This window comes from Aegilops tauschii, chromosome 3 (genome assembly GCF_002575655.3).
Source record: "Aegilops tauschii subsp. strangulata cultivar AL8/78 chromosome 3, Aet v6.0, whole genome shotgun sequence".
Lineage (NCBI taxonomy): Eukaryota > Viridiplantae > Streptophyta > Magnoliopsida > Poales > Poaceae > Aegilops > Aegilops tauschii.
Window position 1 is genome coordinate 327976253 of NC_053037.3, and position 72089 is coordinate 328048341.

The following is a 72089-nucleotide window of genomic DNA, read 5'->3' on the forward strand; positions in this document are numbered from 1 at the left end:
CCATGTTGTATATGAAACTCATTTTGGTAAATGAGTTCAGTAGTAAAGTGGACAGGATAACAGCATGAAACAAACATATATCTATGTACCATGGTCACTTTATGGTCTATATCATTCTAGTTTTTGTTGCCAAATCAAGATAGAGACACAATTCAAATAATATTTGTTCAAGACAAAGCAGAATAGACAGAATATAAGTGTGGGTAACTATAGAGCAATAACAACACTTGTAATGTGCATGACATGAGAACATAACTGTTTATTCAATTGAAACTGAAATCAACATAGAGCAGGTTACAACAGCAAACCAGTTAAAGAAACAGGTTTAAAACATACCTGTTGCGCCATTGGAGTTTCAATTCCATCCTTCAAATTTGAAAATACTTGGTATGAGTAAATACAGTAATGCAAGAGCAAAGGAGTATGAACCATAGCTACAGAACCTGACCTGAGAACAAATCTTCTTCTCCTTTAAGCGTTGAGTTGGGATTCGGAGTGGTGGTCCTCGTGCTTTGGGCACTGCAGTTCCCTTACTAACTGCTCGTGTTTGGGTGCTCTGTGGTGGAGACGGTGCTGTGTCAACTGGAACTGGGTTACTATCTGCCGGGGTTGGGGTTAGAAGGGGTGTAGCTGGCTGTCTGTCCAACTGGGTAGGGGTACAATCTGCGAGAGTCTGGGTTATGTGTGGTGGATCTGGTCCTTGGGCAAGTACAACCGTGGTTCTATCTGCATCAACTGGTAGCACTATCTTTTCTGAAGGCCGTGTTGTTACTCCCTTAGATACTGCCATCACGCTCTCCAATTCAAATGGCTGATAAACAAGAAAAGTAATTGAAAGTATAGACATTGTATGATAGACAGGTGCAATGGATAGTGGGGAATAAAAGAGGGCATGAAATAATTCATATTTATGTTGTCTAACCAAACAGGATAGCATGACACAATTTCACATATATGATGGCTAACTAAACAGGATAACATGACACAATTTCACATTATGATGGCTAACTAAAAAAGATGGAAAGACATAGTTCAAAATATGAGACTATGTAAACAGGATGACATGACATAACTATATAATGTGTTTATGAAATAGGTTGGCATGCCATAATTCACATACATTCACTGATAGAATGCCATAATTCAAAATATGATGATTGTAAACACTAAACAGGATGAGATGATATAACTATATGATGTCTTTATTAAATGGGTTGCCATGCCATAATTCAGATACATGATGTGTATGTACTATGTAAACATGATGGCATGATATAATTCAAATATATGATTTATATAGTAAGCAAGTAAGCAGATGGCAATCCATATATGATGTAAAAACTAAGCAATGCAAGACAACATGCATGACATGGGTAATATAACCCTGCCAAGTTTGAGCATAGACCTCAGGGGGGAAATAGGACTGGTCATCAGTCTCTGAATCCTCCTCTGAGGAGCTCTCTGTAACCAGCAAGATGTCTGCTTCAGCAGGTAGCATTGTCTGCTCTGAATACCTTGTTTTCACTCCAGATACTTCCATCACCGCTTCAAATGGCTGATGCACAGGAAGGGTAGTTGAATATACAAACGTTGTCGACAAATGGAACACGTAATACAAAAAAATGATAGCATGATATAATTCACATACATGATGATTGGCTAAACAGCATGGCATTGCATAATTCACATATATAATGCCTTTGCAACAAGATAGCATTGTATAATTCACATATATAATGTCTTGCAACAAGATGACAATGCATAATTCATATATATGGTAATTAGACACTGAACAGGTGGCATTCACACAAAGCATGTCTAAACTAATCAAATGACATAGCAATGCAAGACACCATACGCACGATATGGGCAACATAACCCTGCCAAGTTAGAGCATACACCTCGGGGGGGATAGGACTGGTCATCTGTCTCTGAATCCTCCTCTGAGGAGCTATCCGTAACCAGTGAGATATGCGCTTTGTCAGATAGCATAGTCTGCTCTGAAGACCTTGTTTTCACTCCAGAATTTGCCATCACCGTGTCAAATGGCTGATGCACACGAAGAGCAGTTGAATGTACTAACATTGTTGACAAATGTAATATGTAACAAAAAAAGGATGGCCTGATATAATTTACATATAAGATGACTGGCTAAGCAGGATGGCATTGCAAAATTCACATATATAATGCCTGGCTAAACAAGATGGCGTTGCATAATTCACATAAACGATGAATAAACTAAACAGATGGCATTCGCACAAAGGATGTCTAAACTAAACAGATGACATATTTGATGTATAAAGTAAGCAATGCAAGACACCATATGCATGATATAACCAACATCAGCATGCCAAGTTAGAGCGAAGACCTCAGGGGGTAAATAGGAGTTCTCTTCTCCTTCTGAATCCCCCTCAGAACAGATATCTTCCTCTCGATTACAATCCGAAATGCGTGGAGGGGGGCTGCCTTTGCGCCTACCATGGAGTGACGTCTGCATGAAATTTTATTGCCACGCAAGGCTCGTCTCTTTTGCTCTACATGTTCAGTTCCATTGTTTACAATAATTGTCATGCATAGGAATAAAACATAGTGAGATTATGTAAGGAGTGCATGCAGAAATCCAGAGTGATGGTAGCAACCTGTGGATAGACCCAAAACCAATAATAGCAGGCAGATAATGGCTTCAGTTAAAAAATACAGATAATGGCTTCTTTACTGTTTGTTTCCCACCCAACATGAAACTCATAGTAGACACCGGAGATTAAGCAGATAGTAGATAGATACTATTGATAGCGGCCCCGATATGTACCCCACAACCATTTAAAAACTCAAGTTTGACCATTAGTTTGGAGCTGACTCAGAGTCTAATCGGTGAACAGGACGATAAAGTAGCTTGTAATATTAAGCGATGCATAACGTAAGCAGACACAAAAGAGTGCGACCTCTCTTGCGGACCCGTGTAGTCCTCGAGGTCGTCTGCTCGGTTGATGATGGTAATGCAGTTTTCATGGCTGCCAGCGGCGGGGAAGAAGATCTGAGGCGGCGAAAGACAGTCTGGAGGCCGGATCCCTGCTGTGCTGGACCCTACGGTGCAGCAGGAGCGGGACAAACCACGCAAGGTTTTCTTTGACAACTATCTGTAAGAGAAGTAATTCTGTAAGGGCTCGTTTGAATTGGAGGATTCCAACAATGCAGGGATAGGAAATAGACAGGAATAGGATAGGAATGCACGTGCAAAACAGAGAATTTAAAAACACAGGATTTCTGCCAATCTGGGTGTTTGATTCACAACAGTTGGAAGATCACAGGATGCAAAGAAGCATGGTGAGATAATGTCAAACCACAAGAAAATGTACGGTTATAATGCTATTATGCTACTATCTCTTAGTCTTGTGTTTCATGAATAGGAATTTGAAAAGGAGGACAAGTGAAAATTAAAATTCCTATGTTTTTTCTTTCAAGGAGACACTAAAGGAACAAATCCGTGTGCTCAGTGGACAATATATATAACATGTAGAGTAAAAAAGAGATGCAACAAGTGTACAACCTCTTTGGCGAAGCCATGTCGATCTCAGCGTGATTGGGTTGGCCGGTGAGGATGCTCCGGCTGACTTTGCTGCCGGAGGAGGGGAAGAAGATCTTAGGCGTCTGGAGATGGAGCCCGAGGTACTGCTCCGCTGTGATGGAGGGTTTCGTCATTGGAGTAGCTCCGGTGAGTTGTATGACGCCGAGGCTGAAGCAGGACAAGAGAGACAACGAACAACGTTAACCTGAGTGGAATTCTAATAGCATCTCCAATACATGACGTAAAATACATAACCACAAAGTGCTAGATGTAAAATACATCTGCCGCTCATCTCTGAACTTAACTGTCGAAACTGAACTTAACTGTCGAAACTGAATTTTGCTGTCAAAACTGAATTTTGCTGTCGAAACTGAACGCACTAGCAAGGTGAGGCTACACGTCGGTCGACTGACTTTTTCATCTCTGGTCAGTCGATTTTGCAGCCGTTGGATATGAAATCAAGGGCCTGCGGTTCATCTTCAACCTCCACCCCCTGAGCCACCAGCCACCATCGGCCAAACAGCAGCCCCTCGCCGCCCGCGGCCGGCGGTGCGCCGCCCCGCCCGCCCCGAAAACACTCCCCACTGCCAGTCCGCCGCCGCCCCGGCCATCCCTCTAGGCCCCCCCGTGCCGAGCTTTTTCTCCGGCGATCCCCACGCCACCGCCCCGCCAACGCCCCGCCACCGCCGGCGACCACCGCCCCCATCTTGAACCCTAAGATAGATAGTGGGGTACCTCTCCCGCGAGCCCCCCTCCCCGCTGCGACTGGTTCTTCCTTCACCCCGGCGAGCCCCCCCCCCCCTGAAAATTGACTGACCCAAAAGTCGATTCAGTCGACTGAAGTGTAGCTAAATTGGAGCAGCATCGCAAGCAAGAGCAAGAGCAAGAGCGAGAGCAGCAGCGCGAGCAATAGCAAGAGCAGACCAGGCAGGGGACCGAGAGCAAGAGCAGAGCAGCAGCGCGAGCGAGAGCTAAAGCAGCAGCAGCTCCTACTGATGTGGACGTCGCCGCCGAGGGAGCGACGCCATGGAGGAAGTGGCCGGCGACGCCGCCGTGGATGGAGCTGCGCCGTGTCGGCTCGTGACCGAGCGCCGGCAGCACCGTGAGATCGAATTAAGAAGAAAATGCGGCGATTAGTGTACAACCTCTTTGGTGGCGCCGATTAGGCCGCAGCTTCATCCGAGGAAACGGTGATGATGATGCTCTTCCGGTGGTGCAGGTGAAGACGGTGGTGTGGGAATGGAGGTGGCGCGAAAGACGAGGGGAACGTCGGGGCAGCTCCTTGGAGGTGGAGGACGGGGTGGCTGAATAGGCGGGACGATGAGATCAACGACGGATCCTCATCCGGTATGGTGGATGAGGGACGTCGAGGTGTTGCTGTGGACGACGTCATCGGGGGAGAGGCTTCGGCTGGGTGGCGGACGGAGCAGGGTATGGGGTTTCGTCGCGGGTTCTCGCGGCCTCGGTGTACGAATGGCTGGGCGGATGGGATGGCAATGGGGAACCATGGCTTAGAGACGCACTTGTCCGAAATGTGGGGTAAGTTACGAAAGTACCCCCACCGATTTGAGGCGGTTCTTTCGGTTCAGGGGTACCACAGGCATTTCGCGTGTCGGGATTTCACAGGAGGTGGGAGTTTTCGCGCGCGTTGTAATTTCGGAATAGCAAGGCGCGGGTTGAGATGGAGGGAGTTGTCGGAGCACAACGAGACAAAGATATATCTTAAATATTTCGGGCTAACAAGGCGTGGGTTGAAATTTCCGGACAAGCCTAACGTGTACTGTACCAAATCAATGCGCACTACAAATGTCATTCAAAACTTTGAATTCATGTTATGTTCAATTAAAATATTTCGCTACGTGTATAATGCATGCAACCTACTACTCAAATGAACGTTTTAGTGCATTCCAAACGTATATACTACCGCTTCAATATGAACTAAATTTGAATTCGTTTCTCTATTTGAATAAGATCTACAGTAATGATTGTTGTGAAGTCAAAGCATTTGAATTCGTTTCTCTGTTTTAATAAGATCTACAATCATCATTATTGTCAAGTTAAACCATCGTTTGTGTATTATCTTCACAGCACACCACATGGTTAGTCTCGAGTTACATATGAACTATGTGTACTATATGAACTCGAACTAGATTATTTGAATCCACTTTATTTTGATTTCAAATCACATTACATTTCTAGCTCTAGCTAGATCTTCATAATCTAAACCATGTCTCATATGTATAATGTGTTTATCACATTATGTATGGTGCCCCGCCCCCTACGCCTACAAGTATTTTGATGTGAGTTGCAAACATCACACATTACCACAAATTCAAATAAAATGTGAGAATGTTCGATATATAGTATTGTTAGATTGTTCGATATTTAGTTGTAAGCTGCAAACGCCACACATTATCACAAATTCAAATAAAATGTGAGATTGTTTGATGTATAGTATGGTTTAGATTGTTCGGCATTTAGCTGTGAGTTGCAAACGCCATGCATTATCACCGCTATATTCATGCATGCAATGTTTAAAACACTATGATCTCCTATTCAAATATATGAATCCGCTTTCATATCAAATTATGATCTTTGTTAGTCTCTTACGCCCACACAATCCTCTAACCTTTGTAGCTACCACTAACTTTCTCTCGTGCATGCACACGCCCTCCTCGCCCCCCCCCCCTCCCTCGGCATTCTATCCACCGGGCACATTCATTTTTTTTCTTTAGGTCGTTCTCCCAGAGTCTCCACAACTCCTTTCCGACACACACCGATCGATAAACCTCTCCAGCGATGCCTGCCTACAACATACACACACACCTTCAATCTCCTCCTTTATGTGTCCTTGCCTCGTGTCTCTCATACGGTCAGACACACGTGTAAACTCTCGCCCCTCTTTTCATCGATCTCACAACCGCACACTCCTCCCCCTATCTAGCTAGTAGTTGGGCCTCTCGCACCACCTCCTAGCTCCATTCTCTCTGTCTATCCCCGTGATCGTGTGGGTTGCTAGGTCTGCTCGCGGCCGCGTTCGCAACGTGCAGGTGTGCATAGGGCGATGGGCCCAGACCCCTGCGCGCATAGGGTTAGACCGGCGTGCTGACCTCTCTATTGTGCTTAGGTGGGGCTGCGACGTGTTGATCTTACGAGGCCGGGCATGACCCAGAAAAGTGTGTCCGGCCAAATGGGATCGAGCGTGTTGGGTTATGTGGTGCACCCCTGCAGGGAAGTTTATCTATTCGAATAGCCGTGTCCCTCGGTAAAAGGACGACCCGGAGTTGTACCTTGACCTTATGACAACTAGAACTGGATACTGAATAAAATACACCCTTCCAAGTGCCAGATACAACCCGGTGATCGCTCTCTAACAGGGCGACGAGGAGGGGATCGCCGGGTAGGATTATGCTATGCGATGCTACTTGGAGGACTTCAATCTACTCTCTTCTACATGCTGCAAGATGGAGATGTCCAGAAGCGTAGTCTTCGACAGGACTAGCTATCCCCCGTTTATTCTGGCATTCTGCAGTTCAGTCCACTGATATGGCCCTTTACACATATACCCATGCATATGTAGTGTAGCTCCTTGCTTGCGAGTACTTTGGATGAGTACTCACGGCTGCTTTTCTCCCTCTTTTCCCTTTTTCTATACCGGATTGTCGCAACCAGATGCTGGAGTCCAGGAGCTAGAGATCCTGAGGATGATTCTACATGGAGTTCGGCTTCGAGGAGTAGTTAGGAGGTCCCAGGCAGGAGGCCTTGCCTTTTCGATCGTTGCTACTTTTGTGCTAGCCTTCTTAAGGCAAACTTGTTTAACTTATGTCTGTACTCAGATATTGTTGCTTCCGCTGACTCGTCTGTGATCGAGCACTTGTATTCGAGCCCTCGAGGCCCCTGGCTTGTATTATGATGCTTGTATGACTTATTTATGTTTTAGAGTTGTTGTCACGACCAGTTTTTCAATAAAATAATTATTGAGAGACCAATCCCTTTTACGGACCAGCGAGGAAGAATTCCTTCTCACTGGTAGACAATATCTTGGTCACAGAAGAAAAATACCAGGAGTACTAAAGATAATACAAGGTTGAGCAGAGACTGCCCAACAATTTATTACATGCACGCCGCTAAAACAAAACGGCGGATAGGGTGGCGACTACTAACTCACGATAATAACGGTGGTGGAAATATCATCGCGAAGCGAGTGATATGATTCCAGAAGACTACAACTCATCGAGCGTCGGAGTGAGGCTCGAGAGGACTTATTGCGGGTGGCGGAAGCGTATACAATACAAGTGACCAATATCCGGGATTGCGCAGGACTGACTGGGACTCCTCTAGGCGTCGGACGCGCTATCAAACTCTTCATCCAAGAGATCGCCTTCGTCAACATCTGGCCAAATCAACAAGCCAGGTGAGTACTATGAAAGTACTCGCAAGACAGTTCGGACATAAGATATAACAAATGTAAACATGAAGCACATGAACAAGTTAACCAGTGCGATCAGACATAGAGATAATAAATACTGGGTGCCAAGCGAGGGTCTGAATGACGCCTCGAGCGGAAGCTGCAGAATAGTAATACTGGTACCAAACGAGTGTCTGAAAGACCCCTCGAGCGGAAAATGCAGAATAGTAGTACAGGTGCCAAACGAGTGTCTGAAAGACTCCTCGAGCGGAAAATGCGGAATGATAATGCCACAGTCGGGCGTCGGGACGACACCACATAAAGGGCTTATAACAGAAAATAAAGACAGTGCAGGCCACAGTCGGACGTCTGAGCGACATCACATAAAGGGCTTATATTTAAAGCGAGAAACGAGTACACGCCACAGTCGGACGTCGGCGCGACGTCTCATAAAGGGCTTATATTGTAGCTCAATAATACAATAGTTCGGGAACATAAATTATCACAAGCATGAGACAAATATAAAGTTAGTCCATCCATAGGAATAACAATAAATCTGAATTTACCACTTGAGCTTGTTCGCCGGGAACAGGTTTTCCAATGCAAATAGATATGGATAATAATGTTTCCATTACTTGATCATGGATACGATGATTTGGAAAGAATTGACTCTGCAGAGTTTGTACTTAACCACAGCCAACGGATTTCAGTAGTCACGGGGACTAGTTCCGTCTACGGTGTTTTGGAAGAAACACGTCTAACCAGTACACACCAAATTCAACCATCCGAAGCCAGGGATCACCCTCGGCAACGTTCAAGAAAAACCTTGAGACGGGGAGGTTACAACCTCGCGTAGCATGGGATCAAATTTCTATACGCGCGCTTTAAGGGGGTGCCCCCCCTCTCGGTCCCAACCGGAAACACCCATGCCCCCTGACCGGATGACTGGCTTTAATCCTGGGCCAAGGTACCATCATCCCGGCCTCTCTGTTTGGTGTGTACACGGAAAGAGGTTACCAACTTACTAAACCGCATCCTGGCAATGAGACATGTGGTAAAACGGAAGGGGAAAGAACGGTAACATGGCTCCAACCACGTTAACGTCGGAGGAAGTCGGATGACGCAAGGCTGGTATGCTACAACAGTACCACCTTACCGCCCTTCATGTCACCACATGATTAAGCCACCTCTCATCAGAGGTCATCGCAACTTTGGAACATGCGGGAAAAGAACGATAACGTAGCTCCAACCACGTTAACATCAAAGAAAGTCGGATGACGCAAGGCTGGCATGCTACAATAGTACCACCTTGCTGCCCTTCATGTCACCACATGATTAGGCCACCTCTCATCAGAGGTCATCGCAACTTTGGAACAACCGGGTCGTTGCCTTACAAGCAACGAGGTTTTTACCGACACTCATATGCCACGCACAAACTTTCACGCGAACATGCAAAACACCTATCATATCAAATGTTCAAAACATGCTTGCCTGGTTCGGAGAAGTCGGAGTCTAGCTCAGCGAAGTTCGCGGCTCCGTCACCTCTCCCGGAACCTACGGCAATCACGAAACGGGTACTAACGTGAAAACCAACACATGCACAGAAAATTTTCCAAATATTTTTCAAATAAATCCCATAAAAAACGAGACAAAATTTGAAGATTGTCAGAAAAAGAATCACTCAAAAATTCCTTTTTATTAAAAAGTTATAAAGGTTTCTGTCCAGGGACTTATCTGTAATGAAACAGAAAAGTTCCAGTGTTTTAACTGAGAAAACAGAAAACGGTTCGGCTGGGAATGCGCAAGCGCAAAGGAGAAAACGTATTTGCCCGAAGGCGCCAACAGAAAACGGTTTGAGGTGGAATAAAACAGAGGCTGACACGCGGGGTCCACATGTCAGGTTTGAAAAGCTCGCCGGCGCCCGAAGACTGCGGTGGACGCCGGCGTCGAACCACGGCGAGTTAGCAGAAACGGAGGGTACCAAGAGCTTCAGCGTCTTCTTCCGCGTCGGTGGGTGGTGGACTCGTCCAACGGGGAGCACCACGTTGACGGCGACACTATCTCCGGCGGACGGCGGCTCGGGTGAGGATGGGGAACTCCGGTGGAGGGCTGCAAACTACGAATTAAGGCGCGGGTCAGAACGAGTGATGCAAGGTGAAGCTACTGGCAAGAGAATGGAGGCGGAGGAGCACACACGGGGGCAAATTGGGCTGGATCCCGTGGCGGGTCGCGGCGGCCGGAGTCGAGGAAGGAGACCTCCTCGGGGCTCTACCAGTGGCTAGGCTTGCTCTATGGGAAGTGCAGGGATGGTGGGTGCTCGAGTTGAAGCTCGGGACCTCTATTTATAGGCAGATCGACGGGGTGGCCGTGAACAGAAAATCTCCGGCGAGCGATTACGGCGGAGCAGTGGATTGGAGGTGGTTTGAGCGGCCAGGCAGCATCAGTGGAGGTTACTGGATTCGTTTTACAGCAAAACGGGGTCGGTCTTGGCGTAATGGCGTCGGTCCACGGTGAGGTGACCGCACGGGCTCAACGGCGGCAGAGAGCGCGCTCCGCGCCCTGCGGTTCACGACGAGGGCGGCAGCGCATTCGGGGGAGTGGAAAGCCACGCGGCGAGCTCCGGTGGTTTGGGCGGCGCTGGGTGGCGTCGTCGGCGCCGTGTCTCCCGCTGGCGTCCGCAAAGCCGCCGCCGGCGTCGGTCACGGGGCGGCGCACCTTCTGCTGCTCGTCGCCGACGCCCGCAAGGTGCCAGGCGTTCGTGCAGTGCAGGAACAAGAGAGCGGGGACGAGGAGCAAGGCGACGCGGTGGCACTGGCGAGATCGACGTCCGCTTCTGAAGAAAACGACAGCAGCCACTGACTGAATCTCTGAACTTTCTGAATGTGACAAAGACAGTGCACTGCAGGTGTTCGACAGAAGGTTTTGGCTATGAGATAAATTTTTCTGGAGCTGTAACTTGGTGAGATGACCACTCAATGTACCCAGAGGCTGCCTGATTTTACTTGGAATTTTTGGAGAAGGTTTGGAATGAATTTCACCAAATTTGTCAAATCTGGTCCAAACTTGCAGCAGGTGTAGTTTGAAATTTTTGAACTGAAGACCAGTGGATCTTCATGGTTCTAGGTTGAGGGTTCAAAGGACTAGGAGGGAGAGTTGGTTTGGTGGCAAAAATCAAAACAGAAAATGGAGTTCCTTTGCAAATCTCCAAGTAGTAGGATAGAAGACAGAAATTTGTTTGAATAATATTCAAAAGGAAAAGATCACATGGGGAGGTCCAACTTGCTGGATCTGATGCAAATCATGATCCAAAGGTGAGGAAGTGGTTAGGAGAGAGGATTTGCACTAATGCCATGGCAAGAAGGAATTTTTGAAAGTGGCAAAGGAGTTTCCAAAAGGCATAGTGCAAATTCAAAAAAAGATTTTTAAAAGTTGTTTTCCCCAAAAGAAAAACATTTGGTCTTGAGTCCAAATGAAAAGCAAGAACCTCCAAGACCAAAGACAGATCTTGGGTGAATCCAAATAAAACTTTTGCCATAAAAAAAATATTTGAGAGGGAGAGTTCTCTTGAAGAAAAATTTTAAATCACTCCCCTCAAGTCAAATAAAAAAAATCTTTTTGAAAAATCCAAATAAAAACTTGGGTGTCACAGTTGTGTTGTGATATCTTCCTGTGAGTCCCTGATCTTGGTCGTACACATTTGCGTGCATGATTAGTGTACGGTCAAATCGGGGGCGTCACAAGTTGGTATCAGAGCCGACTGGCTGTAGGAATCCCCCTTTCCAACTCCTTGGCCGAAGTCGAGTCTAGTCATTGAAAAACTTTTACTAACATGGCTGTGTGGCTTACGGGCCCACGTCGCCATTGGGTGGTATTAGGATCTTTTATTCCTCGTCTATACTCTGGGACTCTGAGCTCTCTTCTATTCGGGTAAATTGATTTTGCTAAAAACAAAACTAACTTTAGGTTCTCGAAAATACTATCTCCCGGAGAGCCCCTTCAGTCCGGATGATCGCCGACTACATCAGAAGATTTCGAAGATCCTCTCCGATATTCTCCCAAGACCGTGTGCCCGTTGCCTTTGCAATTCCCTACCACCAAAATATCCCTATGGATAAATACTTACACCTGTCATCTTACTTTTATTCACAGTCGATCTTGTTAATACAAAATACCCCGAGAATACTTTGTGCCTACTGCCTTGCAGTTCTTTGCCACCTGAATACCCCTACGAATAGTTACTCGCACTTATCGAGTATCCGCTCATCCCCAAATGATTCATGTATTACACAAAGTCTTCGAAATACCATTCGATCTTTCAAAAATCCTCAACAACCTATTGCTCTTGAAATTCTTGTTTGCTTGCATTATGGTTAATCCCATAAGTCTCGTAATCTTATTGGCATCTCTTGTCATCATCATTTTGAGACCATTGATTCAATTGGTTGCGAATGCTCGCAATCCTCAATCAGATCCTAGTATTCATCCTTCTGGCTCAGACGTCATTTTAAACGCGAGCTGGATCTCGACCAATCCAATTTGCCATCGATTGTACCCCTAAGTCTACTCAACTTATCCATCCCTAATCAGAGCGTTTGCTTCTGATCCCTTGAATTTGAAATTATAATTCCTTTGCATTGAGCTTTGAGTTAGTCAGTTGTTTCTATAATCTGATCTCCTGGCATTCTTTCTTCCTCTGGTTGAGTACTAATGCTCACATCAGATCCCTTGTGGACCACCAGACCCTTTTGTCGGATCTTATCCGACAATGTCCTTCATATTAAATAAGCTGTTGAGCTTTTTCCTCGGATACCTGATGCCTTTGGTAAATTGTATCATCTGATTTTGAACAATGCTCTTCTTTCGAGCTTGTAATATTTACTCCGAAGTTTGTGGTATATGTTCCTAAGAGGCCTTGATGGGTTGAACCTATGCCTTTCATAATACGTGTGAACTCGAAAGTTTTCATGAGTCATACTCTTCTGGTATTTTGCCAGATAAAAAAATTTCCACACTGCAACTTCATCAAACGCGAGAAGTGAATGAAAGGTTATGCATTGAAGAAGTGGGAGTCGACCTTGAACTTTGTGTTCATGCCCATGGACACGATGTATACCTTATCATGGAAGCTTCTCTTAAAATAATGGCCCCCTTGTAATAAGTTCATCTGGTATCCGTGGACGTCGTTCCGACCATGTTCTCCTTTAAATACCATTTCTCGTACAAGTTTAAGCACTTGTCTTCTGTAGGAGCAATAACCCAGTCCAACCTCTACTTTGGTTTGTCGTCGAGTATTACCCCCTGGTATCTCGAGATTATCATGGAACTGCATAACTTCTTATGAGTTCTTCATCAAGTGCTACATTCTCATTGATTCCAAATTTTCACGGGCTTTGAGTTTTTAAACACTCAAAACCACCGATAATTGAATCGAGTCCGCACTACGGTTCAACAACTTTTAGTAATGCTCCTTACTTACGAGTTTGTACCCGATCGCGTCATTCCTAGCCTGTTTGGCTATATCATTATCTTGATGATTTTAACTGTGCTACCTGGTCCTTATTCCCGGAGCACCACTTTCGACGATGAGCTAAGCTTACGTCGATTTTCCTCGTCATATCGTTTCACCTCGAACAACAAACTTGACCCCAAGTTTGTGTGCTACCCGTGGTTCCAATAACCTCTCGCTTTCATCATTCCTTTGACTTGATGTCATCATCGATCAATTACATCTTCTTGAAAACCTCTCGACAAATTTGTCGTGATCATTGTCAACAATTTGACTTCTTCCAAGTTGTGTGTCGAAATTCAGGATGAGAAATACCATCCTTGCCCCTCGATGAATTATGTTATCATCGACAATATTCTTACCTTCCCCCCCCCCAACACGAACTTGTTCATATTTTGTGATGTATCTTGATTTCCCCTGCTATCCAACTTATGTTATGTTCTACCGTGGAGTATTACCATTTTTGATGTCAAGAATGTCGTGAACATTACTCCACCTCTTAAGAATTCTTGGTACAGTGATACTTCTCACCATCACCATTCTTTCTTGGTCCCCGTGTAGTTTCTAAACGAAATACCGACAAATGGTCTGTGATGTGTAGATTTTAAACTTCTAGCAACCCTATTGCTTTGAAGTTATTGGTCTATAGTTCCATTCTACGTCTATGGCTTAATGAATCATCATTCGAACATTGATCGTGCTACCTAGCCCATATTTCGGATGCACATTTCAGCCAATGTTTAACTGTGTATGTTTTCCTCGAGCCTACTTCATTAAGTCATTCGATCTAGCTAATGTTATCTCCTTGTTCACATAGTTTTGGAAATCCATCTTTTGGAAGTCTCAATGGATTGTCGCTGAGTCAATCAATCACCTCCTCACCTCTCCTTGGTTTAATGATGAACTCTTGTTTCGGAACTTGCTTTCATGGTTCATTTCCCGAGAATCTTACAATGTCATCCCATCAATTTGTGTTGCACCTTTCTTCTCAGACATCCTAAGTCTGAGGTAACCTGACACCAATCTGATCTGAATCTTGGTCAGAAATGATGGTTGGAACGTAATTCCAAGAGTTATAACATTAGTCTTTTTATAACCCGGTAAGATGATGTCATGCCTAGCACACATGGCCGGATGACCTATTGGTATAGTATCCTCCTTACCAAGGTTAGCCCTTCTTCCATGAGGAAATTGTAAGACTTATTCCATAAGTTGTTCCTGATGGAACCTTTGCGAATCCATGGCCTGATCTTACCTATTGACCATGTCAATGCTATCTCGAAGCATGTCTATGGTACTCTGGTTTTCAACAGGAACATTTGAAGCCCAAAGCTAATTGTTTCCTGCTCAATTATCCAAACACCGTTGTATGGGTAATGTCATGAAATTTCCTTCCCTTTACCTAAAGGGTTTTCTACGTTATATCCCGTCATGGATATCATGCTCTGCTTACCCTTGGGAAGAATATACCCTTGAAATATGTGTTTTAACACATTTTCCTTTCCATTCTTCTGTTTAATCTGATAATCATATTTTCCTTTCCATTGTTTGGTTTAACCTTTCTGGTGATCTATATGATCTAAGCAGTAATATCCTCCTGCTTATGTAAACACCTCGGTGTACAACTCTGTCAGTAAGACCCTGTTAATATTGTTGGTGACATTTTCGGTAACCCCCGATGGACGAGAACTTTGCCTATTGGTCCGCCTCGTTTCAACGAGCAGGAAAATGGTTCTCTTCGTCCCTCGCCCTTGGTACCAACGTGTTGCCGACATAACTGACAGGGTACTCTCTGACATGCCTTGCTATCATGACCATGCAAGATGTCACTGCTCCTATAAAAAAACCACATGGTGGGCCCATAACCCACAGTTCCACCGGATCGAAACCTGACTCTCTTGTACACCCATGTTCCCAAAGTTATTCCTCGCGCTTGATTTCGTATGTAATTCACGGGCCACCTTCCTAGTGATCAATTCTGGTATCATGCACAATACTTATTTTCGTTGCATTGAGCCCCTTTCACGCCCTATTTCAGACATCGAACGACTGCCTGCCCGCTTGAAACTTCCCATGGTACCTCCTTACTTTGCTCTCGATATTTTCTTAAGTTTCAATTCGAGAGTTACTTCCGCTATCTTCCTCGATGTTATTGACCAGATAGTCGACCTTGCAGAGATCTGTTCTCCCGGAATGCCCCCCCTTTATTCTTCCATAAATATGATGGAGTTCCCGAAGAAAGGATACCGACTTCATCATGATGACCTGAAGCAGAGAAATGAAGACATCAACGTAACAGATCAACTTCTTCGAGAAGAGCAACCAAGACCGAGAAGATTCGTTAGAATTCCGTAACCAGAACTTTTCCCCCTACTCTACCTCTTAAATCTCGGGACGAGATTTCTTGTAGTAGAGGAGAATTGTAACGCCCGGATAATTAGGCTACAGTGATCCCACGCTAATGATGCCACATCACCTCAGTTACTGTTACTAATCTCTCGTTAGTTCGAAACCGGTTCGAATTCAAATTCAAAATCAAGCAAACCATAAAAGTTTTCAAATATTAAAACTAAAATGTTCGGGGGGATTCAAATAAATCATGGATAATTATGATGGAGAAAACCACACTTATATAAAATCTTTAAATACTCTTAAATGAATAAAACAGTAGTCAAAACAATTATTGAAATGCCTTTTATAATTAATAAAATGTTAAACTATTCTAATTAGGTGTTAAACTTTTTATCGCAGTGGGTTTAGTGGTAGTACTAATTTAGGGATCATTTGGTACTTTACAAAACTAAAATAAAATGAGGAACAAAATAAAACAGAAAAGAAATAAGATACAAAAAAACAAAAGGAAACTAAAATACAAAAAAAAAGACAAAGACCCCTCCCCCCCATTGGACCCCTTGGCCCAACTGGGCCACGACCCAGCCAGGCCGGCCCATGCCCATGGCCTACTTAGGCCTCTACCCCCCGAAACCCTAGCCGCACCCCACACCCCCACGATCCCCACTCTCCTCCCCCCCCCCCCCCCCGCGATCTGGATCAGGGGCGCCCAACGCATCGCCGCCCCGATCCCGTTGCCCCCGAGCCCGACGCCGGGGCCCGACGCCGCCCCGCCGCCGCCGGGCTGCCCCGCCCCACCACTCCGTCGCCGGAACGCCACCGCCGTACTCCTCGCCTCCCCCCTCTCCCGATCTGGGAGCCCCGACGTCGCGACGCCGCCGCCCGGCGCGTCCCGCCACCGCCTCGCCCCCACCCCCCCCCCCGTCGCACCAGACCGCGTCGTCCCTGCCTCTCCCTCGCGCAACTCCCCCCCCGAGCTGGACGTCGCCGCCTCGCCGTCCCCGTCCGCCTCGGCCACGACCACCACCGCGTTGGCCCACCTCTCCGACGCCACTCCGACCGTCCCGAGCTCTCCATCGACCTCCTCCCAGTGAGCCATGTTCGTTCCCCTCTTCCCCGTCGATCCCACCGTCGATTTGCGTTGCCCCGCTCTCGTCGCTCACCTACCGCCGTGCACTCGTCCGCCTCCGGCGCTCACCCCCCCCCCCCCGCACCGTCGCCCCGCTCCCCCCCCCACGATGGCCCTGCCGCTACTCCACCGGAGCTCCCCGCCGTTCGCCGCCCCGCGCGCCCAGCTCGCCGGCACACCGGCGCCCGCGGCCGCCAGCCGCCCCGTCGGGTGCGCCCCCGCGGGCCAGCGCCCGTTCGGGGCTATGCCCGTTAGCGCCCATGCCTGCTATGGCCTTTGGGCCAATGACACAAGGGCCCACGCCCCTGAACGTTTTAAAAAAAAGAATTAAAGAAAATTATATATAAATAATAAAAAAAATAAAAAAAATAAACTAATTAATAAAAATAAATAAATAAAATAATAATAATAAATAAAATTAATAATAAAACAAATAATAAAAATAAATTTAATTGATTAATTAATTAACTAACTAAATTAATTAAGTTAATTAATCTTATTTAAATTAATCTAATTAGATAATTAATTTAATTAAACAATAATTATTTAGCTAAACCCTAATTAACCTAAACGGGGAATGACAGGTGGGTCCCACTGGACCCACATGTCAGTTTGACTTAGTCAACCCCAGTTGACTGCTGATGTCAACATGACATCATGCTGATGTCATAAATCCATTTTGGAATTAATTTAAATAATTAATTAAATTCCAGAAATTAATAAAATCTTTAGAAAATCATATCTTTTAATCCGTAACTCGGATTAAAATATTTTCAACATGAGAGTTGCTCAGAACGACGAGACGAATCCGGATACGCAGTCCGTTCGTCCAACACACGTCCCTAGCATAGTGAACCTGCAACATTTCACCTCCGGTTCATCTGTCCGAAAACGTGAAACACCGGGGATATTTTCCCGGATGTTTCCCCCCTTCACCGGTATCGCTTACTACCGCGTTAGGGCATACCTAGCACCGCGTTTTGCCTCCTTATGTTTTGTGATGCTTTGTTTGCTCCGTATTTACTGTTTCTTCCCCCTCTTCTCTCCGGTAGACTACGAGACCGACACTGCTGCTGCCCAGTTCGACTACGGAGTTGACGACCCCTCCTACTTGCCAGAGCAACCAGGCAAGCCCCCCCTTGATCACCAGATATCGCCTATTCTTCTCTATACTGCATGCATTAGAGTAGTATAGCATGTTACTGCTTTCCGATATCCTATCCTGATGCATAGCCTATCCTTGCTACTACTGTTGTTACCTTTATCTGCAATCCTACATGCTTAGTATAGGATGCTAGTTTCCATCAGTGGCCCTACATTCTTGTCCGTCTGCTGTGCTATACTATCGGTCCGTGATCACCTGGGCGGTGATCGCGGGTATATACTTATATACTAAGTACATGACACATGTGATGACTAAAGTCAGGTCGGCTCGTAGGAGTACCCGCAAGTGGATCTTTGTGGCGGAGCGACAGGGCAGGTTGAGAACACCCAGGTGAGAGGTGGGCCTGGCCCTGGTCGGCGTTCGTGGATACATAACACGCTTAGCGAGTTCTTGGTATTTGATCTGAGTCTGCCCATTTGGTCTATACGCACTAACCATCTACGCGGGAGTAGTTATGGGTATCCCGGCGTCGTGGTATCAGCCAAAGCCTTCGTGACGTCAGCGACTGAGTGGCGCGCGCCGTGTTGGACCGCTTTGACGTAACCGCCGTGATCGTGTGGGTTGCTAGGTCTGCTCGCGGCCGCGTTCGCAACGTGTAGGTGTGCATAGGGCGATGGGCCCAGACCCCTGCGCGCATAGGGTTAGACCGGCGTGCTGACCTCTCTGTTGTGCTTAGGTGGGGCTGCGACGTGTTGATCTTACGAGGCCGGGCATGACCCAGAAAAGTGTGTCCGGCCAAATGGGATCGAGCGTGTTGGGTTATGTGGTGCACCCCTGCAGGGAAGTTTATCTATTCAAATAGCCGTGTCCCTCGGTAAAAGGACGACCCGGAGTTGTACCTTGACCTTATGACAACTAGAACTGGATACTGAATAAAATACACCCTTCCAAGTGCCAGATACAACCCGGTGATCGCTCTCTAACAGGGCGACGAGGAGGGGATCGTCGGGTAGGATTATGCTATGCGATGCTACTTGGAGGACTTCAATCTACTCTCTTCTACATGCTGCAAGATGGAGATGTCCAGAAGCGTAGTCTTCGACAGGACTAGCTATCCCCCTTTTATTCTGGCATTCTGCAGTTCAGTCCACTGATATGGCCCTTTACACATATACCCATGCATATGTAGTGTAGCTCCTTGCTTGCGAGTACTTTGGATGAGTACTCACGGTTGCTTTTCTCCCTCTTTTCCCTTTTTCTATACCGGATTGTCGCAACCAGATGCTGGAGTCCAGGAGCTAGAGATCCCGAGGATGATTCTACATGGAGTTCGGCTTCGAGGAGTAGTTAGGAGGTCCCAGGCAGGAGGCCTTGCCTTTTCGATCGTTGCTACTTTTGTGCTAGCCTTCTTAAGGCAAACTTGTTTAACTTATGTCTATACTCAGATATTGTTGCTTCTGCTGACTCGTGTGTGATCGAGCACTTGTATTCGAGCCCTCGAGGCCCCTGGCTTGTATTATGATGCTTGTATGACTTATTTATGTTTTAGAGTTGTGTTGTGATATCTTCCCGTGAGTCCCTGATCTTGGTCGTACACATTTGCGTGCATGATTAGTGTACGGTCAAATCGGGGGCGTCACAGTCTCGCTGGTCCTTATTTGCCTCTAACAAATGGACGTACACCGACCGATCTCTCGCTATACATATAGCTAGCTAGGTCCTTATAACTCGTTTTTTACCCACACGTCAATCGATCTACCTCATTAGTTGTGTCTCTCCCTTCCTCCGACAAACAACAATTGATCTACCGATCTAGTTAGGTTTGCTTACCAAACACATGGTTCCCCTTCATCATCCATGGATGTGTCCCGACAGATCTATCACGCACAGGCACACACAGAAACACATCCCCACTGTTATTGATAACATTGCAGTTCCACCCTCAGTTTGTCTAGTAGGCCTCTCCCACCATCTTCGAGAAGCAACTCCATCACCCATCCAGCACTCTACCCCTCTCCCTCCCTCTCTCTCCTCTCTCTCTCTCTCTCTCTGTCCCATCATATTTCCCGTCCTTCAGTTATGTATGGATGTCGACCGATCTCCCTCAAGACATAGATGGGTCTCTCCTTCTCAACACATATACGAGTCGTTCTACCTCTATAGTTAGGCCTCTGCCTACCCCTCCCCCACCCCCTCCCCCCACACACACCGATACATCGAGCGCTCTAGTCATGTCTCCCTGCCACACACAAACTTGACATGTGCCCTCTAACGTTCCGGTAGGCCAGTCGCCCTATATCTTTGACTTGCACACACACACACAATTTTGATGGCTCTCTTCATCGATCTCGCACCCACCCACTTGATCCTCTCTTCGACTCTATCAATAGCTATGACCCCTCCCTCTCTTCTCGTGGATTGCCCGACCCTCTATGTATGATATGGATAGGCCTCCATTTCACACACATTGCATGCAAAAATTTGTTTGAGATGTCATCGACACATATTCCCACAAATAATTCACAAAATCAACCCCCCACCCCACCCCCACCCCAAAACAAAAAACACTCACGAACGCGGTTTGTATCTCTCACACACACCCACGTAGGTGGGGGACGTGCACGAAGAGAAGAGGTGCATGCAAGACGCACGTACTCCCGTCTCTTTCCCAACCACACCCGCGCGGGTACACGGTGGAGCTCATTTCTGTACGAAAAAGGCAGCCCATGTGGTAATTTGGCACGTGTACTGGTTGTCCACTTGGTGGAGGGAGGATCGTCTACCACGGGTGAACAAACAAATTGTGACTTGACGTGTTATGTTAAAAAAAGAGGCAAACCATGTGGGGCCTACCTTAGAGGCAAGGCTCTATACACTGGAGTACTTTTGATGTGTCTCGTCAACTCGCAGAACGAGGAGAAGCTTGCTTAGTACGCCGTCTCCCCTGCCCACGGGCGCGGTGGCTCGCAAGATGAGGTGAAGCTTGCTCCGCCTTACGCCCGCTCCCTCGCCCATGCGCGCGGTGGCTCGCAGGACGAGGAGAAAAATTTACTACTCCCTCCGTTTACTCCTCGTCCCTACTACCTTGGTTATAGAGATTATATCATATTGTTTGGAATATATATGTCCTTTAGTAGATTTCAATATGAACTACTAGTACATACTCCAAACACTGATGTATATAGACGTATTTTAGAGTGTAGATGCACTCATTTTGCTCCGTATGTAGCACTCTCCCTCGCCCCTCGACCCTCGCCCGCGTGGTGGACGTGCAGCAATTCATTCGGTCTCATATAGCCAGAACGATATATACTGCACTACCATTATTGCTCGACTTCCCGAAGAGGCGAAGAGCCAATCGCAAGGTTAATATTTTGGAGATGCCAAGCGCAAGGTTATAGGAGAACGAGTAGTAGGTGCCGCATCATTTATAAATAAAGTTTTTTTTCTTCAGTGGCACGTACGCAATATGATAGGTTCATATGGAGAGAAAAGGAAACCGCTCCACTATATACATAGTCAGGACGGGCCAGCCTACACGGTTGCTTGCTGGGGTTGCTCTCTTCACACTCTCTCGCACAAAACGACTGTGGCCACATCTCTAACATCCCGGTGGATCACGTCCGCTTGGGGAAGGAGTGGATGCTTAGTGTAGATGCAGTGGCCGTCGCCGACGGCGAAAACCCACTGTCGGCACGTCCCGATCAGGGGTCCCCGCCGTTCTCTCTCACAAAGCCGGTGAGGTTGCCTTCGTCCCTTGCTCACTGCCGCGATGTGGGCAGTTGCCACCTCCCGCCGCCCTCCTCAAGGTTGAGCTACGTCCCTCAGGTACAACTCCCTTTACAGCCAGCTTGCACCACTGCTCCAGCTGCCCACATCACTCCATGTGGATATTTCTCTACTTCTTTGCCCCGCACATACCTCTACTGGCTTCTACGTACTGTATTTGTGATGAGTTTATGTCTCATCAACTATTCCCAGTAATCTTATTCTAATCACGCTTCTTCAATTTCTTTGCCACAGGGATGCTCATCTCGATTTTGGTGAAACTGCACAAAATGATCCGATGGTCAAAAGGTTGCAAACTTCATTTATTAGGAAGCTCGAACGTTGCCAGCAAATTGAAGCCTGGTCAGGGTTCACGGTTCAAGGGCTAGGGACTGCATGGATCGTTTTTTTCTTTAGCTGCCTCTGTTCCAAAATAAGTGTCAACTTTAGTAGTAGTACAACCTTGTACTAAAGTTTGCACAAAGTTGAGACACTTTTTTTGGAACGGAGGGATTACATATTTGCTATGATCTGTCAATCATTGAGATGCAATAGCATGCATGTTAGTCTCCTTTGTATTTGATGAAATGTTGCAACGGGCAACCTTGGCCGCAAGATACATGTAACAGAAGCTGGAAGCTTCATAGCATTGTACAAATTTATCTCGCTGATAAATTACAGTACGTACTATACTTGTACTTCCTCCGTTCCTAAATATAAGTCTTTGTAGAGATTTCACCATGAACCACATGCGGATGTATATAGATGCATTTTAAGTGTAGATTCATTCATTTTGTTCCGTATGTAGTGGAATCTCTACAAAGACTTATCTACTAGTAATAGCTAGCCCCCACTACTAGGAATTCTCTATCCTCTCCTTGAGCCACATCATCAAAATTGATGTAGCCGTTAGATGAAGTAAATCAGTCCATAATAGTCGTCTGATCTAGACGTTGAGAGGCTCCGCACTAAGCCACATGCAGGCATGCAGAAATACCGTGGCACATGCATGTGAGTGGGTTTTAAATCACATCAACATGTCTGCATGCAAGCATGCACCGGTAGCATGCATGTAAGTGAGCTTTTAAGTCCCATTAACATGTCAAAAAGAAAAATATAATCCCATTATGCAGTAGGAGTTGGCTGATCTTTTTTCCTTACGTGGGATGATCTAAATGATGATGGGAGTTTATTTAGTTTGGCTACCACATTTGTCATGCGGTTATAGAGTTTTTTTAAGTTCTATGAAATCGATAATTTTGCGCAGAGAGATATACCGTTGTTCCGCGGCAACGCGCGGGGACTCATCTAGTAATATTTAGGAACGGAGGGAGTACTATGTAAAGATTTAGGTGTCGCACGGTGATAGTGTGAGGTGGGCCATGTAATCACTGAGCCTGTGTGTTTTCACTGCTCTTGCACGCCTCCGCTGTAAGAATGGAGAAAATTGTAATCTAGTAGTAGTACCTCCTTTCGCCGAAAGCGTGGGACATCCAGCAATCCTACCACCTCAGTAATAAAGACCAATGAGCCGTCAAATCACATAGACCCAGCAGTAAGTTGAACGGACGAAGCAACCATCACTCTTGCGCCAGTGAGAGTTCGCGTCCGCTCTGCCCGAGCATGAATGCGGCAACGATTCTTTGGAGCGGCGCTGACCGTTTCGGGCGGGAAGCGCGCGCGGACGATGGAGGGGCTTTGGGTAGGCCAGGCTGGTCAGGAGCGGGCGTGGCAGCTGTCCACATGTCCCTACCGGACACTCCCGGAAATGAGAGGATGCACCGACTCTCGCGGCTAAAATCGTACTACACTACACAACATCTCTCTGTAGGAGTAGGTCGATCTGTCGCTCTCTCTAAGACACACATGCTGTTAAACACACACACACACACGCACCTTGGTCCCGTTGCACCTTCTAACGTGACTTATTACACCTAGACGGAGGGAGTAGTAAGTATACGAGATACGGTGGCACACTGACTTAAGTCGAATACAAGTGCCCAAAATTTGTGTGCATGTTATAATAAGGATTCACTTAAAATAGTACATGAGCGAACAGAGGGATCAATTGGACAGTGTTCCCGAGCAGTAGCGAGATGTGTGAGGTAAGATACACCGCTGGCGCTTTTAATTCTTCTTATTAATTTGTTTGTTTCGCCCTCTGACTGGTGGGACCCAACGTACTACGTGGATAGAGGTAAGGTCACTAAGGCTACATTATTTCTACACCACTGTGGATAGTCTTACCACCAAAGCCACATGACACGATTATGATTGAAATCCCAATGACTCCCACACACACACACAAAAACACGGCATGCTTGTCACACGAATGCAGGAATGTATAAAAGGTTATTCCCCTCTCGTTGAACATAACGGGAGGGTTGTGTAGCTGGTTAGCCTGTTCGCTCATCAAACTTGAGGTCTCGGGTTCGATAACTACACTTGAGCATAATTTGTGCCAGGAGGATTCTTTGACTGGTCAAAATGTTTTCTAGGGTTTGCATGCTTCACACTCTCTCTCCAGTATATATATACATGCTGGAGCCTCAACGCTTGTAGTTGCTCTCTTCATACTCTCTCGCCCTCTCCCGCTGGAGCCTCAGCACTTGTAGTTGCTCTCTTCACACTCTCTCGCCCTCTCCAGATCTAAACAAGACTTCGTTGGCCTCTCTCTCCCCTCACTGCTGCTCAAAGAGCCGGCAGGATCCGTCCCCCGGGAAGGGAAGGAGGCTTAACGTTGTCGCTGTCGGCAAGGGACTACCGGCGCACCTGTTCACTTTCCACCCAGCGGCAGCGCGGGAGGGCCTCCGACCCCTTCTTCTTCGCTGCCGTCCCATCGCCCACCGAACCACGCCCCAATAACCTTAAGGTATAATTTACTTACTCCACATGCATTGCTCTAGCTACATGTATACCATGAATCTAGGATGTGGTTCAAAGAGGAATGGAGTGGGGGAAAGTAGTGGGAAAAGTTGTATATAACATGAATCTAGGACGTGGTTCAAAGAGGAAATGAAGGGGGAAAGTTGTATAGCATGAATCTAGGACGTGGTTCAAAGAGGAAAGGAATGGGGGAAAGTAGTGGGGAAAGTTGTATCGCATAAATCTAGGACGTGGTTCAAAGAGGAAAGGAAGGGGCGAAAGTACTAGTTCAAAAAGGAAAGGAAGGGACAAGGCTGTAGAGTTTAAGCAGGACTAGATTTGCTGCGCTCACATAGGGAAAGGTGTCTAAAGATAACAAAACTAGGACCAACACAAATATGCTCCTTGGTTGTTTGTTCTTTGTTGCAACCGACTGTGCATGACCACAGTACATCGGTAGATGCACATGGTGCTGGTGCGTCCACTGTCCCGTGCAACTCATTAGCTGTTGTTAATCTAAGGCCCTGTTTGGTTAAAAACTCCCTAGTCCCTACCTGCTTGGTTCCAGGGACTAAACATGGACTAGAGGTTATTAAATGACATGCTAAAAGACCATGTTACCCCTAGTAATGAACTGATAGAGACAAGGTGCGATGCGTGGCAGGGGCAACTGTTGGAAGAAGTCCCAAAAAGACTCCCTCGGGGTCTTTTTCTTTAGTCCCAAATGCCCACTTTTAGTCCCTAAAAGTCCCTCCTGTTTGGTTTAGATGGGACTGACACGGAGTTTTTTTAGTCCCTACACCAAAATGTCCCTGTAAACAAACACCCTCTAATAATGCCGCTGGAAAATTGATGCAATGCCACAGTTAAAAGCAAATTACATGTTTAACGAATTTTATTGTTAATATAATCTCTATGTTAATATTAATCAATGCCACCGTTTGAGAAATGCTACTGTCTTGCTTTCTTTCCCATTTAGATAAGGTAGATGCTTCTTTTTGTTGGCTTCTGTGTCATCCACCGTTATTGACCACTAATTGTTTCCTTTGCACCTCTGTGTAAACAGGGTTATCTAGTTCACCTCGTTGCCATTGTGACCTTTTGTTGCACTGCACAAAACACTTTTGTTTTAAGAGTGTTTTGTGCAGTTCAACCAAAATGTCACACCGACAACGTTGCTTGATTGCTTGATCTTAGTGGAACTGCACAAGAGGAGATCTTACTTCCTATCCGTTAATTTGGTTCAGATCTTCTTCTTGTGAGTTGTTTGAATTCCGCATCATGAGAGGTCAGTACTAGCCTTCTTTCACATGATTCTGCAGTGTGCTTTCATATGTTGTGCTACTTGTACGATAATGTTGCTTGATTTTAGTGAACTGCACAAATGGAGACAAGACTTCCAATCTGTATGTGCACCGTAATATCCCATTGAGGTAAGATAAGGATATTTCACAACTACTGGCCTGTATTTTGCCACTTTCATCAGAAAATTAAGTTTAGTACTATACTTGTGCTCCCTAATTGACATGTCAAATCATAAATTGAAGGCGAAGCTTGTCTGTTATTGAACCAAGTGATGAAGGGGAAGAACAAGCGGAAGAAAAACAAAAATCAACTCCCGGTGCTGTAATGAAGCACTGGAACTGTGATGACACAAGTAATGATATAGTTTTGCATCTTAATTTATTGTTATGGCTGGAACGAGCAATTGTTTTGCCACTGATTTGATGCCACTCTTAATGTAATATGTAATTATCTCTACTTGTGCAAACAGGGATCTTCTTTGAAGATACCATATATTTTAGTGGAACTGCACAAGAAGATGTTGGAAACATTAAACTAATCGAGGAGTATATAGTAAGCATGGCCACCACCGTAGATAGCAATAGATGGTTCCTGACAAAGGTTGGTACTCGCCCACTGATTTCATCCATATGATTGAGCTTTGTCATCTCTACTGGTGTTGTGCTACTGTTTAGATACTGTCATGAAAAAGTGGTATTGTCCTTGAGAAGTGCTTCATCTGTGTTGTTTTAAATATTTCCTTTCCTTTTTTTCGAGCAAACAGGGATGCTAGCATTTAGTAGTCCCCTTGCCTTTGCACAACAGGATCATCTTCCTCTGAAGAAGAATATGGAGTACGTGAAGTGACTAGTTCTGATTATGCCAGGATGAAGAAGCCCTGTCTATCTTCTCATCAGAAGGAGAAGTTGAAGGATGGTTACATTACTCCCCACAAGACCAAACTAACTTCAGCTCAGAAGGACTGACAAATCTCCCTTTTTTTGCTACGATGCGCGAGTACAATGTTGTTCTAGGATTCTTTCTGGTGAGTTCCATTTTTCTAAAAGTGTGCTCTACATGGACCATGTATGTGCCTGTTGAAACTGTCAATTCATAGTACAGTTTGCTTTATACTAATCACTTTTTTGTATTTGTGCAAACAGGGGTGCTCAGCTTGATTACAATGGGAACTGCACAAAATGTTCATGAATACATTGAATCATTCATTTCCACCACAAGAAAGGAGGTGCCGATAAGTTCAAGGCGTTGCAACATATGAGGCGAAATCATACAAGCTACGCGCGAATTTGGTTGATTTTGGTGGAACTGCACAAAAAGAACAGCTGGTTTATTTAGCACGAGGTGCCATGTCAATGTCCGAACTGATGGCAAACTCTGCCCATTCCACAATCGTAGGCATTTGCATTTTGGAATGGGACAACCTTGTCAAATTTTGCTCATTGATTTTAGCAAGACATGCGTTTGATATTTTCGAATGGGACGCCCTTTGCTGTCAGCAGCGTCGATCAATTTTTTCTTTATTCTTTAGTTGTGAAGTAAATATTGCCTCTGACATGTGAGTCGCTGAGATGCATAATCATCGATTGTTTTGAATGTTCTCTATGAATTGCCAGGCCTGTGTGTTTGATTGCAATGTACAGAAACGCTAAAAAGCTGCTCAAACTCTTTGTACTCCTTCTGTTCCTTTTTACTTCGCACATTGTGAAAGTGCATACTTTTTTGTATAAGATTGGTCAAAGTAGAGATACTTTGACTGCAGACAAAACTTGTATGCAGACTAGAAAGGACCCGAGGGAGTACATGTGAAACTGCTGCAAACGAGGTGATCACCCTGGGAATAATGCTAGTACGTATTGTTTTGCATGTTCATACAATGCCAGTGATACAAGAACTCGAACTAATCGAAATAAATTCATTCATACACGGTCGGATTTCATATAAACATGCCGGATTTCATTATATTTCATACATTCTTCAACTAAAAAGGGGTGCGCTGGAGGTATAATTAATTAACCGAAGCTACCCACCTGTGTCCCGCTGAGCCGAACAGAAGCTTCAGTGACTTAACTGCAGGTGCAGTTGCGTAACTGACATGTGGCCTGTAGGGCCCACGTGTCAGTCAGCCAACTGCACCAGCAGTTAAGTAGAAGCAGCGTTCTTCTCCAGCGCAGCTCTCCGACTCCACGTCGCCGCCAAGAAGCTAACCGGCCGTCAATGGTCAACCCGCCTAGCTTGGCTTCAACCGGAGGGTAGCAGCGGTGGCCTTACTTGGACCTGAGCGGCGGCGACCTACAGTGTTCTACTCTTCCTCGTTTTCTGTGTGGCGCGGCCTCGTTGGCAGCGGGGCGGGGCCTCTGTGGAGCCGGCGATGTCCTCTGTCTCCTTGCCGGCGAGCGGCGCCTCAGCGGAGCGGCGGAAATCCTCCCCCACGTTGCCGGCGGGGTGGGGCCTCGGCTGAGCCGGCGATTTCCACTGCCTCGTTGTTGGCGGGGCGGGGCCTCGGCAGAGCCGGCGGTGTCCTCTGCCTCGTTGTTGGTGCTGCGAGGCCTCGGCGGAGCAGGGCCTCGTCGACGCCAGCGGAGCGGGGACTCGTCGGAGCCGGCATTGTCCTCTGCCTCGTCCTTGGTCTCGCCAAACAGCGCCTCGCCCGCTTCATCGCCCTCTTTGCTAGCCTCTTTGTAGGCGGCCGCAGCCTCCGCCACCCGCATGCGGTACCGCCAGCGCTCGAGGCGGCCCTTGCGGGCGGAGCGGTACGAGTCGAGCAGCGCCTCCTGCTCCGCCCGCTCCGCGGCGATCTGCTCCTCCGCCTGTAGGTGCTCCTGGAGGAGATGGTGGTTGTAGGCGGCGTCGGCCTGCGCCTCCCGGAATTGCTCCTCACGCATCTGCCTCACCCTGTCCATATATTGGGCACGGGCCTCGCCGATGGTCATGGTGCAATGCACCGGCGAGGATGGCGCGGAGGAGGGGGTTGGCGCCGGATCGTCGACTACCATGTTCTCCATTGGGACGTCGTCGTCCTCCGGCTGCCTGCCGGCCAGCCGGTCGGCAGCAATGGCTGCCATCTCCTTGTGGTCCGTCGTCCGCCCGTCCCGAAGAGCGCTAGAGCGCGAGGAAGCCATGGTGGGCAGTAGTGGTGTGGACAGGAGAAAGGGAACGGATGCGGATGACTGCGGCTATGGCCGGCGCAGCAGTTTATATAGCAATGGTGGGCGGGCGGAGGGACGGACGTGTGGCGCCGGAGTAGCCGCCTCGGCAACCGCGTATCATTAATGTGGGCGGCAGATGGATGCACAGACGGCACTTGTGTCGTTTGAAGGCGGAGCAATCGCCTGCACCGGGAAGCGGGGCGGGCGGCGCTGACTGTTTCGGGCGGAAAGCGCGCGCGGGCGAGGAGATGACTTTACTTGGAGAGGATGACAATGGGGGCCCACCAAGACCATAGCCTCATGTACGCAAGTGCCTCCTTATTTTATATATATATATATATATATATAAATATAATTTATTTTGCTTCCTCCTGGTTTCCTGACATCACGGTCCCACACCATTGTCAACCTATGTAGTAGTCAATAAACGAGAGAATTGCACAAGAAGCGGCCGACAGCTGGGACCAAGCAGCTCGAGCAGTATTTGTGTTTTTGAGGTGTGAGCATTGCAGAGTTTTTCGATGTTTAGCCCAGATATTATATTTTGTCCTCTGAACAACAACGAAAACATCGTTGCAGGTATTAACTGGGCGGGCTGTGGCCCGTCTAGCCCAGGCCAGATATCCAGCCCAGATATTAATTTTTTTCAAGCTGAAAATGGCTAGCCCAGCTATACTTTTTTAGGAATACCCAGGAAAGGTCAAGTTGTTATTCTCCGCCCCGCTGGGCTGCAAATCTTTCCTAGGAGGGATGCATTAGGCTTAACAAGAAAATGGGCTTTAAGAAATAATAAATGGGATGTAATTATAAAAACTGAGCAGTAACTATAAAAAAATGCACCAAACACATGATTACTTTATAAAATATTATTTTTGGATATTGAAAATTTTAATTTCATTAATTGTTGCGAGTGCAATGTTTCGTTGGATTTTTACGTAATATAAATTTATATTGAAATTGTATTTAATCTGACTAGAAATTTCAAGATAAAAATATTTCGGATCCCATCAAAATGTGGGAAATTTTATTGAATTCTGTTTTGAACGGTTGGTTGAAATGGGCTGTAATTTTAACAAACTGTAAATGGGTTGTAGTAAATTCCATTAGAATTCAAAAATGGGCTACACATTCTTACAAATCTCAAATGGGCTATAAGTTCTCTGCCACACACTTCTGGCCTTACTAAGTTGACGCGTCCCCTTAAAACAGAGTTGACGCGTATGCAAGGCTTTGTCAACTTATAGTCAACACACGGTTCTAGCAGCAGTGGCCGTTGGATGTCCATCCAACGGATGCCGTGCTTCTTCTTCAATCTCGGATATTCTAGCTTCACCCGCCCAAAAAATGATTCCTCCCCCTGACATCTGGGGCGCACCGTTTCGGAAGCTGACCTGTGGGCCTACTAAGTTGACGTACCAAGGGCTTTGTCAACTTAGTCAATATAAATGATTCTAGCTGCAGTGACCGTACGATGTCGATCCAACGGCCGTCGTGCTTCTTCAACCTCTGGTCTTCTTGCTCCAGCCGCCCAAAGCAGCGCCGGTCGTGCCGCCTGCTCCTGCCTCCCGTGGCCGGCTGTGCTGCCGCGGAGGCCTCATCGCCCCCTACTACTCCCACTGCTGGCCAGACATCCCTCCACTCACCCACACCCCCTGTTATTCTGCGGTGACGGCAGCGCAGCCGAACCAGTGAACCCTCGTACTCCTCTCCGTGTGTGCATCCACTGCCGCGTCTTCCCCGGCTCCGCGTCGTCCCCTTCCTAGGCCTCGCCGTCGTCCACCGCCCTAGTGCTCTCGGCGCGGCGTGGTCAACGTGGTCAAGGAACGACTTCCATCGGATGTGGACGGTACGTGGAGAGGCTGACAGCTGGGTCCAGCTATATCTTCGCACGCAAGGAAGTGCCTCCTTATTACGCACCAAAAAATGAATACCCCCTGCTAGCTTGGACCCACCATAGTGGGCGGGTGACTTGTGGGCCTACTAAGTTGACGAGGATGGAGGGCTTTGTCAACTTAGTCAATATGAACGATTCTAACTCCAGTGACCGTACGATGTCCATCCAACGGCCATAGTGCTTCTTCAACCCCTGGTCTTCTTGCTCCAGCCGCCCAAAGCAGCGCCGGTCGTGCCGCATGCTCCTGCCTCTCGTGGCCGGCTGTGATGCCGCGGAGGCCTCACCGCCCCCTATTACTCCCACCGCTGGCCCAGGGTATCCCTCTACTCACCCACACCCCCTGTTATTCTACGGCGACGGCAGCCTCACGCCGCAGCCGAACCAGTGAACCCTCGTACTCCTCTCCGCGTGGGCATCCACTGCCGCGTCTTCCCCGGCTCCGCGTCATCCCCTTCCTAGGCCTCGCCGTCGTCCACCGCCTTGGTGCTCTCGGCGCGGCGTGGTCAATGTGGTCAACGGCCGACTTCCATAGGAAGAGTATTGTACGTGGAGAGGGTGACAGCTGGGTCCATGGCCACAACCCAGTTTTTTTGTGATTTGCCAAGTAAGTCGCTTTGTCAGGCCTGTTGGGCTGCAAATCTTTCAAGACGAGGAAAGCTTCATTCGGTTGGCCAAGAAAATGGCCTATCAGTAATGAGAAATGGGCTGTACATTTTTAAAACACATCAAACCGGCAATTAGTTTCAAATATCTTTTTTTCATTTCAAGATTTTAAATTACATTAATTTTTATGCGTGGAGAATTTGTTGGATTTTATATTGATATACATTTATTTTTAAAATCAGTTTGAATGTGAGTCGAAATTTTGGGATTAAAAACAGTTCGGACCGCACCGAAATATGCAAATTTCGTATAATTTTTTAACCGTGGCCACAATATGGGCTGTAATGCTAACAAAAAGAATATGGGCTCAAAAAAACCTTAAGAATTAGCAAATGGGCTGTAAATTATTAGAAATAATGGCAGATGGGCTGTATGATGTTTTCCACATATTTGAGGCTTTCCTAAAAAAAGGTTGACACACAACAGTGACTGTTGGATGTCCATCGAACGGCCGTCGTGCTTCTTCAATCTCTGCTCTTCCTGCTCCGGCCGCTCAAACAAGCGCCGGCGGGACTGCCTGCTCCCTCCTCCCCGCGGCCGGCTGTGCTGCCGCACAGGCCTCACCGCCCCACCGTACTCCCATCGCTGGCCTAGCCATCCCTCTACTCACCCACACCTGCTGTTATTCTCCGGCGACGGCAGACGAACCAGTAAACACTCGTACAGTCATACTCCCCTCCGCGTGGGAAACAACTGCCGAGTCTTCCCTGCCTCCGTGTCGTTCCCTTCCTAGGCCTCGCCGTCGTCCACCGCCCTGGCGCTCTCGGCGCGGCCTGGTCAACGTGGTCAACGACTGACATGCATCTGAGGTGGACTATACGTGGAGAGGCCGACAGGTGGGTCCACGGCCGCACGCAAGGAAATGCCTCCTTATTACGCGCAAAATAATGATTCCTCCACCTGACATCAGGGACCCACCGAAAGGGCCTCTGTATTTCATGAAAAAAACGTTATCGCCGCTGACAGCTCGGACCCACCAGCTATATCTTCGCACGCAAGGAAGTGCCTCCTTATTACGCACAAAAAAATGAATACTCCCCCTGTTAGCTGGGACCCAGTATAGTGGCCGGCTGACTTGTGGGCCTACTAACTTGACGGGGACGGAGGGCTTTGTCAACTTAGTCAATATGCACGATTCTAGCTCCGGTGACCGTACGATGTCCATCCAACGGCCGTAGTGCTTCTTCAACCTCTGGTCTTCTTGCTCCAGCCGCCCAAACCAGCGCCGGTCGTGCCTCGTGCTCCTGCCTCCCGTGGCCGGCTGCGATGCGGCGGAGGCCTCGCCGCCCCCTACTACTCCCACCGCTGGCTAGGCCATCCCTCTACTCACCCACACCCCCTGTTATTCTGCGGCGACGGCAGCCTCACACCGCAGCAAACCAGTGAACCCTCGTACTCCTCTACGTGTGGGCATCCACTGCCGCGTCTTCCCCGGCTCCGCGTCGTCCCCTTCCTAGGCCTCGCCGTCGTCCACCGCCCTGGTGCTCTCGGCGCGGCGTGGTCAACGTGGTCAAGGAACGGCTTCCATCGGACGTGGACTGTACGTGGAGAGGCTGACAGCTGGGTCCACGGCCGCAGCAAGGAAGTGCCTCCTTATTATGTGCAAAATAATTATTCCTCCACCTGACTGTGGGGACCCACCGGACGGGCCACCGTATTTCATGAAAAAAACGTTTGCCCCTGACTGCTGGGACCCACCAGCTACATCTTCGCACGCAAGGAAGTGCGTCCGGGCAAAAAAATGATTCGCCCCCTGACTGCTGGGACCCACCAGCTACATCTTCACAGGCAAGGAAGTGCCTGACAGTCGGGACCCACCTGGTCGAAGCGTACGTAGCGTTGTCATTCTGGTCGCGAACGTGTACGTACATATATACTGGTGGATGTAGAGGCGCGCACATGTCATAGTAGAGGCGCGCACGTAGCATGTACACGTACGTACAGCGGCCAGGGTGCAAGAAAGAAAATACGGCCACATATGTGTACATACGGGCGGGGTCTCGAACGCCTACTCGCCCATATGTACGGCCAGGGCTCGTGTACATGGCTGTGTCGGAACGGAGAAACAGCGTCGTCGTCGTGTTCATGGGGAGGCAACAGAATGCGTCGTGTTCATGGGGAGGCAACGAAATGCGTCGTGTTCATCGGGAGGCAACGAAACGCGTGGGAGCCAACCGGCCGGGTCGGAACGGAATGCGTGGTCGTGTTCATCGGGAGGGCTTGGATGGAATAGGCGATGGAAACGAGGCCTGGCGTACCGCACAACGGAGGAAACGGACCTCCTACGTTCGGAACGGGGTCCTGTTGATCGGGAGGGGTGTGGCGTACCGCAAAACGGAGGAAACGGACCTCCTACGGTCGAAATGGGGGTCCTGTTGATCGGGAGGGGTGTGGCGTACCGCAAAACGGATGAAACGGACCTCCTACGGTCGAAACGGGGGTCCTGTTGATAGGGAGGGGTGTGGCGTACCGCAAAACGGACGAAACGGACCTCCTACGGTCGAAACGGGGGTCCTGTTCATTGGGAGGGGTGTGGCGTACCGCAAAACGGGACTCCACGGGATACTGTTCATCTCCACCGTCGACCTCCTGCAGCCTCCACGGGCTACCGTCGACCTCCTCTAGCCTCCATGGGCTCCTGTTCATCCAGCCTCCACCGCGCGCTACTCCACCGGCTATTGTTCAACCACCCCTCCACGGGCACCCCTCTACCGTCTACTGTTCATCCAGCCCTCCACACCACGGGGTCCTGTTCAACCACCCCTCCACGGGCACCCCTCCACCGTCTACTGTTCATCCAGCCCTCCACACCATGGGGTCCTGTTCATCCAGAGGCAACGCCACCGCTCACTGTTCATCCAACCCCCCGGCAACGCTCACTGTTCATCCAATCGATCGGCTTCAGTTAGCAGCAGTAGCGAAGGAATCGCTCGATCGGGTTCAGTTAACAGCCATCGATCGATCGCTCGGGTTCAGTAACGCGTAGCCTGCAGTGCAATCGCTCGGGTTCAGTTAGAGCCCAACGCCTCGCTTGGGTTTAGTTAGAGCCAACGCCTCGCACACACGCGCATACATGTATGAGAGAAACGCGCATCGCTCGGCCCCCGACCTCCCACCGTAATCGGGAACTCCCCAAAATTTTCCTCCCCCTCGCTTCTACCACGGTTTTTTCCGTCATGGACGGCCCAGAGAACGTCATGCAGCTGCGTCTCCGGCCCGCCCAGGATGAAAAGCCCATTTTCTGTCATGATTTTTTATCATAGAAGTAGGAGCCCACCACATCTATGATGATACCGGGTTTTGTCACAATTATCGTCATAGAAGTGTCATATGTATGACAAAAAAATTCGTTCGGCCCAAAATGTCACTGATGTGTCTTTTTTTTGTAGTGACATAAGTAAGAATACTGCTATTGCTCATATGAATCATTGCGTTTAAACCCATCATCTGGCCATCTGAAACTATTGTCGGATTATCCAGCTCTGGGTTATATTGCTCCATATTGAGTTTATTGAGGCTATAAGCCACCAAAGTGATCATTTAAAAAAATGGACATGACTATGGGCCGCCATGGATGGGTTATTAATTCCCGATTTTTACAAAGGCTATAAGCCGCCGGGTTACATCCCGGAGTACAATGGATGCACATTAAGTTGCCACCGGCCAAGAGCCACCATGTATTTAACTCCGGATTTACTTGTCAATAAGTTAATAGCCAAAACTTGGCTGGATTTTCATTATGATATTGAATGATTGAGGTTTTCATACCGGATTATATTATTCAAATCTTGAATATTCAACATGGCTGGATTTTTTGGTTATCAATAGCCAGTATTATGATTGAGGTTTTCAAAGTCGCTTCGGCGCAATGGCTATTATTTCTTTATCAATGGATATGATTTATTCTACAATGGAAGGAATAGCCCTAAGTTGCTGCAGGCATACGACCCAGCACTTGGGGGCTACATTATTCAAATCAAGATTATATCAAGTATGCAAGTCTCATGTCGCTGCAAGCAGGCACCATGGCACTTGGGGGCTAATGCAAGTTGCTTTTCAAATTATCACATTGACAATAGACTCGGTTGTTTCAGGAAGATGAGTTCACCTTATTTCCTTTTTGCTAAGTCCCAGCCCAGTATTGTCTTACTGAGCCGGCCCTTGGGGGCTACACTTTGCTCATCAAGTCTATATGATCAAATCTGCAGGAGTCCCTGCTCATTATTGCATAACGACCCGGCCCTTGGGGGCGACAATGGTTGAAGTTTTTATGAGCATAAGGCAATTACAAGTCCCAGGTTGCTACAAGCAAGACAACCCGATATTTGGGGGCTACATATGTGAAATATTCAGTTTATGACTACTGACTGAGATGAACAGCCCGGATTTCTTCAAGGTTGCGATATTTATGTTGAAGCAAGTCTTAAAGCTATCACTACGTTCCCCTCTTAAGACTTGGGGGCTACAGGTGATATGAATATAAGGGAGGAACATCTTCAAGTTCTCAGTTCTTTGAAACAAACCAGGTATCATATTCTTAGTTTTGGCTTGGATAGCTCAGGAAAGTCAATTACATGACCCGGTGTCAGCAACAATCATGACCCGGCATCGTCTGTTTATAACCCGGCAATTTTGGCAATCATAAATCGGCAAGATCTACATCTTTAAGCCGGCTGAATATCAGTTGAATATTTCAAGACCAATATTTTTGTCCAGTCAGAGCATTGAAGGCTGACTCAAATGGATTCTTTTTTACAATATTTCTTCCACAAGCAAATTAACTATGAAGTTGGTATATTGACCCGGACTTTCCAGAAGAACAAAATAACAAGGACTTAAGGATGATCAGGATCAGTTTAACATGGATAAATCCAAATTAAACTAGGGGCTAATGTCGGGGATATACACCCGCGGTATGCCCGGCCGGAGATATGACCCGGATGGGACTTGGTGTTCCATTGGTAAACCGCCCGAAGAGTGGCAACTCACTGATGACCCGGCCTGGCCTGGTGACTCATTGGTGACCCAGCAGGTGTTTCAGATGGATGACAAGGCCCAAGGCTCAGAAGGCCGGCTTATGTTATGGTGGGTCAGCTTAAGAGGAAAGGCATGAGGAATATTTCCCTTACAAGGAATCAAGACCCGGACTTGTATCCGGCTTGTATTAGAAAATAGACTAGTCCTAATCCTATTGGGACTCCACACGTAACCCGCCCCTCCAACTTATATAAGGAGGGGCAAGGCACCCCAAGAAGGGTGAAATAATCTCGAGGGCTAGATACAAATAGAGGAGAGCCGACTTATACAGCAACTCCCTCATGAGCATATTGAATAGGACCTAGCCACAAACAGCATGTAGGGTTATTACCGGATGATGTTTCCCGGGGCCTGAAGCTGTCTAAATCTTGTCTCGTGTGCTAATCCGCTTCAACGATCTACACACATCTCTCGTCCCGATCAACCCCTCTCAAGCTACTACCTAGTTGCGTTGGCCCCATGACAAGTCCTCACACTAGGACATATGCCGTGACAAATCCACAACAGTGACCCACTCTCACCTATGCTCTTCGCCATCACCATTGATGCCCTCAATTCCCTGCTTCAGGCAGCGGTCAACAAGGGCATTCTTCGTCGCCTCACACCTCGGCACGCCGCCTCGAGTATCTCCTTGTTTGCCGACGACGTCGTCATCTTCTGCCATCCCGACCCCCTGGAGCTCGAGGTTGTGCGCAAGCCGCTCCAGTTCTTTGGCGATGCCACTGGCCTGCGGACCAGCTTCGCAAAGTGCTCGGCCTCCCCGGTCCAGTGCTCCCCCGCGGCCTGTGAGGCCATCGGCGCGGCCATGGCGTGCCCGGTGAAACCCTTCCCTATCACCTACCTCGGGCTACCTCTCTCCATCCGCAAGGCCCCTTCTTCGATGCTTCTCCCCCTGGTGGAGCGGATGTCCAAGAAGCTGGCTACCTGGAAGGCATCGTTGCTCTCCCTTGGCGAGCGCCTCTCGCTGGCGCGTCACGTTCTCTCTGCCATGCATGTGCATATTCTCCTCGCCATGGCCATCAACCCCCCAATTCTGAAGAAAATCATCCGCATCATCCGGGATTTGTTGTGGCACGGCCGGAAGGATGCCAAGGCCAGCGCCTGCCTGGTTTCTTGGGCTCGAATCTGCCGCCCCCTCGCTCTTGGAGGTCTCGGCATTCGCGACCTACACCGAACAGGCATCGCGCTGTGCACCCGATGGCTCTCGCTCTAGACTACTAATGCCTCCCGCCCATGGCTTCAACTCCACCTACCTAGGGATCCGGTTGTCACGCAATTCTTCCGAGCCACGACTTCCTGGATTATCGTAGATGGCCGCACCGCCAAGTTCTGGTCCGACCATTGGCTCGACGGACAATCCATTGCGGAGCGTGCACCAGCCCTGGTAGCCCTGGTCCCCAAGCGCGCCCGCAAGCAGCGCCTTGTGTGCGATGGCATGAACGACCACTCTTGGATTTCCGACATTCGTGGTGCCTTGGGGCCCCAAGCAACCCTGGAATACATGGACATTTGGCGACTCCTCCAGAACTATGCCACATCCGAAGAACTAGGCCGGCTGATCTGGCGATGGACGGCCAACGGCCAATACTCGGCCCGTTCCTGCTACCAAGCTCTTTTCCTGGGTTCCACCTCCTTGCCCACTTGGCAACTCACTTGGCGGAATTGGGCTCCCCTGAACTCCAAGTTCTTCATCTGGCTCGCCTCACTGGACCGCGGATCGCCTCGCGCGCCATGGAATCCAGCACGACCCTGACTGCTCCCTCTGCTCTCAGGAACCGAAGAGCCTGCACCAGCTCCTTGTGGGTTGCGCCTTCTCTAAGATCACCTGGCACGAGATTCTTTCCTGGTGCCGAGCGACGATCACTCCACCCGACGAATCGGCCACCTTCTTCACCTGGTGGTCTGAATCCATCGACAGCTCCCCTGCAGGTCTGCGCAAGGGCATCGGCACCATCATCATCCTCACGGCATGGCATCTTTGGAAGCAACACAATGCTTGTGTCTTCGACGGTGCACAACCCTCCAACACGGTGCTTTTCCGCGACATCAAGCGAGAGGCCCGTCTATGGGCGCAAGCGGGTGCCACCGGCCTGGCCAATATACTCCCTGTAACATGAACCCTTTGTATTGAGGCTGAGCACCCTCTCCCTATGCTCTCTGCTTCCTTACCCACGCCATCTTGTGTACGCGGTTAAGCGGCAACCTTTGTTCTCTATACTCTCTATCAATGAAACAATACGCATGAAGGAAATATGCCCTAGAGGCAATAATAAAGCTGTTATTTATATTTCCTTATATCATGATAAATGTTTATTATTCATGATAGAATTGTATTAACCGAAAACTTAGTACATGTGTGAATACATAGACAAACAGATTGTCCCTAGTATGCCTCTACTCGACTAGCTCGTTAATCAAAGATGGTTAAAGTTTCCCCATAGACACGTGTTGTCATTTGATCAACGGGATCACATCATTGGAGAATGATGTGATGGACAAGACCCATCCGTTAGCTTAGCATAATGATCGTTTAGTTTTATTGCTATTGCTTTCTTCATGACTTATACATGTTCCTCTGACTATGAGATTATGCAACTCCCGAATACCGGAGGAACACCTTGTGTGCTATCAAACGTCACAACGTAACAACAAAGTAGAGGACGTCTAACTTATTTTTCTAGGGCATGTTGTGGTGTGATATGGTCAAGACGTGATGATATATAAATTGTTGTATGAGATGATCATGTTTTGTAAAAGTTATCGGCAACTGGCATGAGCCTTATGGTTGTCACTTTATTGTATGAAATGCAATCGCCATGTAATTGCTTTACTTTATCACTAAGTGGTAGCGATAGTCGTAGAAGCAATAGTTGGCGAGACGACAACGATGCTTCGGTGGAGATCAAGGTGTCAAGCCGATGACGATGGAGATCATGAAGGTGCTTTGGAGATGATGATCAAAGGCACAAGATGATGATGGCCATATTATGTCACATATTTTGATTGCATGTAATGCATATTATTTTGCTTAGTACGGCGGTAGCATTATAAGATGATCCCTCACTAAATTTCAAGGTATAAGTGTTCTCCCTGAGTATGCATCGTTGCTACAGTTCGTCGTGCCGAGACACCACGTGATGATCGGGTGTGATAAGCTCTACGTTCTAAAAAACATACAACAGGTGCAAGCCAGTTTTGCACACGCAGAATACTCGGGTTAAACTTGACGAGCCTACCACATGCAGATATGGCCTCGAAACACTGAGACCGAAAGGTCGAACGTGAATCATATAGTAGATATGATCAACATAGTGATGTTCACCATTGAATGGTACTCCATCTCACGTGATGATCGGACATGGTTTAGTTGATATGGATCACATGATCATTTAGATGACTAGAGGGATGTCTATCTAAGTGGGAGTTCTTAAGTAATATGATTAATTGAACTTTAATTTATCATGAACTTAGTACCTGATAGTATTTTGCATGTCCATGTTGTTGTAGATCAATGGCTCGTGCTACCGTTCCTTTGAATTTTAATGCGTTCCTAGAGAAAGCTAAGTTGAAAGATGATGGTAGCAATTACACGGACTGGGTCCGTAACTTGAGGATTATCCTCATTGCTGCATAGAAGAATTACGTCTTGGAAGCACCGCTAGGTGTACCACCCGCGCCAGCAACTGCAGACATTGTGAATGCCTGGCAGTCGCGTGTTGATGACTACTTGATAGTTCAGTGTGCCATGCTTTATGGCTTAGAACCGGGACTTCAACGACGTTTTGAACGTCATGGAGCATATGAGATGTTCCCGGTGTTGAAGTTAATATTTCAAGCAAATGCCCGAACTGAGAAATATGAAGTCTTCAATAAGTTCTATAGCTGCAAGATGGAGGAGAATAGTTCTGTCAGTGAACATATACTCAAAATGTCTGGGTACCACAACCACTTGACTCAACTGGGAGTTAATCTTCCTGATGATAGTTTCATTGAGAGAGTTCTTCAATCACTGCCACCAAGCTACAAAAGCATCATGATGAACTATAATATGCAAGGGATGGATAAGACAATTCTCGAGCTCTTCGCAATGCTAAAGGCTGCGGAGGTAGAAATCAAGAAGGAGCATCAAGTGTTGATGGTTAACAAGACCACTAGTTTCAAGAAAAAGGGCAAAGGGAAGAAGGGTAACTTCAAGAAGAACGGCAAGCAAGTTGCTGCTCAAGTGAAGAAGCCCAACTCTGGACCTAAGCCTGAGACTGAGTGCTTCTACTGCAAAGGGATTGGTCACTGGAAGCGGAACTACCCCAAGTATTTGGCGGATAAGAAGGATGGCAAAATGAAAGGTATATTTGATATACATATTATTGATGTGTACCTTACTAATGCTCGTAGTAGCACCTGCGTATTTGATATTGGTTCTGTTGCTCATATTTGCAACTCTAAACACGGGCTACGGATTAAACAAAGATTGGCTAAGGACGAGGTGACGATGTGCGTGTGAAATGGTTCCAAAGTCGATGTGATCGCCGTCGGCACGCTACCTCTACATCTACCTTCGGGATTAGTTTAGACCCGAATAATTGTTATTTGGTGCCAGCGTTAAGCATGAACATTATATCTGGATCTTGTTTGATGCAAGACGGTTATTCATTTAAATTGGAGAATAATGGTTGTTCTATTTATACGAGTAATATCTTTCATGGTCATGCACCCATGATGAGTGGTCTATTTTTGTTGAATCTCGAGTGATACACATATTCATAATATTGAAGCCAAAAGATGCAAGGTTAATAATGATAGTGCAACTTATTTGTGGCACTGTCGTTTAGGTCATATTGGTGTAAAGCGCATGAAGAAACTCCATGCTGATGGGCTTTTGGAATCACTTGATTATGAATCACTTGATGCTTGCGAACCATGCCTCATGGGCAAGATGACTAAAACTCCGTTCTCCGGAACAATGGAGCGAGCAACAGATTTGTTGGAAATAATACATACTGATGTATGCGGTCCGATGAGTGTTGAGGCTCGCGGCGAGTATCGTTATTTTCTGACCTTCACAGATGATTTGAGCAGATATGGGTATATCTACTTGATAAAAAATAAGTCTGAAACATTTGAAAAGTTCAAAGAATTTCAGAGTGAAGTGGAAAATCATCGTAACAAGAAAATAAAGTTTCTACAATCTGATCGTGGAGGTGAATATTTGAGTTATGAGTTTGGTCTTCATTTGAAACAATGTGGAATAGTTTCGCAACTCATGCCACCTGGAACACCACACCGTAATGGTGTGTCCGAACGTCGTAACCGTACTTTATTAGATATGGTGCGATCTATGATGTCTCTTACTGATTTAACGCTATCATTTCGGGGTTATGCTTTAGAGACGGCTGCATTCACGTTAACTAGGGCACCATCTAAATCCATTGAGACGACACCATATGAACTGTGGTTTGGCAAGAAACCTAAGCTGTCATTTCTTAAAGTTTGGGGCTGTGATGCTTATGTGAAAAAGCTTCAACCTGATAAGCTCGAACCCAAATCGGAGAAATGTGTCTTCATAGGATACCCAAAGGGGACTGTTGGGTACACCTTCTATCACAGATCCGAAGGCAAGATATTCGTTGCTAAGAATGGATCCTTTCTAGAGAAGGAGTTTTTCTCGAAAGAAGTGAGTGGGAGGAAAGTAGAACTTGATGAGGTAATTGTACCTTCTCCCGAATAGGAAAGTAGTACATCACATAAATCAGTTCCAGTGATTCCTACACCAATCAGTGAGGAAGCTAATGATGATGATCATGAAACTTCAGATCAAGTTACTACCGAACCTCATAGGTCAACCAGAGTAAGGTCTGCACCAGAGTGGTACGGTAATCCTGTTCTGGAGGTCATGTTACTTGACCATGACGAACCTACAAACTATGAGGAAGCGATGATGAGCCCAGATTCCGCGAAATGGCTTGAGGCCATCAAATCTAAGATGGGATCCACGTATGAGAACAAAGTGTGGACTTTGATTGACTTGCCCGATGATCGGGAAGCAATAGAGAATAAATGGATCTTCAAGAAGAAGACTGACGCTGACGGTAATGTTACTGTCTACAAAGCTCGACTTGTTGCGAAAGGTTTTCGACAAGTTCAAGGAGTTGACTACGATGAGACCTTCTCACCCGTAGCGATGCTTAAGTCTGTCCGAATCATGTTAGCAACTGCCGCATTTTATGATTATGAAATCTGGCAAATGGATGTCAAAACTGCATTCCTTAATGGATATCTTAAAGAAGAGTTGTATATGATGCAACCAGAAGGTTTTGTCGATCCAAAAGGTGCTAACAAACTTTGCAAGCTCCAGCGATCCATTTATGGACTGGTGCAAGCCTCTTGGAGTTGGAATATACGCTTTGATAGTGTGATCAAAGCATATGGTTTCATACAGACTTTTGGAGAAGCCTGTATTTACAAGAAAATGAGTGGGAGCTCTATAGCATTTCTAATATTATATGTGGATGACATATTATTAATTGGAAGTAATACAGAATTTCTGGATAGCATAAAAGGATACTTGAATAAGAATTATTCAATGAAAGACCTCGGTGAAGCTGCTTATATATTGGGCATCAAGATCTATAGAGATAGATCAAGACGCTTAATTGGACTTTCACAAAGCACATACCTTGATAAAGTTTCAAAGAAGTTCAAAATGGATCAGTCAATGAAAGGGTTCTTGCCTGTGTTACAAGGTGTGAAGTTGAGTCAGACTCAATGCCCGACCACTACAGAAGATAGAGAGAAAATGAAAGTCATTCCCTATGCCTCAGCCATAGGTTCTGTCATGTATGCAATGTTGTGTACCAGACCTGATGTGTGCCTTGCTATAAGTTTGGCAGGGAGGTACCAAAGTAATCCAGGAGTGGATCACTGGACAACGGTCAAGAACATCCTGAAATACCTGAAAAGGGCTAAGGATATGTTTCTCGTTTATGGAGGTGACAAAGAGCTCGTCGTAAATGGTTACATCGATGCAAGCTTTTACACTAATCCGGATGACTCTAAGTCACAAACCGGATACGTATATATACTCAATGGTAGAGCTGTCAGTTGGTGCAGTTCTAAGCAGAGCGTCGTGGCGGGATCTACGTGTGAAGCGGGGTACATAGCTGCTTCGGAAGCAGCAAATGAAGGAGTCTGGATGAAGGAGTTCATATCCGATCTAGGTGTAATACCTAGTGCATCGGATCCAATGAAAATCTTTTGTGACAATACTGGAGCAATTGCCTTGACGAAGGAATCCAGATTTCACAAGAGAACCAAACACATCAAGAGACGCTTCAATTCCATCCGCGATCAAGTCAAGGAGGGAGACATAGAGATTTGCAAGATACATACGGATCTGAATGTTGCAGACCCATTGACTAAGCCCCTCTCATGAGCAAAACATGATCAGCACCAAGACTCCATGGGTGTTAGAATCATTACAATGTAATCTAGATTATTGACTCTAGTGCAAGTGGGAGACTGAAGGAAATATGCCCTAGAGGCAATAATAAAGTTGTATTTATATTTCCTTATATCATGATAAATATTTATTATTCATTCTAGAATTGTATTAACCGGAAACTTAGTACATGTGTGAATACATAGACAAACAGAGTGTCCCTAGTATGCCTCTACTTGACTAGCTCGTTAATCAAAGATGGTTAAAATTTCCTGACCATAGACATGTATTGTCATTTGATCAACGGGATCACATCAATGGAGAATGATGTGATGGACAAGACCCATCTGTTAGCTTAGCATAATGATCATTTAGTTTTATTGCTATTGCTTTCTTCATGACTTATACATGTTCTTCTGGCTATGAGATTATGCAATTCCCGAATACCGGAGGAGTGCCTTGTGTGCTATCAAATGTCACAACGTAACTGGGTGATTATAAAGATGCTCTACAGGTGTCTCCGAAGGTGTTTGTTGAGTTGGCATAGATCGAGATTAGGATTTATCACTCCAAGTATCGGAGAGGTATCTCTGGGCCCTCCCGGTAATGCACATCACTATAAGCCTTGCAAGCAGTGTGACTAATGAGTTAGTTACGGGATGATTCATTACGGAACGAGTAAAGAGACTTGCCGGTAACGAGATTGAACTAGGTATGATAATACCGACGATCGAATCTCGGGCAAGTAACATACCGATGGCAAAGGGAACAACATATGTTGTTATGCGGTTTGACCGATAAAGATCTTCGTAGAATATGTAGGAACCAATATGAGCATCCAGGTTCCGCTATTGGTTATTGACCGGAGATGTGTCTCGGTCATGTCTACATAGTTCTCGAATCCGTAGGGTCCGCATGCTTAACGTTCGATGATGATTTGTATTATGAGTTATGTGATTTGATGACCGAAGTTTGTTCGGAGTCCCGGATGAGATCACAGACATGACGAGGAGTCTTGAAATGGTCGAGAAGTAAAGATTCATATACTGGAAGGTTATATTCGGACACCGGAATGGTTCCGAAGTGTTACGGGTGTTTTGCGGAGTACCGGCAGGTTACGGAACCCGCCAGGGAAGTAGTGGGACTTAATGGGCTTTTGTGGAAAGGAGAGAAGGGCCTCAAGGGGTGGCCGCGCCCTCCCCCCATGGCTGGTCCGAATTGGACTGGGAGGGGGCGGCACCCCCCTCTTTCCTTCTCCCCTCTTCCTCCTTCCCTCTCTCCCCCTTGTTGGAATAGGAAAGGGGGGGGGGGCGAATCCTACTTGGACCGAGAGTCCAAGTAGGACTCCCCCCTTGGTGCGCCCCCTCTAGGGCCGGCCTCCTCCTTCCCCCTCCTTTATATACGTGAGAGGGGGCACCCCAAAGACACACCAAGTCTTCTCTTAGCCGTGTGCGGTGGCCCCCTCCACAGTTACACACCTCGGTCATATCGTCGTAGTGCTTAGGCGAAGCCCTGCGCCGGTAACTTCATCATCACCGTCGCCGCGCCGTCGTGTTGACGAAACTCTCCCACGTCCTCAACTGGATCAAGAGCTCGAGGGACGTCATCGTGCTGAACGTGTGCTGAACGCGGAGGTGCCGTACGTTCGGTACTTGGATCAGTTGGATCGTGAAGACGTTCGACTACATCAACCGCGTTACTAAACGCTTCCGCTTTCGGTCTACGAGGGTTCGTGGACACACTCTCCCCGCTCGTTGCTATGCTTCTCCTAGATAGATCTTGCGTGATCATAGGATTTTTTTTTTGAAATACTACGTTCCCCAACAACGCAATCGTTGCGTATTCGCGAAAAAAAGAAGCTTCGACCAAATATATGCTTTGATTAAGTGGGCCGGCCAAATAAGTGCACCTTTCGCCAAATGCATGCCTAGCAAACCTTTCACCGAAATGCAATGCTAATTACTCCCCCCATTTCTAAATACTTTATCCGTTCCTAAATATAAGTCTTTTTAGATCCCAATATGAACTACATACGGAGCAAAATAAGTGAATATATACATCCGTATGTAGTCTATATTGAAATCTCTAAAAAGACTTATATTTGGAAACAGAGAGAGTATTTGTCTTTTTAAGATTTCAAATGGACTATCACATGCGGATGTATATAGACATATTTTAGAGTATAGATTCACTCATTTTGCTCCGTATGTGGTCACTTGTTGAAATCACTAGAAAGACAAATATTTAGGAACGGTGGGAGTAGTAGCTTCTGCCAAACGCAACTGCTAATTGCCAGCCTTCGGTCAGTCGGACGGAGAGAGAAGGGTGTGGGGTGGCATTTGATTGGCGAGGAGGATGTCTGGGCTCCCGCAAAGCCCTCTTGTTTGATTCTGGTTTGAGGGAAAACGAATGTTTGGACCGCTCTGTGGACTGATGGGGTATTGCGTTGGATGGTAAACTGTGCCGGACAGCATGGTGCGGACGAATGCGGGCGATTTAAGGATCCGCTTTGAAGATGTCCTTATCTTCTTTGTGCTGCAATAATGTTATGAATAGACTGAAAGTTTTCCAAAAAAATCCCCTTTTTACAAGATGCACTTCATTACATCTCTCTATTCTACTTATTAGGCCAACTTCAATGAGCGACCCCATTTCATCTGTCTAAATCTGTTTGGGTGAATGCGGATAAATGGAACGGCCCAACACGCGAGAGCAAGACCAAACCTTGTTCGCATTGTGTCTGTCTCAACCCATATCCAGAGCAAATCTAGGACGAATTTGTGTCAAACCGACAATGGACGGACAAGCAAGCGGCTTCTCGTCATCCGCCCTGGTCCCGCATGCCAGTCCCCAACCACTTCCCACCGCCCACATTTAAGCCGCATGCACGGGGTAGGCCCACCTGTCAGCCACCGAGCCCCCCCTCCAAACGTCCTTTTTAATGCCGAAAACGTGGACCGGTCATACACATCCTCTTCCCAGCTGCATTTTCACCGCTTCCACACTCTTCCTACCCCCTCGAGCCCTGACCAGCCCTAGAGCACGTCGCCAGCCGCCATGGCCAAGCTAGGGAACCACGACCATGAGGCGGGGTCTTCTTCAGGTATCCGCGCCGCCGGCGACAGCGGCCTCTCCATTGCCCTGCGTGCCGCAGCGACGCGGATCTGCCCATATGTGAAGGTGAAGGTGTGCCAGCACTACTGGGACACCTCCACCCCGCCGCAATGGCCGGATGGCCACCTACCGATCGGCTGGCATATGATCCCAGATTGGGTGCCAGTGCCTGCCATTCCGGGAGAGCGGCCGCGTGTGGCTTCTCTAGATCAACCGCCACCGGGCCTCGTGGTCGCGGGACCTCGCCGATGATTCCAGGTATGCTGTCACATCATCGCTTTGGGACACTTGGTTCCGGGATGAGCACGATGTGCACCGGCAGACAATTTTTGCCGGTCGTGCTAGCCCGGCACCGGTGCGCTCTAGGGCACCACGTCCTCCAAGACCTCCCGTCCGCGCTATAGGGCACGAGTGAGGAGACGTACACCTTCGCCCCCCCCCCCCCCGCCACCACCAGATCCACATCGGCCCATGACGACCAAAGAGGAGGAGAACATGGTGAGGAAGGTGATGGCGGACTTGGCAATGAATTTTGGTAACGCCCAGTGGGACGGCCTAGAGCTGCAGAAGGCACTTTGTAGGGGATGTCGGCGTCCTTGAGTTCGAGGAGATGAAGGAGCCAGACGACGTGGAGCCCCCAGTGGAACACGACGGAGTGGGTCAGTCCTGGTCATGGACTTCGATCCTGCCGTGTATGCTGGAGGTGGTGTGTACGCTGGCTGCGTGGGTTGGCGCCGATACATGATCACCACCCCGTGTGCCATCGCCGCCCCATGCAGTGCAGCCGTCGCAGGCACCACCAGCCCACCTGTGGCAGCCGCCTCCATTTGTCGACCTCGGCGCGGACGAGGAAGACGGCAGCGACAACATGCAGTGAAGACGGCGGCCACGACGACCGCGACGGCTTGCTCTTTTCATACAAAGTTTTAAGTTTAAGTTTAATGCAGGGTGAACAGTTTAGCCGTGACTTTTGGATATTTAATGTAATATGTAGTTATGTTTTAAATTACTTTTGATGCGTTTTTTATTTGAATTTTAGTTAAAAGCCAGACACTCATGTCGATTGTGTCTCGCCGTTGGGTGCAATGACGCACGAACGACCGCAAACAGACACTTGTGTCCGCTTTGTCGACTCAAACGGATAGAATCCAAACAAAATGGACGTCTCTTTGCGGTGGTGCGTTGGAGTTGGCTAAACCATGACACTAGTAGAAAACTGGGCTTTGGTCACACGGCAATATTCACATTAGTCCCGGTTCAGTCACGAATCAGGACTAATGTGAGCATTGGTCCCGGTTCGTGCGGCCAGGGGCCTGCCGGGCCTCGTGGGGGCATTGGTCCCGGTTCGTCCGGCCCCTTTGGTCCTGGTTGGTGGGACAAACCGGGACCAATGGGCCTCGCTCCTGGCCCACCACCATTGGTCCCGGTTGGTGGCTTGAACCGGGACCAGAGGCTCACCCTTTAGTCCCGGTTCATACCACAAACCGGGACTAAAGGGTTGGTCCTAGTAGCGGTCAGAGTTTAGTCCCACCTTGCCAACCGAAGGGTGCTCACACCGGTTTATAAGCCCGTCCCTCTCTGCCTTATTGAGCTCCTCTCAAAGTGAAAATAGATGCCCTTATACATGGAATTTGACCTAAATTCAGAGTAAATTTCTTTGAATTTCATAGAAATTTATTATGAATTTAGGTTGAATTTTCTCTATAGGCGCATCTATGTTCATTTTTTTATAGTAAATAAAATAAATAAACCTTAATAAAATAAATAAAAATAAATAAACCTTAATAAAATAAAATAAAATAAACTATAGTAAATAAAATAAATAAACCTTAATAAAATAAATAAAAATAGCAGCAGTAAAATAAATAAAAATAAAATAAATAAAGTAAAATACATAAGTAATTAGAAACAAAATGGAATAAAATAAATAAGTTTTTTGTTGTAAGTAGAAACAAAACAAAATAAATAAAGCAAAAGAGAAAACAAAAAACTGGGGAAAAAATTATGCCACCTACTGGGCCACCACGGCCTGAATACGACTTGAAACCCATCCATGGGCCAGGATTCAGGCCCGCAGAAGGCCCAGTAGGCCCCACAGGTAAAGCGAACGGTTAGGCCCGAAAGCCTGCAGTTGAGAGGAGCTCGAGAGGGTGGGCGCAGCAGCGCTTATAAACCACTCTCGAGCTCTCTCAACTAGCGAGGTGGGACTAAACTTTTGACGCAGGGCAGCACAAGGCCTTTGGTCCCGGTTGGTGCCACCAACCGGGACTAAAGGGGGGCATTGGTCCCGGTTCGTGGCACCAACCGGGACCAATGCCCCCTTTAGTCCTGGTTGGTGCCACGAACCGGGACCAATGAGTTGCCTATATATACCCCATCGCCACAGTAGAGCACTCCACAGTGCTCTGTTTTTTCTGGCCGGCGAGGGGAGGCATTTGGGTGCTCTAGCTCACCTCCTATGCACATGAGGTGTTCAATGAAATGTCTGAGCCACACTAGTTAATCTTTCTCCTCTCGAAACTCGACCTCCGAGCTCCATTTTCCCCGAGATTTGTCTAGGTTTAGCGGTCCGTCACATCCCGTCCCCGTCTTCACCGCCGTCGATCGCCCGCGCCGATCTCGTCGCCAGCACCACCGTGGTGAGCCTCTTGTTCTTATCTTCTTTCTGAAAGAAAAAAATTCTTACTTTAGATAGATACAAGTCTAATTTTGTTACTTTTATTATTCCTTCTTATTACATAGTGCGATGGTTTTGGTATACGCCCCCGTCGGCCCTCGTCCTGTCTATGATTCGGATGTGGTATATATTATCTTTTTATAACTATTTGGTTCATTTATTGTTTATGACAAATATGCCGACCAACGTGACATAGATTTTATTTATCTAGGAGGTGGTTGAACCGGAAATTCCAACCGACCCTATTGTCGAGAGGTTAAATTTAGTTGAAGAAGAAAACAATTACTTGAAGGAAAAAATAAAAAAAATTGAGGAGGAGAAGATGATATTGGAGTTGCATGTTGCGGATCTCGTCGATGATCACAAGATCAAGATGGATGCAATGCGCTTGAAGATTAGAAAGATTAGAAAATCTGCCATTCATACCGAGGCTTGGTATCATTATGTTGTTGGATCAATTGTTACCTTGGTTGCGATTATGATCGCATTTGTTTTCGCATTGAAATGTTTTACATAGTTTCAATGTATGGTTTAATTAATTAGATGCTCTGGAGAGCTATATATATGTTGTTAGATGAGAACTATGTATGTACTTTGGTTTTAATGTGATGATGAACTTCTATTAATTTGGTCACTTAATTATCTATTCATGATGTTCTGTAATGGTTTTTGACACACTTAATTATATATAATGCACGCAGATGAACCGGCAATGGATGTACGGTGACAGACACACCTCCGAGTACATTAAGGGCGTGCATGATTTTCTCGAAGTGGCCGAGGCAAATAAGCAGAATGGTTTTATGTGTTGTCCATGCCCTACATGTGGGAATACGAAGTCTTACTCTGACCGAAACATCCTTCACACCCACCTGCTTTACAAGGGCTTCATGCCACACATAATGTTTGGCCGAGGCACGGAGAAATAGGGGTTATGATGGAAGACGGCGAAGAAGAAGAGGACGATGACAACTATGTGCCCCCTGAATACGGTGATGCTGCAACGGGGGAAGCTGCTGAAGATCAAGAGGAACTAGACGATGTGCCCAATGATGCTGCAAGGGGGGAAGCTGCTGAAGATCAAGAGGAACCAGTGCCCGATGATGATGATCTCCGCCGGGTCATTGCGGATGCAAGGACGCAATGCGAAAGTCAAAAGGAGAAGCTGAAGTTCGATCGCATGTTAGAGGATCACAAAAAAGGGTTGTACCCCAATTGCGAAGATGGCAACACAAAGCTCGATACCGTACTGGAATTGCTGCAGTGGAAGGCAGAGAATGCTGTGCCTGACAAAGGATTTGAGAAGCTATTGAAAATATTGAAGAAGAAGCTTCCAAAGGATAACGAATTGCCCGACAGTACATACGCAGCAAAGAAGGCCGTATGCCCTCTAGGATTGGAGGTGCAGAAGATACATGCATGCCCTAATGACTGCATCCTCTACCGCGGTGCGTACAAGGATCTGAACGCATGCCCGGTATGCGGTGCATTGCGGTATAAGATCAGACGAGATGACCCTGGTGATGTTGACGGCGAGCCCCCCAGGAAGAGGGTTCCTGCGAAGGTGATGTGGTATGCTCCTATAATACCACGGTTGAAACGTCTGTTCAGAAACGAAGAGCATGCCAAGTTGATGCGATGGCACAGTGAGGACCGTAAGAAAGACGGGAAGTTGAGAGCACCCGCTGACGGGTCGCAGTGGAGAAAAATCGAGAGAAAGTACTGGGCTGAGTTTGCAGCTGACCCAAGGAACGTATGGTTTGGTTTAAGCGCGGATGGCATTAATCCTTTCGGGGAGTAGAGCAGCAATCACAGCACCTGGCCTGTGACTCTATGTATGTATAACCTTCCTCCTTGGATGTGCATGAAGCGGAAGTTCATTATGATGCCAGTTCTCATCCAAGGCCCTAAGCAACCCGGCAACGACATTGATGTGTACCAAAGGCCATTAGTTGAAGATCTTTTACAGCTGTGGAATGGAAACGGTGTACGTACGTGGGATGAGCACAAACAGGAGGAATTTAACCTGCACGCGTTGCTGTTTGTAACCATCAACGATTGGCCCGCTCTCAGTAACCTTTCAGGACAGACAAACAAGGGATACCACGCATGCACGCACTGTTTAGATGACACTGAAAGTATATACCTGGACAAATGCAGGAAGAATGTGTACCTGGGCCATCGTCGATTTCTTCCGACCAACCATCAATGTCGAAAGAAAGGCAAGCATTTCAAAGGCGAGGCAGATCACCGGAAGAAGCCCGCCATGCATACCGGTGATCACGTACTTGCTATGGTCAATGATTTACAGGTAATCTTTGGAAAGGGTCCCGGCGGACTAGCTGTTCCGAATGACGCTGAGGGACACGCACCCATGTGGAAGAAGAAATCTATATTTTGGGACCTACCCTACTGGAAAGAGCTAGAGGTCCGCTCTTCAATCGACGTGATGCACGTGACGAAGAACCTTTGCGTGAACCTGCTAGGCTTCTTGGGCGTGTATGGGAAGACAAAAGATACACCTGAGGCACGGGAGGACCTGCAACGTTTGCACGAAAAAGACGGCATGCCTCCGAAGCAGTATGAAGGTCCTGCCAGCTACGCTCTTACGAAAGAAGAGAAAGAAATCTTCTTTGAATGCCTGCTCAGTATGAAGGTCCCGACTGGCTTCTCGTCGAATATAAACGGAATAATAAATATGCCAGAGAAAAAGTTCCAGAACCTAAAGTCTCATGACTGCCACGTGATTATGACGCAACTGCTTCCGGTTGCATTGAGGGGGCTTCTACCGGAAAACGTCCGATTAACCATTGTGAAGCTATGTGCATTCCTCAATGCAATCTCTCAGAAGGCGATCGATCCAGAAATCATACCAAGGCTAAGGAGTGATGTGGCGCAATGTCTTGTCAGTTTCGAGCTGGTGTTCCCACCATCCTTCTTCAATATCATGACGCACGTCCTAGTTCATCTAGTCGACGAGATTGTCATTCTGGGGCCCGTATTTCTACACAATATGTTCCCCTTTGAGAGGTTCATGGGAGTCCTAAAGAAATATGTCCGTAACCACGCTAGGCCAGAAGGAAGCATCTCCATGGGCCATCAAACAGAGGATGTCATTGGGTTTTGTGTTGACTTCATTCCCAGCCTTAAGAAGATAGGTCTCCCTAAATCGCGGTGTGAGGGGAGACTAACTGGAAAAGGCACGCTTGGAGGGGACTGAATAATATGCAGGGACGGATATTCTTGGTCTCAAGCACACTACACAGTTCTACAGAACTCTACCTTGGTGACCCCGTATGTCGATGAACACAAGAACAGTCTGCGCTCCAAACACGCGGAGCAGTGTGACGACTGGATTACATGTGAACACATCAGGACTTTCAGCAGTTGGTTGGAAACACGTCTCAGAGGTGACACCACTGTTTGTGGTGAGTTGTACTCATTGTCCAGGGGACCATCTTCGACTGTATTGACTTACAAAGGATACAAGATAAATGGGAATACATTTTACACGATCGCCCAAGATCAAAAGAGCACCAACCAAAACAGCGGTGTCCGCTTTGATGCAGCAACCGAGAGGGGAAAGGACACATATTATGGTTACATAATGGACATATGGGAACTTGACTACGGACATGATTTTAAGGTCCCTTTGTTTAAGTGCAAATGGGTCAATCTGTCAGGAGGCGGGGCACAGGTAGACCCACAGTACGGAATGACAACAGTGGATCTGAACAATCTTTGGTACACTGACGAACCGTTCGTCCTAGCCAATGATGTGGCACAGGTTATCTATGTGAAGGACATGTCTACCAGACCGAGAAAAAGAAAAGATAAGGAAGCGAATACATCATACGATGATCCAAAGCGCCACATAGTTCTTTCAGGAAAAAGGGACATTGTGGGAGTGGAGGGCAAGACAGACATGTCTGAAGATTATGAAAAGTTTCATGAAATTCCTCCCTTGAAAGTCAAGGCTGACCCAAGCATCCTGATAAACGATGAATATTATCCATGGTTACGACGCAATAAGCAAATGACACAAGCGAAGAAAAAGTGAAGACTTTCTCCCGCAACTATTATGATGATACCATGCCAACTTTGTAACAGACGAGTATGATACCATTGTCCGTTTTGTACACGAAGTGCATCTAGTTTTTGCCGTAACCCTCTCAACTTTCTTGCACATGCTATGTGGATGAAATGATGATACCATGCCAACTTTCAACCTTTTCAGAGTTCATTTGAAATGCTTTTTAATTTTAGGGTCTTATAGCTCAAAATAATTAGTAAATGCATGAAAAATTACAAATGAAGTCAGAAAGGGTTGAAAATTGATGATGTGGCTTTGAATGGTGCATTTTGAACACACAAAAAGTCAGGAGTTCAAATAAGTTTTAAAAAATGAAATCCCTTTGTAACAGACGAGTTTCCGTATGAAATCCTGATACTTCAAAAGAGATTGTCCGTTTTGTACACGAAGTGCATCCAGTTTTTGCCGTAACCCTCTCAACTTTCTTGCACATGCTATGTGGATAAAATGATGATACCATGCCAACTTTCAACCTTTTCAGAGTTCATTTGAAATGCTTTTCAATTTTAGGGTCTTATAACTCAAAATAATCAGTAAATGCATGAAAAATGGTGCATGAAAAATAACAAATAAAATAAATAAGTAATTAGAAACAAAATAATATAAACTTTAATAAAATATATAAGTAGAAACAAAATAAAATAAACTTTAATAACATAAATAAAATTTATGAAACTAAAATTATCAAAGTATTTTCTGTTCAAAACATTATAAGCAACCTCTAGTATTATTGAAACTAAAATTATATAAAATTGATGCAACTAAAATTATCGAAGTATTTTCTGTTCAAAATCATTGAAAGCAAAAATAATTTTCATAAAGAACTTTTTTTGTTAGAAACTTTAATAGCAAAATGAATTATCATAAAGTAAAATAAATAGTAATTAGAAACAAAATAAAATAAAATAAATAAGTTTTTTGTTGTAAGTAGAAGCAAAACAAAATAAATAAAGCAAAAAAGAAAACAAAAAACAGGCAAAAAAATTATGCCACTTACTGGGCCACCACGACCTGAATGCGACTAGAAACCCATCCATGGGCCAGGATTCAGGCCCGCAGAAGGCCCAGTAGGCCCACAGGCATGTACAGAGAGGTTAGGCCCGTAAGCCTGCTTTAGAGAGGAGCTCGATAGCTCAGGCGCACCGCATCTTATAAACAGGTGCGGCTCTCTCTCAGCTAGCGAGGTGGGACTAAACTCCCACCACCACGCCGCTGTGCAAGGCCATTGGTCCCGGTTGGTGCCACGAACCGGGACCAATGCTCTCAGTATATAAGAAAGCACTTAGCGTTTTTCAGATTCATCTCTGCATCAGTTCCCCCGCCCCGACGCCGCCGCCAGGCTGCCCGAGCTCGCCCCGTCGCCGCCGTCGCCGCCCTCTGCTGCCTCGTCGACGCGCAGCCGCCCCTTCCCCGAGCACGCCGCCGGTGGCCCGCCCCGACCACGCCGCGCGCCCCTGCCCTGACCACGTCGTCGTCGCCCCAGCTGCCCCGACCACGCCGCCGTCGCCTCTGCCTCGCCCTGCCCCGACCACGCCGCCGTCGCCTCTGCCCCTGTCCCGACCACGCCGCCGTCGCCTTGGTCAGGGCCGGCACTGCCCCCTTCCTCCCGATTTTTTTCTACACATATATATATATATGATGTTTTTTCCTGATTATATGTATATGTATGAGTATATGTATGTGTGTATACCTGTTTATATGTCCTTTTTTTAGATCTTTTTTTTGCATTTTAAAAAAATGTATATATGTATGTATATATGTTCTCTGTGTATATATATGTTCATGTATATATGCAAAAGATAGGTTTTTAGAAAAGTTAGGATTTTTTCTGTTCATAGATTTTTTTTGTGATATTAATTATTGTAGAGTATGCAAATGTTTGTATATTCATATGAACAATGCATTAGGCAAAACCTTTACTTTTTTCGAAATTCTCTATTTGAACATTTTTTTATGAATGAGAGGAAAAAGGAAAATAAGAAGAGGAAGAAAGGAGAAGAAGAGGAGAGGAAGAAGAGGAGAAATAAATAAGAAGAGGAAAAAAGAAGAAAAAGAAGAGGAGGAGAAGAAAGGAATAGAAGAGAAGAAGAAAAAATAGAAAAAATTCTATTTTTTCTTCTTCTCTCTTCTATTACTTTCTTCTTCTCCTCTTTTTTTTCTTCTTTTTTTCCTTCGATCTTCTCCTCTATTCCTTTCTTCTTCTCCTCTTTTTATTTCTTCTTCGTTTTCTTATGTTTTATCGGGTCTGTCGTCGTCGATATACCCCTCTCCCGATAACTTCAACACGAGGGGGGGTCGATATACCCCCTCCCCGATAATATTATTTTCCCATGTACGTATGTCGTCGTTGTCGATATAACCCCCTACCGATAACTTCAACACGTGGGGGGGGGGGTCAATATACCCCCTCCCCAATAACATTATTTTCCCATGTATGTATGTCGTCGTTGTCGATATATATAACTCCCTCCCAGATAACTTCGACATGATGGACGGTCGATATTTATACCCCCTCTCGACCATGATAACTTATACCACGAGAGCACCCCCCGGCCCTCTCGCTCGACCAAAACTCTCAAGGACACCCAAACCCTAGAAAAAAAACGATGTCGGTCTCCTACCCCTCCCGCCGCGCCCCTACCCTTGAAGCGTTGCCGAGGCCACCCCAAACCCGGAATAAGCTAGGTCTACGTTTGCACTAATATATCCACCTGCTATCATGTTTGTGTAATAATTGCCATGTTGTAATATTTGCAGAAACAATGGAGCACGGACGAGACGAGCAAGCAGAAGAGGTGTTGGGGGACATAATCTTAGCCGGAGGTGATATCTTGTAGTATCTTAACGACAATGATGGTCTGGAAGAACAGGGTGAAGAAGCAGGCTACGGTGATCGAAGAGTGGAGGAGGAAAGACATGATTATGATGGCTCCGGTGACCCAATGCTGGTGCAAGAAGGAGCCCGTGGTGACGGCTGCGGTGACCGAACAGAGTCCGGCCAGGTAAATATATTAGTTAAGCCTGTGCTGACTAGCTAATTGATGCATTCATTGTTTTGGTATGTACACATATTAATTAACACTTGTATTTCTTCTTTTTTCTAGCCCTCCGGATCGAGCACAACTTCGGTAAAGAGACGAGGCCCGAAGAGAAAGTTGCGCTCGGATGAAAGGTTTGAGATCACAGCAATCATGCGCGACGGCCAACCGATTGAACCCATCCGGACAAAGGATGCATTTGCTGCTCAGTGCGGGGTTCTAGTTAGGGACAAGATCCCGATCAGCATCCACCAATGGTATAAGCCTAAGAAGGAAGACCTTGAGGTGTCTTATGTCAATGATATGCAGAGAGATGATCTTTGGACTGAGCTGAAGACAAATTTCACCCTACCGCCAGAGGAGGATCCGGAGAAGCCAGTTAAAGAGCAATTAATCAAGTCTCATGCTCTTAAGAAGATGGCAGACCTATTCAGGAGGTGGAAGAATGAGCTGAAAACGTTTGTCGACAAAGAAGAGACACCATAATTCATCGGCCGGTATGAGAAGATCAGAGATCACTGGCCCGCATTTGTGGCCTACAAGACATCGGAAAAGAGTAAGAAGATGTCAGCGACAAACAAGAAGAATGCTGCGAAGAAGAAGCTTCACCATCGCACGGGGTCAGGTGGCTACCTCAAAGCCCGGCCTAAGTGGGCCAAGGCTGAGAATGATCTGCTTGAAAAAGGGATCGAACCACAGACAATGAACTGGACAGACCGTTGCCGGACTTGGTTCTTCGGGGCTGGCGGAACCTTGGACCCTGTATCAGGGAGGTGCGTTTAGACGAACGAGCTTTTGAGAATACCAGTCAAGAAGATTCAGCAATATATCGATGCAGCGCAGGAAGGGACGTTCGTTCCAGACAGAGAGAACGACGAGCTCACAATGGCCCTCGGGAATCCCGAGCACCCTGGACGGACACGAGGCACGCCAGGCTCCGTTCTATGGAAGGCTGGTTTTCCGGACGCAGGCGGTTACAAAAGCCAGGAGAGGAGGAAAAAAATGGAGCAGACCCAAATTCAGAAGCTGCACGAAATGGTTCAAGCGCTAGAGGAACGAGACGGCAATCGACATGCCGAAACTACCCCCGAAGCTACCCCGCCATCTCAGCGGAGAAGCAGCGTGGCTTCCACCGAGCTGCTTCAGCCGGAGCATGTCTTGACGGCTCCTGCTAGCTACCTCGTGGATGCTATCACGGAGTCTCAACATTGCCACCTTATGGCGCAATGGCAGAACTTCAAAGTCAAGGCGGCTGTTGGCTCTGTTTTACCTCCTGAACCCGGCGCAACCTACCACTGCCGGCCGATTCCAGAAGGATATGCTAGGGTGATGGTGGATGAAATAACGGAGGGATTTGAGGACCTCCAGCTTGACCACCCTACCGGTGAAGGGGAGACTCGGCTGGGTTTAGCTCTGAAGACTCCGTGCCTATGGCGGAAGGAGCTCATTAACCTTCCGAACTGGACGCCTCCGGCGAGTAAGGGCACTCCGCCGCCGCCTCCTCCTCCGGCGAGTGATCAGGGCACTCAGCCTCCTTCTCTGGCGCGTGGCAGCACTCCTTCTCCTTCTCCGCCTGCGCCGGTGTGCCAGAGCAGCCAGCCTCCTCATTCTCCGCCTCGTCAGCAAGGGCGGAAGAGACCCGCCGCCGCTCCGGCTGCTCCGGCGCGTCGTAGTCCTTCTCCTCCGCCTCGTAAGCAAGGAAAGAAGACAGCCACAGCCGCTCCATCTGCTCTGTCGGCGTCTAGCAGTACAGCTGCCAGAGGCGGGAGGCAATACAGATTCGGTCCTTCTCTGAAGACTCCAGAGAAGTTACCATACGAGAGGACCGAGGAGGAGAACGCGAAGATCGTGCGAGCCGAAGTGAAGAACTTCTTTGAAGGGGTGAAAGCAAAGAAACATCCACCTCCGGAGGAGAAGGTAGATCCGGTGAAAGCGAAGCGCACTCTGGATGCCCTGACAAAACCACCAAAGTCTCCGCCGAAAGGCAACTATGAGCGCATTATTGCAAAGACATTTGTCGAAGCGGAGTGGTCGGGAAGTACTGCAGTGATCAAAGGTTAAAAGAACGACGAGTTGGGAAAAAAATTGCCCAGCTCGGCGAACAAGCGAACCAATTGTGCCCCCCGCTCAAGGTGTCTAAAGACATCGTCGCTAATGATCCGGATGGTGGCCGGTTATAGCAATCTTGGAGATTACCTGCCCGACGATGTACATTATGAAATCATGGAGGTGGACGAACACAAATACCATTACGGGAAGCCTCTCGTCAAAGATGAAAGATCTCTAACAACGATGATGCGAAGATTACATGATTGGTACATGAAAACCTGCAGAGAGTCTGATGGGATGAATACTTTGACGCTGAGAGTTAAACCGGAGCATGACCTCGTTGGAATTGAACTGCTGAATGTTCCATTTGAGGAGTTCTTCCAGTTTTTCAATCAAAAGGCCCTCGATAAATCAACGATCACTTGCTACTGTCTGTAAGTAGTACTACTTCTGTCATTAAGTCTCTCTATATAGGTCAGCTCTTTCATTGCATGTATTTATAATTATCCTCACTATATTATGCAGATTGAAGATCGCCGAATTGAAGAAAAGACAAATCGGTGATATTGGGTTCATTAACACAAATCTCATAGATGCATATACGGTTGAAAAACATGCCAAAGAAGCCGAGGCCAACTTGCTACGATCGTTGGTATTAAATCAAAACAAAGATATGATACTCTTTCCTTCCAACTTCAAGTGAGTGTTACTGTCTTGTGCATATTCGGTTTCCCTTATTAGTCCAGGTTATGGTAATGTAATTGATGACTTATGCATGCATGCGCAGCTTCCACTATATTCTCCTAGAGATTAAGCTTGAGCAGGGAGTAGTAACCGTCTTAGACTCGAGACGAAAAGATCCCCAGGACTATGCGGACATGACTCAAATGCTCGAGAAGTAAGTTAAATCGATCATTATCCACCATATCAGCAACTTTGTTCATTTCCTGATATCAAGTAATTGTTTTCTTTGTCTGGCAGGGTTTGGAGAAAATTCACCACAAAAGCTCCGGGACTGCCGAAGAAGCTGCAATTTAGACACCCGAAAGTAAGTACTATAGTAGCATGTTCCGCACATCTCCTAGTGATTCAAGCGCTAGTTTCATCAATACCATTTAGCATGCTTGCTTATCAGTTAGATTGACCTCTATTTCTTGTAAAGTGGTTGTGGCAGGAACAAGGGAATGATTTCTGTGGATACTACGTTTGCGAGTCTATCCGCCACACGACCTGTGAGCGGGGCTACTCTGACGAACAATATGAAGTGCGTAAGCAATAATATTCACAATTTTATTTTATTACCATCATTTGTGTCGAGTTTCATTTATTCATATATATATGTATTGACCCCCTTCTTCAAATTAGATGTTTCGGATGCGGGATGAACTCCTAGCAGAAGATCGTATGCGAGCAATTCAAGAGGAATTGGCGGCATTCTTCCTTGACCACGTGATCGCTGAAAACGGAGAATAATATGTGGACCCTGTGTTCTTACAATTTAATTAGGAGATTATATTGTAAGAGATAATTATTGTATATATGTAGCCGGTAGTGTCAGATAGATATACGAGAACTTGTTGGTCGACCAATCTCTCGGAGAAGGAGAGGTGGTCGATATCACTTCTCTCTGTATGCATATGTTCATGACGATCTTCTGTTTCCTTCATTTGCTTACTAGCTAGCGTGTCTAGTCCTCTCCATATGTATATAGTACGTAGCGTCGACCAAGCACGGAGATAAGAGAGGACACTTCTCTCTATTAATTAGCTAGCTAACACAATATATGAAACACCTAAATTAACCCCCCAACCCCCCCCCCTTCAAAAAAACAAAAACCCCAGCCCCTGAAATGCTGATGCGTGGATGCCTATTGGTCCCGGTTGGTGACACCAACCGGGACAAAAGGCCTTGCCTATTGGTCCCGGTTGGTGGCACCAACTGGGACCAAAGGCCCCCCTGCCTGGGCTGGCAGCAGCGGCCACGTGGAGGACCTTCTGTCCCGGTTAGTGTAAGAAGCGGGACTAAAGGGTTAGGGCTTTAGTAACGACCCTTTAGTCCCGGTTCGAAAACCGGGACAAAAGGCCCTTACCAACCGGGGTAAAAGCCCCTTTTTCTACTAGTGTGATCACCACAAGAGCAACTTCTTTATTTTGCAATTATCACAAGAGCAACTTGATTTACCAGTGTGGAGCCGCTTGTTTATGTTCATTTATTCACATCTAAAGGCACTGTGTCTAGAGTTAGAAAAGAAGTATGGTTTGAGTGATCCGCTGGGATCGGTCTTCGTTCATCTATATTCGTGTGTTTTTATATTGGATCCTTTCGATCTATGCTTTTCTTCATCGGTGCCAGTTGATGTTCTAATGCTTTCCTCTTTTCGGGCCTTAGCACGACGAATTTTCGACTGTCTAGTATAACAAGTTTTGCCTGACTCCAACGAAGGAGGGGTAATGACGAAGGCGCGTCTTCGGCTCCCTTCAGTGCTTGTAATTATCGCTATGTGGTCTACAGATCTGAATGTAATTTTCGTTATATCTGGTATTCGTTGTACTGCCATGATTGATGATGAATAGTAGAAAGTTTTATGAAAAAAAGAAATAAGAACTTGTATAGTGTCAAAAACACCTTTATATTATGAATGGAGAGAGTAGTTATTGAGCCGAGTGAGGACTCAGACAAAACTGGAAATTATTTTGAAAAATGAAAACATGCCACAAATTCACTTTATTGTGCTCCGATTATAAGTTTCTGATCTGACAACAATCTCATTTCTACTAGTAGCACTTGTTACACAATTAGGGCGTCTCCAATCGCCGACCCTCAAACCTTCGTTCGGGCCGCGCTGTCTGGACCATGAAAGTCATCCAATGTGATTCTGTATCTGTCAGTGGCGCGATTCGGACGTACTTTCTTCCGCAAATCGGAGACAAATGTAGGGTTCTGCGGGAGTCCGGACCGCTCTCAAGCCTGCTTCTGACTGCCTTGGCCCACCCAAACCCTTCCTCCCTCACCCACGTGAGTTCTCTCTCGGCGCCAGCTGCCCGTATTCATGTTGTTGTAGAGCGTGTTGGAGATCGTTGCAGAAATAAAAAAAATTCTACGCATCACCAAGAACAATCTATGGAGTCTTCTAGCAACGAGAGGGAAAAGAGTGCATCTACATACCCTTGTAGATCGCGAGCGGAAGCGTTCAAGTGAACGGGGTTGATGGAGTCGTACTCGTCGTGATCCAAATCACCGATGACCGAGCGCCGAACGGACGGCACCTCCGCGTTCAACACACGTACGGTTGGGGAAGACGTCTCCTCCTTCTTGATCCAGCAAGGGGGAGGGAGAGGTTGATGGAGATCCAGCAGCACGACGGTGTGGTGGTGGAAGCGGCGGGGATCTCGGCAGGGCTTCGCCAAGCTCAGCGAGAAGGAGAGGTGTCACGGGAGGGAGAGGGAGGCGCCAGGGGCTTGAGGTGCGGCCCTCCCCCCCCCTTTATATAGGGCCCCTAGGGGGGCGCCGGCCCTAGGAGATCCAATCTCCAAGGGGGGGCGGCGGCCAAGGGGGTGGCTTGCCCCCCAAGCCAAGTGGGGCGCCCCCCACCCCTAGGGTTTCCAACCCTAGGCGCAGGGGGAGGCCCAAGGGGGGCGCACCAGCCCACCAGGGGCTGGTTCCCCTCCCACTTCAGCCCATGGGGCCCTCCAGGATAGGTGGCCCCACCCGGTGGACCCCCCGGGACCCTTCCGGTGGTCCCGGTACAATACCGGTGACCCCCGAAACTTTCCCGGTGGCCGAAACTGGACTTCCTATATACAATTCTTCACCTCCGGACCATTCCGGAACTCCTCGTGACGTCCGGGATCTCATCCGGGACTCCGAACGACTTTCGGATTTCCGCATACTAATATCTCTACAACCCTAGCGTCACCGAACCTTAAGTGTGTAGACCCTACGGGTTCGGGAGACATGCAGACATGACGGAGACGACTCTCCGGTCAATAACCAACAGCGGGATCTGGATACCTATGTTGGCTCCCACATGTTCCACGATGATCTCATCGGATGAACCACGATGTCGAGGATTCAATCAATCCCGTATACAATTCCCTTTGTCAATCGATACGTTACTTGCCCGAGATTCGATCGTCGGTACCCCAATACCTTGTTCAATCTCGTTACCGGCAAGTCACTTTACTCGTACCGTAATGCATGATCCCGTGACCAAACACTTGGTCACATTGAGCTCATTATGATGATGCATTACCGAGTGGACCCAGAGATACCTCTCCGTCATACGGAGTGACAAATCCCAGTCTCGATTCGTGCCAACCCAACAGACACTTTCGGAGATACCCGTAGTGCACCTTTATAGCCACCCAGTTACGTTGTGACGTTTGGCACACCCAAAGCACTCCTATGGTATCCGGGAGTTGCACAATCTCATGGTCTAAGCAAATGATACTTGACATTTGGAAAAGCTCTAGCAAACGAACTACACGATCTTGTGCTATGCTTAGGATTGGGTCTTGTCCATCACATCATTCTCCTAATGATGTGATCCCGTTATCAATGACATCCAATGTCCATAGTCAGGAAACCATGACTATCTGTTGATCAACGAGCTAGTCAACTAGAGGCTCACTAGGGACATGTTGTGGTCTATGTATTCACACATGTATTACGATTTCCGGATAACACAATTATAGCATGAACAATAGACAATTATCATGAACAAGGAAATATAATAATAACCATTTTATTATTGCCTCTAGGGCATATTTCCAACAGAGCGTGCCGCTTCACATTGAAGACGGCTCAGGCGGACGCGACATCTCACTGCCTCCGCCATTGAAACGGCGTGTCGACGGACGGCGCTGCCCGTGACGCGTCTTCGGTGTCCGCACCTGTTCAATGCGGGAGAGGCGTGACTGGACGTGATGGGACAGATATCTACCACGCCTGTTCAATGCCGCTGTCCATCCGCATGCCACCATTAAGCAAGCTCGCCACCCGAAAAACCCACTCCAGCGCCGCGCATTGACGCATTCGGACGCGTCGTCTCACCGGAATCCGCTATTTAAAGGCGGCCACACCCGGCTAACTCCACACCACAACACAAGGTGCTCCCCATCCTCCTCCCTTGCACTGCATCTATCATGACTGCAGGCGGTGAAGCTCCGTGGGAGAGCCTTTCGACGAAGATGAAGCACGTTGTGGCCGTCCTTGCCGCCGCCTGGCAGGGCCACCGTGCCATGCGGATCGAGGCTGGCTTGCTGGCCAACTCGTCGAGGTCTCCGACGACGAGGACGGCATCATGATGGAGACGGGCTCTGAGGACACCGCCTCGGCTCCAGCGCCTCCTGTGCACGCCAGCTTCACTATGGAGCGGGTGCAGGCGCATGCACTACAACGCTGCCATGGCGGAGGTGCATCCTCCGTCGGCGCATTTGTCGACGTTCCATCAGGCGCAGGAGGAACAGCGATACAACATATATCTCCTGGAGCAGCACCAGTTGGCGGAGGGCCAGATCTATGGCGAGCACGTGAGCGAGGAGGCCGTGGCAGCCATGGCTGCGACGAACCCCAACTTCGTCGTCGAGCAGCGTGTCATCTATGAAGCTGTCCGCGCTCAAGCCGCCGCTCATCAGGAAGCGGCAGCCGTAGAGGCGCAGCTGCAAGCGATCGCGGAGGAGAACAACACTAGTTGCGCCTCCTACGCGCCACCGACGAACTATTAGGCGGCCCAATGGGACGACGACAGCGACGGTGCCACAATTTCCATCATGGACCTCACGTCCACCGGCAATGGACAGGTCGCGGACTCCGAGGATGAGTAGGCCACGGGAGGCGGCAGGGCCTTATGTCCCATGTGGGCCGGTCCGTCTCCCGTGTTCTACTCTTCCTCATAGGAGACTGCACCTTCACTTCACGAGTCTTATCGCCGGTGATCATGGAGACAGCGGATGAAGGAAGACACAAGCTTGGACGCCGGGCACTGCCGCCGTAGGATAGGTTTAGGTTCGGGTTGTTTTTTTCTAATATTTAAAATGTAATGAAAATCCGCCGTGTTTGTATGAAATTCGTCATGTTTATATGAAATCCGCCCGTGTTTGCACAAATTTCATCCAATTTGTTGAAAAAGATTTTGAAATTTATACGGCTACAGTTGAATGGCGGCCTTCCGTTTTCGCGGACAGATGCTGGAGAAAATTTACAGGTTGCGTTGGAGATGCCCTTATGAGTCGGCTAAACAAGTGTTTTTCTTTTCTTTTTTCTAAAGATTCACACCTCATTGTGAGATTATATTCAGCAAAATTTATACTCCACTGTGTAGACACTAGCGATGAATTTCCGAGAGTGGCGAAAGAACAGACGAGCTCGCTTGCTCTCGGTACGTAGACCAACGGCTGAACGACGCGTCGTTAGAAGAATTAAATGCGATCGTATAGGCTGAGAAGGATACAACCGGTGGGCACTACTGTATGGTGACGGCTCCATCCAACATGACGACGCGATGACGGTACATTTCGGACATGTTCTGTTGGTACATGTATCGATACGTCCTTACATAATGATTTGTGACGGGGGGTCCGTCTCATAAACGGCTGTGCATAATAACAGATAAACATATATCACACCATCAGTCCACGCCCGCCCCTCGTTTAATAATAAATATAAAAAGTAAATCTATCCCTTCGGACGCCGCACGAGTCAGAGAAACTCAAAGCTATGGCGATGACGGAGGCAAGAGGCTATGGATTCAAGTTCTCATCAGGTTCTGTTGATAGCTCTGTTCCTCGCGCCGCTTTTTGCTGCTAATGACAACCGCTGTTACTAGATGCGCAGCCTCATAATCTTTTCCTACGTTTGAGCAGATTCCCGCTGCAGGATCTTCGAGGTGCCTAAGCTACGACTGAGGGCGAACGCAGCCAAACTCTGGTTTTCCCGGCCGCCGAGTCAAGCATTAGCGATGTTGGTGATGCGGCGCTGACAGTTAGGGACTCAGCTCGGCGGCGCCGAACTCAGAAGACTCAGAGTTTCTGCGGATGCCGGGGACCTCAGGTCTTAGATGTTAGGCTTGGCTGTGAGGTCTGTTTGGTACTAGGCCCAGACTATCAGCATCCCTTCATCAGTTGGATAGGAGTAGCGACATTTTTGTTGCCTAGTCGGTGGCTTCAGTCTTACCGTTGTATGATTTTGTAAGGTCTTGTGTGTATAATTAATAAAGTGGTTGCATGCATCGTCCAGATGCAGAGGCCGGGGTCCTCCTCCATTTAAAAAAAATGTCGTGAAAGTACATCAAACGGAACTATTTCATTTGGTTCTGAATTCTGCTGGTTGTTACTTGGCTAATAAATTTGCTGCTCAGGTCATCGACTTGCTGGGGCTGACAAAGATACCACCCAAACATATATTGAAGCGACGGGCCAAATATGCAACCAGCATGGGATGTACTACCAGCGCACTTGCTGCACTTGCAAAAGGATCAGCTATTGGGTGAGTCAACGCAGCACCGGAGGAACAATTGCGGCAATCCTATTTGTCGTGCTTCACAAGGTGTTGCATGAGGCTGATGTAGTTGATACTGCAGCTTGGAGATTGTACAAAATAAATTGTATCTGAATAAGCTAATTTTCCTGTACACTAGGATGTACTGAATTTTTTCCTGTGAGAGTACACTATGTCATAGTGAGCTGACTGAATAAAATTGTACTAGGAGTTTGTGTACTGGAGGGAGACCGGGAACTCATTCAGATTTCGAACGTTTTGGTTTCGCGCGATGCCTGTACAGGATGGGTGGCGTTGGAAGAATAAAAGGACTACCGCCTGACCAGCTGAAGTATTGAGTGGGTTACATGTAGCACAAGACGCGGCGAGCGATGGAACGATGTTTTCCAGCGTAGGACCGATCAATGGGCAGTTATGTGTGTTCTTTATACACGTGCTGCACCTACGAAGCGTACAAGTACAATGGATAACGCCGATCCATTTGCAGTGAGGGGAAAATCACTGTTTTGACCTTGTCAGAAAACTATAGCACAAAGTGAATTCTTTATGAAAGTATTTCACAACCTGACCCTTTTAGCAGCGCCACAGACCGTGGCTTTCTGCTCCATACAAAAACGCCAAGCTAGCTAGCGTTGCTGCCCATATAAAAACGCCAGAGGCATTGGCGTTGCTGCCCATATAAAAACGCCAGGGGCGTTGGCGTTTCTGCCCTAAACATGTTTTTAATAGATATCATGCTAGTGCTCAGTGGACTTGATTGATGAGTACATTAAAAGAACGAATAAACAAAACCTTTTCTATGCCTTTTCACTGTGTTGCTAGTTGCTAGCTGCTCCTCTGCATGTGCTGCAGGTTTACATGATGCAGGATGTCCGTCTTTTTCACATAGGAATCCGGTGCATGCGAACATGATGTACAGGCATCTGCATGTTTATGGTCTAGGAGCAATGCAACATAGGTTGGGTAGCAGTTGTTTGTCCGACGGATCAACAAGCATTTCGAGCTGAATGCATGCACGGGCCAGATGGGGTGATGGGTTTCAGGCGGCATAGCAGGGTAGCAACGCCAACGCCCCCGGCGTTTCCATATGGGCGGCAACGCCAACGCCCCTGGCATTTTCTTATGGACAGCAACGCTAGCCAGCTCGGCGTTTCCACGAGGAGCAGCAATGCTAGCTAGCTCAGCGTTTTTGTATGGAGCAAAAATGCCACGGTGGCGTTGCCAAAAAGGTCAGATTGTGAAATACTTTTATGAAGAGTTTATTTTGTGTTATAGTTTTCTGACAAGGTCAAAACAGTGATTTTGTCCGGAGGGGCGCACATCAACGGTGGTCTCATGGACAGCTCCGGTGATTGCCGCCGTGGTTAGCAGATCGACGGCAGCATCCCGCAGGATAGCTTTTCTTTTTCCAGTCTGTTACTGCACCAACATGTCCGCTTCCCACCGTTCTGGTGGCCGTCAGGTCTCAGTCAGAATCCAAACGACGTCAAGGTGCCGCTGTCCAACCTGTTACATTATTATAATTGACTATGTCCCACAAATCCTTGCTGTGTCAGATCTGGATGAACGCGAATGGTGAATGATTCCGTGACCAGGCGAGGACGAGCGCGCTACGAATTTTTGTTTCAATTTCCCTTTAATTTGATTATTACTTTCTCTCCCCCCGTCTCTCTTTTATTCTTCTCTCCTCGACGACTTCGCACGCGCAAAAAAAAGAACTTCACACGGGCACGTCCATCCTCTACAAATACGCCCGGCCATTGCGCTGTGCGAACACACACTCGCGCCCAGCTCGCTCGCTTGCTCCACCGGGACAAACTACAAAGTCAAGTACTCCCTCTATCTAGGCGTATAAGTCATTTTAGGTTGTGCACCGCGACCAAGGCAGAGAGGAAAATGAAAGAACTTAATGTTTTTTTGCTAATTAATAGCATTGCATGCAATGAACTAACCACTGCATGTCATGTTTGTTAGTCTCAAGTCATTAAAAATATGCACGGTCCACATCTTTTATTGGTTGATACGTCATGAAACAAGTAACGAGGAGGAAGTTAATGTACCGTGCCTAAGTGTTTTGAGATTATTTCGTTTTCGTAAGGTGACTTACACACCTAGACGGAGGGAGTAGTCAACCACAATGGCAACTCCGGCAGCCACCTCTTTAGCCCTCGCCGCCGTCCTCCTCCTTGTGGCCTTCACGGCAGGTGCCGGCGCAGCCACCTTCAGCATCACCAACCGGTGCCCCTTCCCAGTGTGCGCGGCCGCGATGCCAGGGACCACCGGCGGCGGCGCGCAGCTGGCGCCAGGCGAGACGTGGACGCTGACGTTCGCGGTCGGCGGGACGGGCGGCAGGATCTGGCAGCGCACGGGCTGCGCCTTCGACCCCGCCACGGGCCGCGAGGGCTGCCAGACCAGCGACTGCGGCGGCGCCCTGCGCTGCGTGCTCTCGGGCAAGCCCCCCCCCCCCCCCCCCCCCGCGCGACGCTGGCCGAGTTCAACCTCGCGAACGGCGGCGCCCCGGGCAGGTACGGCATATCGGTCGTCGACGGCTTCACCCTGCCATGGACTTCTCCTGCAACGGATGTTGAGTGACTATTAGGAAATCTAGGATAGCGTAGAATATTATTCTATCTTACCTTGTATTTTAAGATAATTATATATTTCTATATATATGCACATGAGATTTAAGCAATACAACAAACAATTCCATCAAATCCCTCTCTCCCTTCTAACATGGTACCAGTTTCCGGATTCTAAACCCTAGTCGCCGCCGCTTCCGCATCCGCGCGTCGCCCCGGGGCAGTCGGCCTCCATGACCACCGCCGGGGGCCACGCCGCTCGTACCTAGGGTTCGTCCGCCGGTCATGTTGACCGGCTGCCCTAGAGAGTTTTTTTTCCCGAGCCCTTGCTTCGGGGCTTTTCGCTTTCTCGCCGGTCGTTTTGATCAGCGTTTTACTTTTTGGTTTCTCAATCTATGCTTGATCGGTTTGCATCGTCCGCCGCCGCCGTCGACCATCGTGCGCCTCTACTCCGACACCGGCGTGACCGACCGGCCTCTTCACCGACCCGGCGGCCCCTAACGGCCGTCGTCCGTGCGTCTGCCCGCCCGTCGCCCTGACCCGGCGGCTTCACGCGACAGGCGGCCCCTCACGACCGTCGTTCACGCGTCGGCCTGCTCGTCAACCTACGCCGCCCTGTCCCCGAGTTCAGCGCACACCTTCACCGGTCGAGCAATGGGCTGCCACTGCGTCGCCCCATCGGGCCGCAGCGCCGCGGCCCCGTGGTTCCTCCCTTGGCTGCACCGATCCGCGCCGCCGCTGCGTCGCGGCATGTGGTCCCCGCCGTCGCCCTGAGGCTGTTCCCGTGGTTGCACCACATCGCGCGTTGCCGCTGCGTCGCCCCTTCGGGCCGTAATGCCGCGGCCCGCGGTCAACCGCTGCACCGAGGCCGTCCGCTCCAGGCCGTCCCCAAGGCTGCACCGACCCTCGCGCTGCCGCTGCGTCGCCCCGTCGAGCCGTAGCGAGCGTGGCACGCGATCCCTGCAACTGCCTTGAGGTCTACCCCGCCGTCGCCCCGACCAGCCCACCGCTGTTGCGTCGCCCCTTCGGGTCGTAACGCTGAGGCCAGCGGTCCACCACCGTCCACGCGCGTTGACTTCCATGTGATATGTGTCGCGCCGCCTCCCTTGGCGCGGGAACGTCACCGTCCGCGCCGGTCTTCGTCACGCTGTCGGGTTCATTATCGCCTACTTCGAGCACCGTCGCCGCGCTCTTTCTCTAGCCGCCGCCGCCGCCTCCTTAGGCCGCAGCCACCGCCGCTCTTCTTCCGCGGCTCCACAGCGACTACCTCAACACCGGCGACCCCCGATTCGACACCGACCACGGTGTTCTTCGCACGCCTACCTCGACTACAGCTACACCACCTGCGCTCTCGACTACCTCGACAAACGGCACAAAGGGGTACCGCCTTGCTTGAGCAACCTCATCGGTTTTCACTCCAGCCACGATTCCGCGATGCATCGACCATTACAACCGTGGGAGGGCGTCCGTTGGCTTACCTTCGGATTATTCTCCAGTCTCACCGTCTGCGTCGCTACCGTTGTAACCGCGGGAAAATGTTGAGTATCGTGATTATTAGGAAAGCTAGAATAGCGTAGAATATTATTCTACTTGCCTTGTACTCTAAAATGAATATGTACTTCTATATATATCCCATGAGGCTTAAGCAATACAACAAACAATTCTATCAAATCCCCATCTCCCTTCTAGGGACGGCGGCGTGATCCGGTGCAGGGACCCCGGCTGCCCCGACGGAAACCACCACCCCGGCGAGGGCAAGTACCGCGCCTGCCCGGCCTACATCGACTACAAGGTCGTCTTCTGCCCATGATCGAGCTCCCACGGTTAGCTGCGTCCGTGCATGGGCATGGGATGCACCACGATCTCTTAGCCATCTGATCTTTGTTGTCACGTACTTTAGTACGTACGTATGGTTGTAACTTGTAACCATGGGAGAATAAACTGATGAACAGAAAGGTTGTGTTGGAGTATCAGCATGAGTGTTCTTGTGTTTGTTTGGCGTCTTGGAGCTCATGTTTCCTTCTCATCGATGAGTTTCAGTTAAATTTTTTCCTTCTTTTTGATTGATGGCTTAGAAGAGATCCAACGGCTCACGTACTAGTAGACCTATAGATCTCGATTACTTGAACGGTTTGAATCAGACAAAATTTATACACCTTGTTTTCAAGCAGGGATGGAGGGTACTACACTGTTCAATTTTGCTGCACTGTCCACTGTTCAACCGTTTGAATCAAGTCGACATCGATCAGCCAAATGTGAATGGCGGGTCTAAAGAACAGATGAAGAATTCCATGGAAGGAAAGTTAACAAACTTTCTGAAGAAGGCTTTTCCAGCTTCAGACTGTAGGCCGGCCCTATACCCTACCGCGTCTCTGCCCATTCCTGCACTCCAGTTGTACAACCTTGTTGTTGTCTATCAAAATCAGGAAAGAACAGCAATGGAGGAAAACCAAATGGTTCACTCAAAACTAGCAAAACTTACAAATATATAAGGGCATGCAATTACTTTGTCCCAAAATTATACCGGCCTCAAATGAACGACGCTGGTGCTATATTAGACTATATTGGCGATGCGTCAAGGACGTGACAAAAGCGCCCTTCAGTGACATCTCCGATCAATTGTTCGTCCGTTGAATCCGTCCATCATCAACAATGGACAATCTGCATGACAGTAGTATTTTATATTAGTCTTCGTTTACCTTCCGGCAAGACAGCCGAGGTCAGTAGAAGAATGGGAATGTAGTATGAGGAAGTAGAAACATTGAAATTGTGTGAGACTGACCTTGATATTTGTCATTGCAAGGCAGTAGATGCGGTACAACTCAAGAGCTCTTATTGGCGGTTTTTGTTCAAGGCAGCGTAGT

General features: G+C 47.8%; 1 protein-coding gene across 1 annotated transcript; it reads left to right on the forward strand.

Moving 5' to 3' along the window:
* Nucleotides 1-17069: 17069 nt before the first annotated feature.
* LOC141042929 (uncharacterized) lies at nt 17070-37956 on the forward strand. Its single transcript, XM_073511841.1, has 2 exons — nt 17070-17210; nt 37312-37956. The coding sequence occupies exons 1-2, from the start codon at nt 17070-17072 to the stop codon at nt 37954-37956; spliced, it is 786 nt and encodes a 261-aa protein (XP_073367942.1).
* Nucleotides 37957-72089: the final 34133 nt, after the last annotated feature.

Excerpts from the sequence above, each read along its gene's own strand:
- LOC141042929 (XM_073511841.1), top strand. The coding sequence starts at position 17,070 with ATGGCCCTGCCGCTACTCCACCGGAGCTCCCCGCCGTTCGCCGCCCCG. Across the intron at positions 17,211-37,311 it reads GCCCGTTCGGGGCTATGCCC|GCAGCGGTCAACAAGGGCAT; the intron begins GTTAGCGCCCAT and ends TCCCTGCTTCAG.